Source organism: Glycine soja, chromosome 1 (assembly GCF_004193775.1).
Source record: "Glycine soja cultivar W05 chromosome 1, ASM419377v2, whole genome shotgun sequence".
In the NCBI taxonomy this organism is placed as follows: domain Eukaryota; kingdom Viridiplantae; phylum Streptophyta; class Magnoliopsida; order Fabales; family Fabaceae; genus Glycine; species Glycine soja.
In genome coordinates, this window is record NC_041002.1 from 13,266,907 (window position 1) to 13,338,995 (window position 72,089).

At 39.0% G+C, this 72,089-nt stretch overlaps 1 pseudogene; it reads right to left on the reverse strand.

Moving 5' to 3' along the window:
* Positions 1-2,989: 2,989 nt before the first annotated feature.
* LOC114409276 lies at positions 2,990-51,291 on the reverse strand (annotated as a pseudogene).
* Between the last annotated feature and the right edge of the window lie 20,798 nt (positions 51,292-72,089).

Below are 72,089 nucleotides of genomic sequence, written 5' to 3' on the forward strand. Positions count from 1 at the left end.
GTAAGAAGAGTAGTTTTACCTTGGGAGGTGATGGAGTTTTGAGACTCCAAGATAGGATTTGTCTACCTAACCTTTATGAGCTTAAGAAGATGATCTTAGAGGAAGGCCATAGGAGTAGCTTGAGTATTCACACAGGTGCCACCAAGATGTATCAAGATCTTAAGAAGATGTTCTAGTGGCCTATTATGAAGAAAAAAGTAGATAAGTTTGTGTATCAAAAAGCTAAGATAGAACATCAAAAGCCTTCAGGTTTGTTGCAACCTTTGAGTGTTCCTGTGTGGAAGTGGGATAGTACTTCTATGAATTTTGTGACGAGTTTTCCTAGAACCCCCAAAGGGTTAGACTCAATTTGGGTTATAGTGAACATGTTAACCAAATTTGCTCACTTGTATATCAGTGAGATTGTTAGGTTGCATGGTCTGCCGCCTAGCATAATTTCTTATAGAGATCATAGGTTAACCTCTAAATTTTGGGAAAGTTTGCATAAAGCCTTGGGAACCAAGCTTAGGTTGAGTTTAACTTATCATCCTTAAACAAATGGCCAGACTAAGAGAACTATCCAATCCTTAGAGGATCTTCTTAGAGCTTGTGTGTTAGAACAAGGGGGTAGTTGGGATAGTTTTTTTGCCTTTGATAAAGCATACCTATAACAATATCTTTCATTTTAGTATTGGGATGACACCCTTTGAAGCCTTGTGTGGGAGAAGATGTAGGACACCTTTGTGTTGACTAGAAACTGGTGAGAGCCTTGTCTTAAGACCTAAAGTAGTGTGACAAACTATCAAAAAGGTCAAGTTGATCCAAGAAAGGATGAGAGAAGCTTAGAGTAGGCAAAAAAGTTATCATAAGAGGAGAAAAGACCTTAAGTTTCAGGAAGGTGATCATGTATTCTTGAAAGTCACTCCTTGGACTAGGTTTGGTTGGGCATTGAAGTCAAGAAAACTTATTCCTTGTTTCATTGGTCCTTACCAAATCCTTGAGAGAGTCGGCGAAGTTAAAATTTTAACAAAACAAAATAAAATATAGTTAACGGAATTTCAATATATATTCTAAATAATTTGAGACTTGACTTGCTTAAAACAGATGATGAGTCTAAACTCATGGTTGTCCCGGTTGAAGTGGAGGATGAGTCTGAACTCATGCTGGCAGTCGTCTGAGTATTGGTTTTTTTGGAAACGAAGGAAGAGTGGATGACTGAAGAAGAAAGGCTGTTTGGAGAAGAACTGTGGGACTGATGCAGTGGTTGGTGAAAACGTGTAGCTGGTGGCATATGAATGAATTTGGAAATTATAGAGCATTGAATGCTGGCTCAGAAGATTAGACGTAGAGAGTGATCTGAATCATCATGAATGTATCTCTGGTGTTGCAGACAGTTGAAGTGTTGTTTTTGGTTGCTGAATGTCACAACCAATATTGATATTTATAAAAATGCAGGGGAAAAATTGATCACAACAAATCATCATAATTATGTATTTGGCAGAACATATATTCAACATTAATGGTCTCAGCAGAGCAATTATACATGTTCTAAATATATAATTTCAGAAGAAATTTTTTTCATGAATAATCAAAAGTTTTTTTACAAAATTAGTTGATTGTTTAACTATATATATATATATATATATATATATATATATATATATATATATATATATGTATGTATGTATGTATGTATGTATATCATTGTTTAAAAATATTACTGTCATGTTAGTGGCAAAACATAAAACTAATTAGTGTTAGTTAAAATGAACAAATTAGTATTAAAGATGGGCATTAATTTTATGGATTAGAGGCAACATTATTATTATTATTATTATTATTATTATTATTATTATTAAGCATTTCTCTTTTGACATTTTAATCTACATAAATCAATGATTTGTAAATAATGAATTAGAATGTCCATTAAAATTCGAAACTAATCAAACTTTTTGACTTGATCATGATGTGTGAGCGTACTAAGTAGATTGAGAAAATAGGCCATTGGCGTTTGTATATGTATGAGAAAAAAAATAAAACATTAAAAAGGATATATAATAAGTTGGCAAATTAATAAAATAAAAAATAAAAACAGTTGCTAAAGTTAAATCAACAACACATAATAATAATAATAATAATAATAATAATAATAATAATAATAATAATAATAATAAATTCGTAGCCAAAAGTACCTTATTTGAAGCGTAAGGTGTAATATCATTTGATAGAGTGGAGAGCAGGTACAATTTTGGATGTTCCAGACATTTACCTTTGAATAGGTTTGTCACAAGCTCACAACATAATCAAGAATAAGATGGATTTTCAAATTTCTGGGGCAAACAAATAGATCGATTTTCTTTTCGAAAAAAAAATAAAAGGGTTCTTTTTGTTTAGTATAATGATAATAATAATAATAATAATAATAATAATAATAATAATAATAATAATAATAATAATAATAATAATAATAATAATAAACACCATGATTGCTGCAACTTCCATGACCCATGAATGATGATTCCATATAAATCCTAAAAACTTCAAAACCTTGGTCTCTTACAAAATTCATACAAAAGCTCAGTAGAGAAACTAAATTTGGAAGTAGAAACCAAAAAATAGACAATATAAATAGCAACATACTTTTTGAGGCTCCAATAATTGTGACCTTAGTTTTACTATTTTTGCCTTGAGTTGTCTGAGACGATACTCTGCATAGTAGACATAATGATAATAATAATAATAATAATAATAATAATAATAATAATAATAATAATAATAATAATAATAATTTTAAAATCAAGCATAATAGATGCAATTCATAAATTGAATTCAGTAGTATAAATTGCAATAGAAAGATTTTAATGTAGAAGATTATATTATGTACCTTATAATAGAACCTTTGACGGTGGCTGATATGATCTTGTATTTAGCTGCATATCAGAGCGTTTTTGAGTAATTGTTAAATAAAGTATTATTAGGAATAAAACTAACAATTGCATTAGGGCAGAAATTATATTAACATTGTTAGATTATTGAAGACTTCTTTGAAAACTACATTGGTGGTAGAAGTTATATTTTTCTGGTCTTTATCATGGATCAAAATTTTTAAGCCTTTATTTGTTTTGACCCTTGATAATGCAACATATAATTGACCATGGCTAAAAACTGGTTTTGGCAAATAAAGTCCAACTATGGACAGTGACTGTCCCTGAGATTTGTTAATTGTCATTGCATAAGACAACATGATTGGAAATTGTCTTCTTAAAAGTTTAAAAGGCCATGGTGATTGTGAAGGGGACATGGACATTCTTGGAATGTAATCCATATGGCCTGAATTTTTGCCAGAAATGATTTCAGCCGCAATTACATGCTTCGCCAGTCTTGTAATTATTAATCTAGTGCCATTACACAGGCCTTGAGTTTGGTCTAAGTTCCTTAAAAGCATTATAGGAGTTCCTATTTTAAGCTTGATACAATGATTTGGCAGACCAGATGTCATCAATGAATAAAGGAATTCAGTAGTTATTGTTTGAAAATGACAGCTTTCAATGGTTTCTGATTTGTCTATAGAGTCAGAACTTAGGTATTCCATGTGTTCACCTATGATAATTTTTGTAATTAGTATGGCAGTTGTAAAGTTAAAGATCTCTCCAAAACAACAGAAACATAAAATAGATAATATTTAAAAATTGGTAATTAAGCAGGGCTAATTTAGATAGATGTAATATGAATTACATTAGTGATTCTATGATTACCTAGGATTAATGATAGTATATAATCATTGACCTGTTCGACTGTTTCGTTGGTTGAAGCTAATATTGCCCTGCTGTTGAAGTACTGAGCATCATTATGATGCTTAGTTAAATATGGGAATGTTGAGTTAACTATGGCATGGATTGGATCATCATATTGAGTTATCAACAGGTCCTCAGGGATTTCAATTGTGGAATAGCCATCATTTTCATGTCCAATAATTCCATTTCCAATGTCTAGGATCCACTTAGCAAATGCGGCAGTTTCTTGTTCATCTGGTGATTGTTCATTATTCTGCAAACGAATGTTTTTTGTCAGTCTTAAGACCTGACAACAATCCCATAAATAAGAGGAATTGATTGTTTCGTTAACAATGTTTGAGCGACTTCCCCTTGGAATGACTGGCAGTATTTGTCAGAAGCTCCACCAAATATGATGACTTTACCTCCAAATATTTGATTTGAACTGGGTTTAGTTTTAATTATATCTCTTAAACTTTGGTCAAGCGCTTCAAAACAAAATTTGTGAGCCATTGGTGCTTCATCCCAAATAATTAGGCTTGTTTGATTTTGCAATTCAACTAATTCACTTCCTTAATGAATGTTGCATGTTGAATCTTCAAAAATGGGTACAAGTATTTTGAATTTTGAATGTGCAGTCCTGTTGCCTAGCAACAATAGAGAAGCTATGCTGCTGGAAGCAACTATAATAACAATTTGATTGTTTGCTCTCAATGAAGTTGTCAATGTTCTCCATATGAAGGTTTTTCCTGTACCTCCAAATCCATATAGGAAAAACATGCCACCTTGATTTTTGTTGAAGGCTTCAACGATTTGGTTATAAATTGATGTCTGTTCATCTACAAATATGTATTAGTTTATGTTAGATGCAAAAGAAGAACAATTTAAATTTAAATTGGAAAGGTATGGTACGTGTCATGGATGAAAAAAGTTGCAGAAATTCTGATCTGGTCTCATCATTGTTGTAATTTAGTTCTGTTAATATCAGGCTATTGTCTAGATAGGACGTGCAATCAACATCCTCAGGATATGGCATTGAAGGATAATCTTTAAGTGATTTTTGGTTTATGTGCAGCAGTTGTTCAATCTCGAGCAATGCCAAATTACTCAAATGATTATCATCGATATGTAATTCTAACACATTAGACGTTATCAGTCAAATTATGATTATGGTTGATGCGATCTGATGTAAAAGTTAATCAAAACTAACCTGTATTTATTGTTGATTTTCTATAATGATATGCAATATCATCAGCTAGCCAATGCCAAGTTTGGTTCCAAACTTCTTCAGGTTTAATGATGGCACTCGTTAAAAGCATCAACACAAATAATTTCCTCAAATAATTAGTTGTGCCCTAGTCCTTTGCCTCTTTGATTGCTTCAATGAATTCTTTGTCATCTTGTAATGTCATCTTGTAAAAACCCCATGGCAAAGCATGCTTCTCTATATGTAGGGTATTGAATATTTGTAATAGTTCTAATATCCTCAAATGAAGTTGCTCCTTTGCAGGCAGTAAGCATCATCCTCAAATAAAACAATTCTCCTGTCGTTGGTGGGACCCATATAAGTTTTCCAATAGTGTATCCTTTCTTTCTAAGGTGCCATGATCTAGTCTTTTGATTATATACAAACTTTGAAACAAATTCTGAATAAGTCAGAGTTCTTCCTTCTGAAGAACATTTGTTGGCGTTCATCCAAGCTAAAAATTTGGAATCTGAAATGCTTGGGTTGGATAAGACATCATCAATATCATCATGTTCCTCATAAAGAACATTGTGTTGGCCTGGAAGATGGAAATATAATCTTTCAACAGCAGGCTTCCTAGCATGTATTGGAAAATCAAAAATTCTCCAAGCAGCTTCACATGGAGAAATGTATCTGACATAAACATTAATTTAGTAAAACAATAATGGGCATATTAATTACACATGTTAAATTAATGCTACTTGCCGTCTATATATTCTTTAATCTCATCTTTCTGGTTGGTAGCATTTTGGATCTCATCATTGCCATCATAAAGCATAACAGCAATGACTCTGTCATACCCTTTGTTTATGTACTTGAATAAATATTTGATTGAAGCACTTTGATTACACCATTCAATATTGACATGCGCTTGGTATTTTTTTAGTAATTTTGGATTATAAGGTACGTTGTGTCTATTATCAATGATAACACTATTCTTTGAAATTATACGACCATCATTTCTCCTATGATATACTGGATAACCATTTGCATCTAAAAGAGTGCGAGGTTGGAACATTTTAGGATAAAATCTGCTACACTTTCCTTCTTTCATACATGGAGATTCAGAGCGTATAATTCCACATGGGCCATGAACCATATGATTTTGCACCAATGTATAGAGTTCTGGGTAATCTTCCTTTGAAGGTATCTCTGCTGATATAATCTGGTCAATTTCATCTGAAGTTGGATATTTATTGTCTGGGTGCAAAAACAACAATAAATGGACATGAGGAAGTCCTCGTTTTTGGAATTCTATTGTATGCGTATATGTGATTGTTAAATTATAGTATTAGCAGGAAAACAATAACATATAAATATTTAACAATTATGTTATAGGATCAGCAAAAGTGAAAAATAATAAATTGAATTCTAAGTTTAATAGAAAAAGTTGCTGTCAACTTACATGCCACAACGTTTCTGAGTAGGTGATTCTTTGTTAGGTCTGAAAGCATTTCTTCATATTTAAACTTGAAAACTCGTGAGATAATGTCTGGTCTATCTGCTGGTTTCAAAATACAATGGTGCAAGTAATCTATGGATTTCTGGCTAATTTGGATTACATGTTAAAGTGATAAAAAGATTTGGGAAACCAACGTGGCTGCATATCGCCATACCATCAAAATATAACTAATCCATGTAACGGGGGCTGCCAACAAAGGTAGAAGGCAAAATTACTCTCTTGCCTTTATTTAAACCTGTAGAAGCAAGATATTTTGATGATGCTAAAGGATCAAGTGCTTCTCAAATTTTATTCAAGACAAGAATTGAAGAATCCAAGAAAATCAAGATATATGATCAAGTTGATCTCTAGAATCTTAGGAAGAAATTTCCAAATTGAAAAAGCAAAAGGTTTGGCCAAAGAATTTTATCTAAATCATTTTAAATTGAGATTTACTCTCTGGTAATTGATTACCAGAGCATGTAATCGATTACCAGTGGCCAATATGCTTTCTGAAAAGGTTTTAAATATTTTAGAAAGCATGTAATCAATTACACATGGTTTGTAATCGATTACCAGAGGTTTGGAACGTTTTAAAACAGCCATAAAAAATTTGAATTTAAATTTCAAAGTTGTGTAATCGATTGTAGTAAGTTGGTAATCGATTACCCGTGTTTAAATATTCAAATTTCAAATGAGAAGAGTCATAACTCTTCATAAGTAATTGTGTAATCGATTACACCATTATTGTAATCGATTACCAATGAGGATTTTCAAATATAACTCCCAACAATCACATATTTTCAAATGTTTTTGAATGGACATCAAAGGCCTATATGTAAGTGACTTGGGATACGAAAATTCTAGAGAGTTTTTATTGCCCAAAAAGTCTTATCCTCTCAAAAGATTAAGAGAGTTTTTCTGAACTGAAACGTCTTATCATTTCAAAAAGGATTCTTTGGTCAAACACTTTTATATTCAATAAGGAATCTTGATTGATCTTCAATTGTAATATCTTTCTCTTTCAAAAGAGATTTCTTCTTTTCTTCTTCTTACTTTTGAAAAGGGATTAAGAGACTGAGGGTCTCTTATTGTAAAGGGTTCCTGAACACAAGGGAAGTGAAAAGGAGTTTTGCAAAGAGAGTGAAAAATCTCAAGTGGGTTGCTTGAGGACTGGACATAGGCACAGGAAGTGGCCGAACCAGTATAAATCAAGTTTGCATTTCTCTCTTCCCTTAAACTTCTTTTATTTATTGTTATTTATCTTTTGCTTTAAAGAAGTTTATTTTGAATTGTCTTTTGAGTAATTCATGTTAAGGGTGTATTGTTAATCCAAAAAGAGAGAGTGAAATTTTAATTGGGGAATAGTCTTTGTATCTTAATTCAACCCCCCTTCTTTAGATAGCTGAGGCCATTTGTCTAACAAAACCTTGGCTTGTCCCAGCATCCAGTGAATTTTGTAAGCTACAATACTTGTCAACTCTGAGTTTCTTTTGGTTGTTCCAGATGTAGTTAAGTCTTTCTGAATCAACCATGGTATATGCTTCAGCAATGAATTGTTGAAATAGTCTTCTAGAATGCAATAAAGTTTGAGCTTCATTTGGTATGGACTGAAGTCTATAAGCAAACCACTTTCTCATAGTGAGACGATTTCTCTTTCTTTTTTTGCTGTCAAGTGTTGCACGGTGAAGTATGTCAAGCCTATATCCATCTTCACCATAAGGGAAAAGCAGAGGGAATTGTAGGCCTAGATAACTAGAGTGCAATTCATTTATTCTATGTAACTGTCCATTTTTAGTCTCAACAATAATATCTCTTCTTGAGTTGGGATTAAAATCACCTACAATAAGTGCAGCAACTTCTGAAACAGTTGGAACATTGTATGTATGACCATCCTTTTCACAAGTAGCTATCAATCTTAATCTGACATTATCCACATCACTATTTGCCAATCTATCTCTAGCCATCCAAAAAATTTTAGCATGTGCATTGTGTTCATCCAGCATTTCACCTAAACTTGAAACAATTTGCGGTTGAATTCCATCATGCTGGTTGAAAAAAGTAATGTTAGAACTAATATGTAATTGAAAGAAAATCTATCATCAATGTATGATTTTTATAATTATAGAAATGAAAGAATCAGTGCCTGATGACATTAATTCTATTTTGAACTTCATTATCTGTGTCAAAGATATATAATTGTGTAGATTTGGGTTCTTTTCCAGACATTGGTAATAAACTGCCTATGCAGTGACATGGTTGACCCTAAATTCTAATTGTAGGAGGTCCTCTTGAATGATTAATTGATTTGTCTAGCTTAATACCAGCAGAAGTAAATGCAAACATCATGTTATATGTGTGTATGTTTTGTTGATAATTTCTACCATCAGCTGAATTATGATCAAAGAGAAGTCGGTGGAGATATTGGGTTGGATTTTGTAATAATGGAAGTTCAACTTTGCCGTCTCTACAACATAAGCTAAACCTCGGGTTTCTACTGTTTTTATGTTTTGATATTCTTTCATTATACCACATTTTTGCATTACAGTGTCTACACTGCATTAGTTGGTCACCAAGATCAGAATAGCCTGAAATTGTTTAATGACATACGCAAAGATGATGGTAACAATTGATAAGATGGATAAAAAAATATGTCAACTGATATGGTTGTCAATGACTCAGAATCATAATTCTCACCTTCAGTGTTAATTGCAGGGTCATTTCCAGGGGAAAAATTTAAATCAGATCCTGCAAGAATTACAATTACATATGGTTATTAGATTTCAGGGATGAAAAAATCTTGGATAAAGGAGTTTGTTTGCATGGTACCTTGTGTTGATTCAGAACTTAGATCCTCTGATGAATTAGATTCAATTGCTTATAGATAGAGATAAATCAAAGTTAAATGGAATCAATTAATTGAAAGCAATATATTTTTCATGCAAGATGGTTCGTATAGTTTCTTACTGTGATAATTCCTAGATTGTGAAGTATAGTCCGTAATTGGCTGTGGAGGGGCCTGAGCCTGAGGTTGTCGTTTTTTTTTATCTATGATACATTTTCTTTTCATTTTGGCTTTCGCTGAATTAGACTTGTCCGTGAATTGGTACTTTTCCATGGTGTTAATGGCAATTGTTGACTTGGTCGAGTTATAAATTAATGAGAAAATGGAGATTGAGATCAACTAAGAAATAGTAAACTAAATCTGGAATGCATGCAAGACATTTTGAAAATAAGAGAAATGGACAGATGAAGGCCAAGAACTATAGTTCAACATTAACAGCTGGGAAAATATGCATATAGGAATGATGACACTTGCGTGTAGAAGCATCGGTTGGTGAGACTGATGGGAAAGCTAATATGAAAGATGTTGTGGATTTTTTGTAATCACATGTATAGCATATATCATTCAACTTGATGTATGTTTTTTTTTTCTTCGGATGATGCAGAACAAAATAGGGCACAAACAGCTTAAGGCAATCCCAAACCAAAACAACTTTTCATAAATTTGAGCAATTAAGATTGTATTTATTGCTGAATCAGACTTGTTTCTATATTGAAAATTTTCACATTCTTAATGGCAATTGTTGTACTTTACCAAGATACAAATTAATTTAAAAAAATGAAATAAATCTTGAAAATAATAGAAATGGCTAGCTGAGGGGCTAAGTGTATGGTTCAACATTGACAGCTGCGAAAATTGGAGATACAGGAATGATAATAGTTGTATATATAGAGGCATGGCTTGCTGACACTTGGACAAAATCTAATATCAAAGATCTTCTGTGTACAGAAGTAGGGAGAATGAATTTTGGTGAACTCCAAAAAAATCCCCTTGCTTTATTTGACATTATGATAAAAAAGTGTATCATATTTATTCTGGTTTTATCGGATCATGTGCCATTGCTCGAATGAGCGATTAATGCTATTTGTGTTAGAAGCAGTTAACAATCGAATCCAATATTTTGCATGATATGGTTTCTATAATAGTATGGTAATAATTTGTCATATTTGATTTTACAGATGATTGAGAATACAATTTAAATTGGATAATATCAACACATGAAATTAAGCTTGGGGAAAAAAACTTTTGGCTCCACACTGCAAATGCACAACAGGTTCCAGTGCTAAGTTAACACATATATAGAGTTTTAAGCAAGAGATAATGGAGAACTGGAAGCAAGAAGCTACTGTATCATGGAAAAGATATTTTCTTTAAAGGAAAAAGGGTGTAATAATTCATTGTCCTAATTTAATTGTGTTAATTAATATTAGTAATGGTCATGCTGAAATAAACTACAATTTGTTAATAATGATTTAGTAATCGGTTTCAGAACTGATAAAAAATATAATTCAAATTGGACAATGTTAACACAAAAGATATCTAAACAACCAAAAGTTAATTCCTGCTTCCACATTAGGAATCTATAAGATATGTCCACCCTAACAAAATGTTAAACATGGACAGTACAGGAAAAGAACATCAATGTTTCTACAATTTCACGTCTTGCAAATAATAGAGTCCATACAATGCAAATAAAAAGCAAGTAACTACATTCATTCAATTTGATAATGCCTTGCTAATTTGTTAGATGAAAGCTGGGCGGGTGAAATCTAAGAGCTTTTCGGTTCATCATCACAGTCAACAGATGTAATCCGTTTTGTGGGTGTCAATGAAAGACCTAGAAGTGGATCGTGATTTGCTGTGACAGACACAGATTGTTGCATAACACTTACACTGATCAATAAACTAAATTTGGAATTAGAGGCGGTGGAGTTTTTAAATAAGATTATGCCAACATACATAAAATCTGGAAAACACTATCACAGTGTCAACTTACAGATTCAAGTTGGGAAGGATCATCAGAGTCAAGAATAGGAGCATGAACCTTGGAACATGCCTGTATAAGATATAAGTTCAGGCTAACAGATATGACAATAATGGCTGCAACATGCTTTACAAAACATTACCTCAGCATTAGGCAGCATGTCCACCACAACATTGATCAATTCTATGTCATTTGAGTATCTAAGAACAACAACATTGTTAAACTTGGGTTGAACTTTGACTTTAAATGCAAGGACATAACCCATCAACTTATCAAGGGCTTGAGGAGAAACATTTAAATCAACATCACCCTCCTTGACCAAAGAAAAAAATTCCATAATTAATACCTGTAATCAAATTCGATAGTAAACTAATAAAACATCATTCAAATGTTAAAAACCATCATATGATAATTTGGTTAGGTACTTCTATTTTCAGCTTGTTAACTTCATTAGCTGATTGTCCAATTAGCTCAGTGCATTCACAGTCCCAGAGCAAAAAATTTGTGCTTTCCTCCTTGTAGTTGACCATCACCTCAAGTCTATACCTGCCAATGTACATAAGAGTGTAAAAAAGAGTGATAAATGAAGATGACAACAATGAAACACGAGTGCAATAACCTCAACACAGGTTGATCATTATGTGATGCAATCCTACCCCGCAAAGGCATTGGATAAAAGACTCCAAGTAGATTGGGCCAAAGATCCAAGGGAAGGCCCTAGGGTTCTCATGAGCCTTAGGGTAGATTTCGAGCCCATGGGCTAAGTATGAGCCCGCTTATCTTTGTAAATATTAGAATAGGTTTTTCCTTTGTTTGGGCCTTGTATTTTGGCCATTCTAGTAGTATAGGGTTTTAGCCTTGTATTTCAAGGCATTTTGTGTAGTCTTTGTAATAGGAACTTTTTTGTATTTTCATGTATTTTGTCATGGGGGTGAGCTTAGCTATTATAGGGGGTGTGTAGCTAAGCTCTAGCTTCTCATCTCGAAGAGGTGAGCTTAGCTATTAGAAAGGTGTGTGTAGCTAAGCTCTAGCTTCTTTAGGAATCTTCTCAAGGAAGCTTCTCAAGGAGGTGAGCTTAGTTATGAGAGGGGTGTGTGTAGCTAAGCTTTAGCTTCCCAAGGAAGTTTTCTCAAAGAAGCTTCTCAAGGAAGTTTTCTCAAGAAAGCTTCTCAAGGAAGCTACCTAGTCTATAAATAGAAGCATATGTAACACTTATTGTAACTTTGATGAATGATAGTCTTGTGAGACACAACTCAAAGTTCAACTTCTCTCCCTTTTTTCTTCCTTCAATTTCATGCTCCCCCCTCTTTGTTTCTCTCCCTCTTTCTTTTCCTCCATTGAAGCATCCTCTCCAAGCTTCTTATCCAAGGCTCATCTTGGTGGTGAAGCTCCTTCTTCCATGGCTTATTCCCTAGTGGATGGCGCCTCCTCTCACCTCTTCTCCTTTGTCTTCCGCTGCATCTCCATGGTGGAAAATCACCATTAAAGGACCTCATTGAAGTTCAAAGATCCAGCCTCCATAGAAGCCCCACAAGCAAGCTTCCATCAAGTGGTAATCAGAGCATAAGAGCTTCAAGTAGGTGCTCCTTAAACCTCCATTGATTTTTAGTTTTACCTTCTCCTCCATTGTTGTTTCTTCATTTTTCTCCATGTATCTTCTCGCATGTCTTGGGCTAAATGTTGTTAACATGATTCTTTAGAATTTCCACCGATTGATCTTGCTATAGAAGCTAGATTTCATTTTCTATGGTTCAAATTTCTTGTTCATGTTCTTGAACCATGAGTTGTGTTGAGTTTAGGTTCCTTTGAGTTTTGTCTTGCTATTTTTTGTGGCTGAACCCTAAACCATAAAATTCTTACAAAATAAAGTAGAATAAAACCTCAAAAATCTAGAGTGACTTGTTCACCAATTGTAGTTTTGTCATAAAACTCATGTCTAGTCATGAAACTTGTCACATAAGATTTCTTATGTTGTGCTGAATTTTATTTTTCTTGTTTCTTTCTCTAACTCATTTGTTCATGAGTGTATAAAACTCTTTTATCCTATTATTTGATTTGAGTCAAATCTTTCATGTTAATTGTAACATCCTAGAAATTTCTACCCGGAGTTTTTGGAAACGATGTATTTTGAATGATTATATATATATATATATATATATATATATATATATATATATATATATATATATAAGTTTTATTCAGTGTATATGCATATGTGTTCTTGGTAGAAGTAGGAGTAGTGGGGGCAAGATACGCGGGTTAGGCTAATTAAGGAAGAGAAATCCATAACTGGGAGGTTATGGGTTAATTCTTAATTAATTAGTTTAAAAATCATCGTTTTGTGTGCGACTTAGAATTTAACGAAACCAACCTCTGAACCACGCTCAGGGTTCTATTATGAGCGTTTTGATATATATATTGCTTACTTTCGAAAACTGGCCCCGACGGACGCAGAGAAACGCGAGAAACTGGAACCAGAGAAACGGCACACAAACCGAGGCAGGATTTTTAGCGTTTCAAAGGTTAGATTTTCCTCACTTTTGTGACTGAGTGTGGGTCACAGTCAAAAAGAGAAAGTGGGCCCTTCTTGCTCCACTCAAATGGAGACATGTGGCATTGCTTAAATAAAATAATAGAAAAAGAGAAAAACCCTTTTATTTAAAACCAAAAAGCTTTTCTCTCTCTTCACTCAGCCCCCACACTTTTTCAGACAGCTCTCTCTCTCCCTCACGTTGCCATTTTCTTCTTCTTCATTCTCCATTGAAGCTCCAAGCAAAGCTTCAACCTTTGGCCATCATTTCTGCCCCAAATCGCGAAAGGAGAGCATTTTCGGGGTCGTGAGGTGCATGGCTACGAGTGGGACTTCGAAAATTCAGGTTTGGGTGGACTTCTTTCTCCTTTGATTTTCGTGGGTATGGGGTTTTGGGAGATATGATGGGTAGTCTTGCTAGGTTTCTGCTGTATGATGATTATTTGTGAAGAAATTTGTTGAAAGTTTGTCGAGATTGCCATGTTTGGATGAGTTAAACATACCCATTCTGTTTTAGGGTTTTTATGATGATGCTTGTGATGTTCATGTGCTGAAATTGCTTATGGAAAACTGTTAGAGATGAAGGGTAGAGTTAACCTAGGGTTAGAAAGTGAGAATGTGGTGTTGTGAGTGGAAAAAGGGGGAGGCTTTGAGAGTTGGAAGGTTAAATCTGGATTCTGTGGTAAATGGAGGTTAAAGTGAGTTAATCTTAGCTTGAAATGCCATTTAGAACATGTGAGAAAGGTTAGGCTGTGCTGTGGCGTCCCCAAAATAATGACTGGTTTAATAGTAATGATTTAATTAACAAAAACCATGGTAAATTTTTTTTTTCTTTTTCTTTTTCATTTCTTTCTCTTTTCACCAAAACAAGGTTTCGAAGGAAAATCCTCACTATAGAGTCCTGAATGGCCAGTTCACAACTCTATTCGGAGTCATTTCTTTCTCACCGCTCATAATCTCTAAACTATTTTGCTTTTTCAAAAGAAAGAATGTACCAGCCATTACTTTAGCTCGTCACGTGAAAATAAAAGAATAAAATACGGTCGATAAACTATTTTACAAATAAAGTTGCTAACGCTTTCTTTTCAAATAACAAGATCGATCATAAATGCATTCATCATTTAAAGCTGTCCAAAATATGGGAGTTTTACAAAATATATAGTGTCATCCAGAGCAAAGGTGTCCATAGTGGTGGCTTCAACCACAAGTATACAATAATCAAATTCCTATACATCAAGTCTACCCATACAAAACAAAAGAGTAAACCTAACAGTCAATCCTAGATACACCCACCCTCAAAAATACACAAAACTAATCCAAGGAGCTGTCCACTCCACCGTGCGCTGAAGCGTCCGTGCAGGTTCATCTGGATGCACCAAAGAAGTAGCCGTGAATCGAATGGTGCCCCGAAATCGGCACCTCGTGTTGCCTTCGAGGGTCTCCCAAGCTCCCTCTAGGCACTCCATCTCTACTCGATCACGGATTAGCTGCGCCGCCATCACGATATACAAGAAAGAAAAGAAAGGGGTAGACTCTTTCACAAGAATCTAACTGCACTGCACACCATTTGTCTCATAACCACTACATGCAAGTAAAAGGGGTATTTTAAGGCTTTCCATCTCTGGTAATCGATTACACAGCCTTGGTAATCGATTACCAGAGGCTAAACTTGAATTACACAGCCTCAGGACATGAAATATGCAAAAATGCACTGTGTAATCGATTACACATACCTGGTAATCGATTACCAGTGACCCATCCCTCTGTGTAATCGATTACACAAACTGGTAATCGATTACCAGAGGCCTTCACAATGTTCCAGTTCCCTTTTTAAGCCTGGTAATCGATTACACCCCTTGGTAATCGATTACCAGAGGCTTCCCTAGCTTCCTGACCTCGTTTTCAAGCCTGGTAATCGATTACACCCCGTGGTAATCGATTACCAGAGACCATCTTAGCCTCCTGTCTTCATTTTTAAGCCTTGTAATCGATTACCCACCCTTGGTAATCGATTACCAGAGGCCATAATCCACATATCACACAAAATTCACAGCTGGCCAGCCACCACAAGCCTCCTTGCTTTGTGGTCTTTGTTCCTTTTATCTGTTGACTGCCAGGAGCTCGCCTGTTTAGGTACATCACAGGTTCTCACTGACCGACTATGCACGGGTTGGGTCGGGATTGGTCAAGCTTGGTTTTGGGCAATAGCACCCCACCTGACGTCCCCAAGGTCTCCTGACCCCCGCGACATATCTCCAGGTACCACTCTGTGGTCAACAATAAAAGCAGGAAGTTTCACCCTTCAACACTTCCTCATCTCAAGCTTGTAGGATTATGGGGTACCCATCACATGTGGTACTAGGTGGCGGTCGAGCGATGGTGCACAACAAGTTTTCCACATCCACAATGCGCGCATAAACCCACCATCCCTTGTTGCTCACCTCCAACTGAGCTCACATACTCCCACGTAGCCCATATCCTCGTTTCTCTCAACACCGGGTCCCCATCAATCCTCCCAAGCTTCCACAACATCCAAGCAAAACAACATTCAAACAGCACAAGCTATCACAGCCAAGCAAAACAGAGTAAAGGCAGAAAACTTTGCCAAAACACCAACCAAAACACAGCTTTTCTCACTTAAAGACCCCAGTAACAATTCCTTCGTTCCGGTTCATTAACCGTTGGATCGACTTGAAAATTTTACTGGAAGTCTTTAGTACATAAGCCTACATTTTGACCGTTGGGATCTACTAGCAAACATCCAGAACTCATTCTGCACGGCTCTTTCCACAGCCAACCGCCCACAAGCATTTTTTCTGCACAAGCCAAAATCCTGCTGCACCTATTTTGACAGCAAAATTCTGCATAAGTGCAGATTTCGAAAATCCCACTTTCCCTCATCCAATCTTGCCCAAATCAATTCCTACAAGTCCCAAATCATGTATCAATCATGTCTAAATCAAAGTCAAGCTTCAAACCACAGCAACACAAAATCTAGGTGTCCAAAACCCCTCATTTTAATGGATTTTCAAGGTTTGAAAAGTGAAATTGAGAATGAGGTTAATTTGGAGCAAACTCTCACCTCACACAAGTCTATAACATCAATCTAAACTTGCTCAAACTGGATTTACACCTAAATTTCCACCGAATCAAAATTTGACTCCTCAACACCCAATTTTGCCCTAGAAATGGCTCTTGGTTCACTTTGGTCATTTGTTTTTCTCTCTAGCACAGTCCAAGCTTTCTCATAAGTCCTAAATGGCATTTCAAGCTAAGATTAACTCACTTTAACCTCCATTTACCACAGAATCCAGATTTAACCTTCCAACTCTCAAAGCCTCACTCTTTTTCCATTCACAACACCACATTCTCACTTTCTAACCCCAAGTTAACTCTACCCTTCATCTCTAACAGTTTCCATAAGCAATTTCAGCACATGAACATCACAAGCATCATCATAAAAACCCTAAAACAGAATGGGTATGTTTAACTCATCCAAACATGGCAATTTCAACATGCTTTCAACAAGTGTCTTCACAAATAATCATCACACAGCAGAAACCTAGCAAGACTACCCATCATATCTCCCAAAACCCCATACCCACGAAATTTAAGAGAGAAAGAAGTCCACCCAAACCTGAATTTTCGAAGTCCCACTCGTAGCCACGCACTTCACGACCTCGAAAATGCCCTCCTTTCGCGATTTGGAGCAGAAATGAGCACCAAAGGTTGGAGCTTTGTTGGGGTTTCAATGGAGAATGGCAACGTGAGGGAGAGAGAGAGCTGTCTGAAATTTTCTGTTTTGCTGAGTGAGGAGAGAGAAAAGCTTTTTGGTCTTAAATAAAAAGGGTTTTCCCTTTTTCCATTATTTTATTCAAGCTCTGCCACATGTCCCTATTTGAGTGGAGCCAAAAGGGCCCACTTTCCCTTTTTACCGTGACCCACACTCAGCCACAAAAGTGAGAAAAATCTGACCTTTGAAACGCTAAAATCCTGCCTCGGTTTGCGTGTCGTTTCTCTGATTCCAGTTTCTCGCGTTTCTCTGCGTCCGTCGGGGCCAGTTTTCGAAAGTAATCAATATATATATCAAAACGCTCAGAATAAAACCCCGAGCGTGGTTCAGAGGTTGGTTTCGTTAAATTTTAAGTTGCACGCAAAACAATGATTTTTAGACTAATTAATTAAGAATCAACCCGTAACTTCCCAGTTATGGAGTTATCTTCCTTAATTAGCCTAACCCGCGTATCTTGCCCCCGCTATTCCTACTCTAACCAAGAACATATATGCATATACACTGAATAATACTTATATATATAATCATTCAAAATACATCGTTTCCAAAAATTCCGGGTAGAAATTTCTAGGATGTTACATGTGCTAAAGAGAAAAACAAATGACCAAAGTGAACAAAGAGCCATTTCTAGGGCAAATTTGGGTGTTGAAGAGTCAAATTTTGATTCGGTGGAATTGTAGGTGTAAATTCAGTTTGAGCAAGTTTAGATTGATGTTATGGACTTGTGTGAGGTGAGAGTTTGCTTCAAATTTACCTCATTCTAAATTTCACTTTTCAAACCTAGAAAACCCATTGAATTGAGGGGTGTTGGACACCTAGATTCTGTGTTGCTGTGCTGTAAAGCTTGATTTTGGGTTAGACATGATTGATACATGATTTGGGACTTGTAGGAATTGATTTGGGCAAGATTGGATGAGAGGAAGTGTGATTTTCGAAATCTGCACTTATGCAGAATTTTGCTGTCAAAATAAGTGCTGCAGGATTTTGGCTTTGTGCAGAAAAATGCTTATGTGTGGTTGGCTGTGGAAAGCCTAGTGCAGAATGCGTTCTGGATGTTTGCCAGTAGATCCCAACGGTCACAATGTAGGCTTATGTACTATAGACTTCCAGTAAAATTTTGGAGTCGATCCAACGGTTAACGAATTGGATCGAAGGAATTGTTACTGGGGTCTTTAAGTGAGAAAAGCTGTGATTTTGGTTGGTGTGTTGAGCAGAGTTTTCTGCCTTTGCCCTGTTTTGCTTGGCTGTGATAGCTTGTGCTGTTTGAATGTTGTTTTGCTTGGATGTTGTGGAAGCTTGGGAGGATTGATGGGGACCCGGTGTTGAGAGAAACGAGGATATGGGCTACGTGGGAGTACGTGAGCTCAGATGGAGGTGGGCAATAGGGGATGGTGGGTTTATGCGCGCATTGTGGATGTGGAAAACTTGTTGTGCACCATCGCCCGACCGCCACCTAGTACCACATGTGATGGGTACCCCATAATCCTACAAGCTTGAGATGAGGAAGTGTTGAAGGGTGAAACTTCCTGCTTTTATTGTTGACCACAGAGTGGTACCTGGAGATATGTCGCGGGGGTCAGGAGACCTTGGGGACGTCAGGTGGGGTGCTATTGCCCAAAACCAAGCTTGACCAATCCCGACCCAACCCGGGCATAGTCGGTCAGTGAGAACCTGTGATGTACCTAAGCAGGCGAGCTCCTGACAGTCAACAGATAAAAGGAATAAAGACCACAAAGCAAGGAGGCTTGTGGTGGCTGGCCAGCTGTGAATTTTGTGTGATATGTGGATTATGGCCTCTGGTAATCGATTACCAAGGGTGGGTAATCGATTACAAGGCTTAAAAAAGAAGACAGGAGGTTGAGATGGTCTCTGGTAATCGATTACCAAGGGGGTGTAATCGATTACCAGGCTTGAAAACGAAGTCAGGAAATTAAGGGAGCCTCTGGTAATCGATTACCAGCCTGTGTAATCGATTACACAGAGGGATGGGTCACTGGTAATCGATTACCAGGTATGTGTAATCGATTACACAGTGCATTTTTGCATATTCCATGTTCTGAGGCTATGTAATTCGAGTTTAGCCTCTGGTAATCGATTACCAAGTCTGTGTAATCGATTACCAGAGATGAAAAGCCTTAAGATACCCCTTTTAATTGCATGTAGTGTTTATGAGACACATTGTGCAGCGGCATAGTTAGAGTCTCGTGAAAGAGTCTACCCCTTTCTTTTCTTTCTTGTAGATCGTGATGGCGGCGCAGCTAATCCATGATCGAGTAGAGATGGAGTGCCTAGAGGGAGCCTGGGAGACCCTCGAAGGCAACACGAGGTGCCGATTTCGGGGCACCATTCGATTCACGACTACTTCTTTGGTGCATCCAGATGAACCTGCACGGACGCTTCAGCGCACGGTGGAGTGGACAACTTTTTTGGATTAGTTTTATATATTTTTTAGGGTGGGTGTATCTAAGACTGACTGTTAGGTTTACTCTTTTGTTTTTGTATGGGTAGACCTGATGTATAGGAATTTGATGATTGTATACATGTGGCTGAAGCCACCACTATGGACACCTTTGCTCTGGATGACACTGTATTTTGTAAAACTCCCATATTTTGAACAGCTTTAAATGATGAATGCATTTATGATCGATCTTGTTGTTTGAAAAGAAAGCATTAACAACTTTATTTGTAAAAGAGTTTATCGACCGTACTTTATTCTTTTATTTTCACGTGCCGACCTAAAGTAATGGCTGATACATTCTTTCTTTTGAAACAACAATTTAGTTTTAAAGATTATGAACGGTAAGAAAGAATTGACTCCGAATAGAGTTGTGAACTGGCCATTCAGGACTCTATAGTGAGGATTTTCCTTCTAAACCTTGTTTTGGTGAAAGGAGAAAGAAATGAAAAAGAAAAAGAAGAAAAAAAAATTTACCATGGTTTTTGTTAATTAAATCATTACTATTAAACCAATCATTATTTTGGGGACGCCACAATTGGTGGTATCAGAGCAAAAGTTGGATTCTAGTGAACCTGTTATGGTCTTGCTGTGTGAATGCTGTGTATCTCTGAAACTTGGGAGTAGGTTTCGGGGAGTGAAGTTAAGTCACACATTGTGTGTATTTTTGCCTTCTTGTCTTGAGCATGGATGTGTAAATGATTCATAGGATTGTGTGTGTATAAGTATGTATAAAGAGAAGGATGTTGTTATAACTATCATAGCCTGTGTGGTACACTCTCTCATTAGGATTTCTTGGGTACTAATAGTCTCCCTACAGGATAGGTATGGCAGGACGTGGTAGGGATCAGAACCGTGATGTCCTTGACCGCATCACAGCTGTGCTGGAAACTCTAGTGCAGGAACGTGATGTGGAGCCGGCGGAGTATCGGGGACTCATGGCTTTCCGTAAGAACCACCCGCCAAAGTTCAGTGGAGACTATGATCCGGAAGGTGCTAGGTTGTGGTTAGCTGAGACGGAGAAGATTTTCGAGGCAATGGGTTGCCTTGAGGAGCATAAGGTTCTTTATGCGACATTTATGCTCCAAGGGGAGGCCGAGAATTGGTGGAAGTTCGTGAAGCCTTCGTTTGTCGCACCTGGAGGCGTAATTCCTTGGAATGCCTTCAAGGACAAGTTCCTGGAGAATTACTTTCCGCGAGATCTCAGGAAGCGGAAGGCGTGGGAATTTCTGGACTTGAAGCAGGGAAACATGTCTGTTGGGGAGTACACGGCTAAGTTTAATGAGCTTCTGCAGTATTGGCCTCAATACCAAGATGCTCGGAATGAGGAAGATTTATGTGCTCAGTTTGAGAATGGGCTTCGGTTGGAGATCCAACAGGCGGTTAGTTATATGCAGATCACGAATTTTAATCAGTTGGTGACAAAGTGCAGAATTTTTGAAGATAAGATGAAGGAGAGGCAAGCTAGAGGAGTTGGAGGACCTCAGAGAAACCATCCTTTCAGAGGAAATGGTAACAAGAGGATGAAGCCGTATGCTAGCAACAAGGGGAAGCAACCTATGGCTACCTCCAACATGAGCCAGTCAAGGGGGACTGGGGTACAATGCTTTCAGTGTGGAGGGCCGCATATTAAGAGAAATTGCCCACAGCTCCAGCAGACACAGGAGAATCGTTGTTATGTGTATGGCAAGGTGGGCCATTATGCTCGAGAGTGTAGGGTGACCGGGAGACCGACGGTGACTGCCAATTCCAACACCGTCAATCGTGGACCCACTAATTCCACAAGGAGCGGTAATGTTAGCAACAACAACACTAGTGGTGGAAGACCAAAAGTACCCTCTCGGGTATTTGCTATGAGTGGTTCAGAAGCGGCTGCCTCCGACGATTTGATACGGGGTAAGTGTTTGATTACTGATAAACTACTAGATGTACTTTATGATTCAGGTGCCACGCATTCTTTCATATCTCATGCATGTGTGGAGAGGTTGGGGTTATGTGCGACGGAGTTGCCATATGATATGGTGGTGTCTACTCCGACGAGCGAGCCTGTAACCACCTCTCGGGTGTGTTTGAAGTGTCCCATAATTGTTGAGGGTCAATCTTTTATGGCGGATTTGATATGCCTACCTTTAGCTCATCTAGATGTGATCTTGGGGATGGATTGGTTATCTACTAACCATATCTTTCTAGACTGTAAGGAGAAGATGCTAGTGTTTGGTGGAGAGGTAGTTCCAAGTGAACCATTGAAAGAGGATGCAGCCAACGAAGGAACGGAGGATGTTCGAACTTACATGGTGTTGTTCTCTATGTATGTGGAAGAGGACGTTGAAGTTAATAGTATACCGGTGGTGTCGGAATTCCCGGAAGTTTTTCCTGACGACATTTGTGAATTGCCACCTGAGAGAGAAGTGGAATTCATTATTGACTTGGTGCCTGGGGCAAATCCAGTGTCGATCGCGCCTTATAGGATGTCTCCGGTAGAACTAGCAGAGGTGAAGGCACAAGTGCAGGACCTTTTGAGCAAACAATTTGTTCGTCCAAGCGCATCACCGTGGGGAGCGCCGGTCTTGTTGGTTAAAAAGAAGGATGGAAGTATGAGGATGTGTGTAGACTACCGGCAGTTAAACAAGGTCACTATCAAGAACAAATATCCTCTACCAAGGATAGATGATTTGATTGACCAATTGAGGGGAGCAACAGTATTTTCAAAGATCGATTTGCGATCGGGGTATCATCAAATTCAAGTTAAGAAGGAAGATATCCCAAAGACTGCGTTTCGGACTCGGTATGGGCACTACGAGTATTTAGTCATGCCATTTGGAGTGACTAATGCTCCGGCTATTTTCATGGATTATATGAACCGTATATTTCATGATTACTTGGATCAGTTTGTGGTTGTGTTTATTGATGATATCCTAGTGTATTCAAGGAATAAGGAGGAGCATGAGAAGCACTTGAGGATTGTGTTGCATATCCTGAGAGATAGGAAGTTGTTCGCCAAATTGTCGAAATGTGACTTTTGGTTGGAGAAAGTGCAGTTCTTAGGGCACGTGATTTCTAAAGACGGGGTTGCGGTAGATCCGAACAAGGTGGAGTCGGTTATGGAGTGGCAACAACCGACAACTCCAACGGAGGTTCGAAGCTTCTTGGGGTTGGTTGGCTATTATAGAAAATTCATTGAGGGATTTTCTAAATTGGCATTGCCCCTAACTAAGTTGACTCGTAAGAATGAGAAGTTTGTTTGGAATGAGAAGTGTGATCAAAGTTTCCAAGAGTTGAAGAGGCGGTTGACGACAGCTCCAGTTTTAATTTTGCCCGACCCTAAGAGGACATTTGAAGTGTATTGTGATGCAAGCGGGCAAGGCTTGGGGTGTGTGTTGATGCAAGAGGGAAGAGTAGTGGCTTATGCTTCACGTCAATTACGTCCTCATGAAGTTAACTACCCGACCCATGACTTGGAACTAGCAGCGGTGGTCTTCGCCTTAAAGATTTGGAGGCATTATTTGTACGATACTCGTTTTGAAGTTTTCAGTGATCACAAGAGTCTCAAATACTTGTTCGATCAGAAGGAACTCAATATGAGACAACGAAGATGGATGGAGTTCCTCAAGGACTATGATTTTGGACTTTCCTACCATCCAGGAAAGGCTAATGTAGTAGCCGATGCGCTAAGCCGGAAATCCTTACATGTTGCGACTATGATGAGTTTGGAGCAGAGGTTGATAGAGGAGTTCCGAGATTTGAATCTAGCAATCGAGATACGACCAAAGAGCTTATTTGTAGGAGCGTTGCAGATTACCAATGAATTCGTAGATCACATACGCGAGGCTCAAGAGAATGACCCGTTTTTGCAAGGCAAGGTGTTAGATGTAATGGGGGATAAGGGTGTGGAGTTTGAGAAGGACACAACCGGGTTAATTAGGTTCAAGGGGAGGATATGTGTGCCATCTTTAGATGATTTGAAAGTTAAGATCTTGGAAGAAGCGCATAAAAGTCGTCTTAGTTTCCACCCAGGGATGACTAAGATGTACCAAGATTTGAAGAGAAGCTTTTGGTGGCATGGTATGAAGAAAGATGTAGCTGAATATGTAGCAAGGTGTTTGACATGTCAAAAGGCTAAGGTTGAGCACCAGCGACCATCAGGAGAATTGAAGCCATTGGAAATTCCGGAATGGAAATGGGAGAGCATATCTATGGATTTTGTATCTAGTTTACCCAAGACTAGTCGTGGACATGATGCTGTGTGGGTCATAGTAGATCGACTCACCAAATCTGCTCATTTTATCCCAGTGAATATGAAGTATAGAATGGAGTTGCATGGAATTCCTTCTAGTATTGTATCTGACAGGGATCCGAGGTTCACTTCACGATTTTGGACGAGTCTACATGAGGCCTTGGGGAAAAAGCTAAAGCTTAGTTTAGCTTATCATCCTCAAACGGATGGTCAGACTGAACGAACCATTCAGACTCTAGAGGATCTACTTCGGGCGTGTATTATAGAGCAACAAGGTAGCTGGATGGATTGTTTGCCATTGATTGAGTTTACTTACAACAATAGTTACCAAGCCAGCATTGGTATGGCTTCTTTTGAAGCTTTATATGGACGAAAGTGCAAAACTCCTATTTGTCGGTATGATGATGGAGAAGCAGTACTTCTTGGACCTGAAATGCTACAACAGATTAACGAACAAGTGAAGTTGATTCGAGAGAAGATAAAAGCATCTCAGGATAGGCAGAAGAGCTATTACGATAGAAGGAGGAAACCACTAGATTTTCAGGAAGGAGAACATGTGTTTTTGAAGGTTTCTCCCGTAACCGGGGTCGGAAGAGCTCTCAAGGCTAGGAAGTTGACACCCAAGTATCTAGGTCCGTATCAGATTTTGAAGAAGATTGGGCCTGTAGCTTATCATATCGCCTTACCTCCGAGTTTATCGAATTTGCATCCTGTGTTTCATGTCTCTCAACTGAGACGGTACAACCCAGATCCATCACATATACTTGCAGTGGACGAGGTACAGGTGAAGGATAACCTCACATACAAAGCACTATCTCAGAAGATCACTGACTGAAGAATGAAGTCTTTCAGAGGAAAAGAGATCGCGTTGGTAAAGGTGCAGTGGGGAAACGATGAGGGTGATTCTACATGGGAGTTGGAGGATAGGATGAGAGAATTGTACCCAAGCTTGTTCATCGAGTAGTTAATTTCGGGGACGAAATTCCTAAAAGGGTGGGAGTATTGTAACATCCTAGAAATTTCTACCCGGAGTTTTCGGAAACGATGTATTTTGAATGATTATATATATATATATATATATATATATATATATATATATATATAAGTTTTATTCAGTGTATATGCATATGTGTTCTTGGTAGAAGTAGGAGTAGTGGGGGCAAGATACGCGGGTTAGGCTAATTAAGGAAGAGAAATCCATAACTGGGAGGTTATGGGTTAATTCTTAATTAATTAGTTTAAAAATCATCGTTTTGCGTGCGACTTAGAATTTAACGAAACCAACCCCTGAACCACGCTCGGGGTTCTATTATGAGCGTTTTGATATATATATATTGCTTACTTTCGAAAACTGGCCCCGACGGACGCAGAGAAACGTGAGAAACTGGAACCAGAGAAACGGCACGCAAACCGAGGCAGGATTTTTAGCGTTTCAAAGGTCAGATTTTCCTCACTTTTGTGACTGAGTGTGGGTCACAGTCAAAAAGAGAAAGTGGGCCCTTCTTGCTCCACTCAAATGGAGACATGTGGCATTGCTTAAATAAAATAATAGAAAAAGAGAAAAACCCTTTTATTTACACAGCCCCCACACTTTTTCAGACAGCTCTCTCTCTCCCTCACGTTGCCATTTTCTTCTTCTTCATTCTCCATTGAAGCTCCAAGCAAAGCTTCAACCTTTGGCCATCATTTCTGCCCCAAATCGCGAAAGGAGAGCATTTTCGGGGTCGTGAGGTGCGTGGCTACGAGTGGGACTTCGAAAATTCAGGTTTGGGTGGACTTCTTTCTCCTTTGATTTTCGCGGGTATGGGGTTTTGGGAGATATGATGGGTAGTCTTGCTAGGTTTCTGCTGTATGATGATTATTTGTGAAGAAATTTGTTGAAAGTTTGTCGAGATTGCCATGTTTGGATGAGTTAAACATACCCATTCTGTTTTAGGGTTTTTATGATGATGCTTGTGATGTTCATGTGCTGAAATTGCTTATGGAAAACTGTTAGAGATGAAGGGTAGAGTTAACCTAGGGTTAGAAAGTGAGAATGTGGTGTTGTGAGTGGAAAAAGGGGGAGGCTTTGAGAGTTGGAAGGTTAAATCTGGATTCTGTGGTAAATGGAGGTTAAAGTGAGTTAATCTTAGCTTGAAATGCCATTTAGAACATGTGAGAAAGGTTAGGCTGTGCTAAAGAGAAAAACAAATGACCAAAGTGAACAAAGAGCCATTTCTAGGGAAAATTTGGGTGTTGAAGAGTCAAATTTTGATTCGGTGGAATTGTAGGTGTAAATTCAGTTTGAGCAAGTTTAGATTGATGTTATGGACTTGTGTGAGGTGAGAGTTTGCTTCAAATTTACCTCATTCTAAATTTCACTTTTCAAACCTAGAAAACCCATTGAATCGAGGGGTGTTGGACACCTAGATTCTGTGTGGCTGTGCTGTAAAGCTTGATTTTGGGTTAGACATGATTGATACATGATTTGGGACTTGTAGGAATTGATTCGGGCAAGATTGGATGAGAGGAAGTGTGATTTTCGAAATCTGCACTTATGCAGAATTTTGCTGTCAAAATAGGTGCAGCAGGATTTTGGCTTTGTGCAGAAAAATGCTTGTGTGTGGTTGGCTGTGGAAAGCCTAGTGCAGAATGAGTTCTGGATGTTTGCTAGTAGATCCCAACGGTCACAATGTAGGCTTATGTACTATAGACTTCCAGTAAAATTTTGGAGTCGATCCAACGGTTAACGAATTGTTATTGGGGTCTTTAAGTGAGAAAAGCTGTGATTTTGGTTGGTGTGTTGAGCAGAGTTTTCTGCCTTTGCCCTGTTTTGCTTGGCTGTGATAGCTTGTGCTGTTTGAATGTTGTTTTGCTTGGATGTTGTGGAAGCTTGGGAGGATTGATGGGGACCCGGTGTTGAGAGAAACGAGGATATGGGCTATGTGGGAGTACGTGAGCTCAGATGGAGGTGGGCAACAGGGGATGGTGGGTTTATGCGCGCATTGTGGATGTGGAAAACTTGTTGTGCACCATCGCCCGACCGCCACCTAGTACCACATGTGATGGGTACCCCATAATCCTACAAGCTTGAGATGAGGAAGTGTTGAAGGGTGAAACTTTTTGCTTTTATTGTTGACCACAGAGTGGTACCTGGAGATATGTCGCGGGGGTCAGGAGACCTTGGGGACGTCAAGTGGGGTGCTATTGCCCAAAACCAAGCTTGACCAATCCCGACCCAACCCGGGCATAGTCGGTCAGTGAGAACCTGTGATGTACCTAAGCAGGCGAGCTCCTGGCAGTCAACAGATAAAAGGAACAAACACCACAAAGCAAGGAGGCTTGTGGTGGCTGGCCAGCTGTGAATTTTGTGTGATATGTGGATTATGGCCTCTGGTAATCGATTACCAAGGGTGGGTAATCGATTACAAGGCTTAAAAATGAAGACAGGAGGCTGAGATGGTCTCTGGTAATCGATTACCAAGGGGGTGTAATCGATTACCAGGCTTGAAAACGAAGTTAGGAAATTAAGGGAGCCTTTGGTAATCGATTACCAGCCTGTGTAATCGATTACACAGAGGGATGGGTCACTGGTAATCGATTACCAGGTATGTGTAATCGATTACACAGTGCATTTTTGCATATTCCATGTTCTGAGGCTGTGTAATTCGAGTTTAGCCTCTGGTAATCGATTACCAAGTCTGTGTAATCGATTACCAGAGATGAAAAGCCTTAAGATACCCCTTTTAATTGCATGTAGTGTTTATGAGACGCATTGTGCAGCGGCATAGTTAGATTCTCGTGAAAGAGTCTACCCCTTTCTTTTCTTTCTTGTAGATTGTGATGGCGGCGCAGCTAATCCATGATCGAGTAAAGATGGAGTGCCTAGAGGGAGCTTGGGAGACCCTCGAAGGCAACACGAGGTGCCGATTTCGGGGCACCATTCGATTCACGGCTACTTCTTTGGTGCATCCAGATGAACCTGCACGGATGCTTCAGCGCACGGTGGAGTGGACAGCTTTTTTGGATTAGTTTTATATATTTTTGAGGGTGGGTGTATCTAAGACTGACTGTTAGGTTTACTCTTTTGTTTTTGTATGGGTAGACCTGATGTATAGGAATTTGATGATTGTATACATGTGGCTGAAGCCACCACTATGGACACCTTTGCTCTGGATGACACTGTATTTTGTAAAACTCCCATATTTTGAACAGCTTTAAATGATGAATGCATTTATGATCGATCTTGTTATTTGAAAAGAAAGCATTAACAACTTTATTTGTAAAAGAGTTTATCGACCGTATTTTATTCTTTTATTTTCACGTGACGACCTACAGTAATGGCTGGTACATTCTTCCTTTTGAAACAACAATTTAGTTTTAGAGATTATGAACGGTAAGAAAGAATTGACTCCGAATAGAGTTGTGAACTGGCCATTCAGGACTCTATAGTGAGGATTTTCCTTCTAAACCTTGTTTTGGTGAAAAGAGAAAGAAATGAAAAAGAAAAAGAAGAAAAAAAAATTTACCATGGTTTTTGTTAATTAAATCATTACTATTAAACCAATCATTATTTTGGGGACGCCACATTAATTAGTCCTTAACATGTTCATGCAAAATTCTTAGAGAGTCTTTGATTGTGAACCTTTTCTTGAACTTTTAGGTTTTCCCTATGAGTGTGCCTATTGTGAATTTGAGTTTTGGTGATTGAATTGCTGGATGAAATTTTGATCCTAAGTGAATATTGAACTACTAAAACTGTGGTAATCAAGCCTAGTGAGTTCAACATACATAGGAAGGTTGAATGTAAGCCCAAGGCAATCAATATTCCATGCTAAAAAAAACATTTCGAAGTCTGAAATCGCTGGTGCTAGCAGCTTGGACATGCAAACTTGTAAAAATTACTGAGAATTGGTTACTTATAATTTTGAGCTGCAATTTTTAGTGAATTTTTTATACATCTGGAAAAAAGTAATAAAAAAAAACCAAGTGATTTGGATAAAAGGAAAAAATACTAAAAATCACACAAGTTGGCAGAAAAATCAATATCCAGGAAAAAAAGTGAAAGGGAAGTGTGCTTGTTATTTTGGCTCAAAATTTATTCTATAATTGGTGCCTATGTTATACAATCTTAGTTCTTAAATTTCAATGAAAAATTACTGTGAAAACAAGTGCCAAAGCTAGAGGTTTGTTGAGTCTTTTTTTTTTTTTTTTTTACTTTTTTTACTCTACTCTAGAGCCATTATAAGTTTCTCTTTGAGTCCTAGCTTGCTTCTATGTCCTTTTCATTGCTTTAATTGTTGAATAATCCTTGAAAAATTGTCTTGTTAAAACTCCATTGATTTAGCTTTCATTTAATTTTTTTTGGTCTTTGGTTATTGCTTGTCTCTTTGTTTCCTTGTTTGTGGGTTGCCATATAGGAAATTGGAAGGAGGATTGGTGTTATCCCTTAAAGAATTTGAGTCAAGAAGAAAGGGGCCAACCACCTTAAGAGCTATTGGACTAAGAAGCACTCCAAATTGAGTGAATCACCAAAGAGAGACAACCACCAAATTTGAGGACCGTTTTGTAATTTTGTAATTTGCAATTTCCTTACCTTTATTGCTTTCAAGTTTTGTAACAAAATGGCCTTTCATTGGAAGTGTGTTGGGAGCCTCCAATAGGTTACCAAACTTCCATTTGTGTGTAATAATTTTAGGCAATTTTTCCTTAGGATAGTGAGTGTTTTGTTGGGAACCTTGAATGTGGTCATCCAAACAATCTTAGGATTCTCCTAGTTTACATTTCTTGCTTACTTTCATAGCTTATTTCCTTTACCTTCCATTGTCAAACCACCTAGATAGCTTTCCTTTTACCAATTAGTTTTTGACCTTATCTTTCACGCCTCTTTTAGTGCTTATTTTGGCTAGTTTCCACCATAGTTTCTTTTACCTTTTATTTTCAAACCTCCAACAAGAAAGAACCACAACTTAGGAACCAACATGAGTCATCATTCATCTAGTCTTAATGGCAAGGGTACTAGTCATAAAGACCCTTTATCTATAATCTTAGATGAGTTGAGTTCCCTCAAGTTATGGAAAGAAAAACAAGAGAGAAAAGAAAAAGGAAAAAAAGAGTGGAAAAAATAAGTCAAGATGAAAGAAAGAAAATAAGAGAGGAAGAAAGAAGAAAAATAATGAAAGAAATGAAAAGAGAAAAACATGCCTCCTATAGTAGTCATAACTCTTGCAAGAGCCTAAGTGAAGAACTTCGTGACTATTACGAAGAAAGGCATAGGTCACATCTTAGACCTCACTCCCATAGAAGAGAAAAGGAAAGAAAGCTTCAAGAGGCTAACATTAACCTCCCATACTTCCATGGGAAGGATAATGTAGAGGCTAACTTAGTTTGGGAAATAAGGGTAGAGCAATAACTTAAAAAGAAGTCTACGTCAAAATCTTATGGCTCTCACTCTTATCCAAAGAAAGACCAAGGTCAAGGCATCTTAGGGGTGACACCTTCTAAGCCCAAAGATGATAAGGGAAAGACAATAGAAAAGCAAGCCCCTAAGGCTAGTATGCAAGAGAAAACTAGCTCTATAAAGTGCTTTAAATGTCTTGGAAGAGGACACATTACTTCTCAATGCCCCACCACAAAAACCATGATTATGTGGGGCCAAGACATCTATAGTAGCCAAGATAAGGCTAATACTTCACCTTCCTCTAGTGAAAGTGAAGAAGCAAAAGGGGAAGAATCTAGTGAAGAAATCTACCCCTAAGAAGAAGGACAACCATTAGTGGTTAAAGAGAAGTGTAAGGAGGTAAGTGTTTCCTCCAAGAGGTTAGCTAAGAAGGAAACTCATTTTACAATAAAGACAAACATTAAAGAAACTTTCCCTCTTAGACAACCTCCACATTTTCTCTTTTCTAAAAAGACACTTGCTAGCATTGCCACACCTCTTGGGCTTGAGTTTATTCCTCAAGTAAAGAAGTTGTTGGATGAGGGTTTGGTTAGTAAGAGCTTAAATCCTTGTGCTTTGTTGGCGCCCAAAATAGGTATTATTAGGCACCAAGTCCCTAAAATAGGTGGTATGATGAATGTTTTGAGTGGTGCAACCCTCTTTTGTAAAATCACTCGTGCACCTAACATCTTCATGGTGTGTGTACATAGGGACCCATTAGGTAGGTTTGTTCTTATTTTTAGTTTCAATACAAACTTAGGTACTCATATGGGACAACTTAGGTTTGTCATACTTTTTGGTAGGAATAATCAATATGAAAATACAAAAAAATGTATGTTTTATTGCGTTACTTTTCTTAATTTTTCAAATAGTGATCAAGGGGTTCCCATGAACCCTAAGAGAATAAAGGTCATTCTTGAGTGGCCCACTCCACCAAGTATAAGAAAAATTTGGGGCTTCCATGACTTAAAAAACTTTTACAAAAGGTTTGTCCCATATTTTTCTATACTTGTACCACCACTCATTGAGTTGGTGAGGAACCATGTTCCTTCATGGGAAGATGCCCAGGAAATGGATTTTCAGACCTTACCTTACTTCAACATACCAAACACCACTAATACATATGTTTTTGTTCTTTTTACAGGTGTTGAGGAAAGGAGCCCAGAGTATGAAGAACCTCAAGATTTGAGGTCAAATCCTTTCGAAGGTGGAGGGAATGATGCAATCCTACCCCGCAAGGGCATTGGATAAAAGACTCCAAGTAGATTGAGCCAAAGATCCAAGGGAAGGCCCTAGGGTTCTCATGAGTCTTAGGGTAGATTTTGAGCCCATGGGCTAAGTATGAGCCCGCTTATCTTTGTAAATATTAGAATAGGTTTTTCCTTCGTTTGGGCCTTGTATTTTGGCCATTCTAGTAGTATAGGGTTTTAGCCTTGTATTTCGAGGCATTTTGAGTAGTCTTTGTAGTAGGTACTTTTTTGTAATTTCATGTATTTTGTCATGGAGGTGAGCTTAGCTATTATAGGGGGTGTGTAGCTAAGCTCTAGCTTCTCATCTCAAGGAGGTGAGCTTAGCTATTAAAAAGGTGTGTGTAGCTAAGCTCTAGCTTCTTTAGGAATCTTCTCAAGGAAGCTTCTCAAGGAGGTGAGCTTAGTTATGAGAGGGGTGTATGTAGCTAAGCTCTAGCTTCCCAAGGAAGTTTTCTCAAAGAAGTTTCTCAAAGAAGTTTTCTCAAGAAAGCTTCTCAAGGAAGCTACCTAGTCTATAAATAGAAGCATGTGTAACACTTGTTGTAACTTTGATGACTGAGAGTCTTGTGAGACACAACTCAAAGTTCAACTTCTCTCCCTTTTTTCCTCCTTCAATTTTGTGCTCCCCCCTCTCTGTTTCTCTCCCTCTTTCTTTTCCTCCATTGAAGCATCCTCTCCAAGCTTCTTATCCAAGGCTCATCTTGGTGGTGAAGCTCCTTCTTCCATGGCTTATTCCCTAATGGATGGCGCTTCCTCTCACCTCTTCTCCTTTGTCTTCCGCTGCATCTCCATGGTGGAAAATGACCATTAAAGGACCTCATTGAAGCTCAAAGATCCAGCCTCCATAGAAGCCCCGCAAGCAAGCTTCCATCATTATGTTTGCCACATGCGCATGTGAATGCGGTTGTCTCAACATCAGTTTTTTTGTAGCTGTAACTGCAAACTGAATAACACCTTGAATGGTTATCCATAACAATTCTATTAATGGTGTTGACAGTAACACAAACAATTTCCTGGAAAAAAAACATAGGCGTCACATTCCAAACCAACTGGTACAGCCATTGAATAAATAGCAGGACTTTCATTACAGTTCATAGACTTTGATCACCGGGACTTTTCATCAGGTTTTCCATTGAACTGAATTAATAGTTAAGATAAATAACAATTTTACCTCAGAAATTTTGTTAACCTCAGAGATTGTCTTTGCTTCAGCTTTTGAAAGAAATGCATCCTTTGACGATATTTGGCTTGAACCTGAAACCTGCGAACTCCCTTGGCCACCAGGTGTCAAAATTGACCAGACCTGAATGCCTAAATCAGAAAGCCTATAAACATAGAATAAACCAAAACTGCTAGAAAAAATAATCCACACATGTAATTAAGAAAGTTTATAAATACAGGACCAAGGCCATGACCAACAAACCTCTCCCTGAATTCTTGAATTTCAAACACAACTTCATTGATCAATAATTTGGAGGCCCTCAACGAATTACTGACTAAGGGTGCATAAGATCTTGTATTTATTTGTGACAAAAAGAACACATAAGATGTTATTTAATAAGCTCAAGAATTCATAAATTTGACATCATGTTGTACCCTGGCCTTCTTTGATTTGCGCATGGGTCAATATAATAATGATGAGGACATCATTTTCAGACTCATTCAAGTAGTCTAAGAACTGCAAGCAATAACTATCCCACAGAGTGCAAGACAGGATTTGGCCACTATGGCAAATAAACAATGGTTAATGCATCAGCTTATAATGATCAAATACAAATAGCAATTGGACACCATACCAAACAAACAATGATTAGAGTAACAACATATAATAATTTTAAAAACATAATTTGTCAAAAGGTCAATTGCACAATATAACCTCAAATCCTTGAGTTTGAAAACAACCCTTGTACTCTTTGATCCCACATGGCGATAGACCACCTCATCCATGACGCCAATAATGTCTCAAGAAATCAAAAAATAAAAAATGTCATCAAAAGAGCTATAAATTTTGTGAACAAACTAATTGAACAAATTGCAACTGAACTTACCAACCAACAACTTAGGTTGGAAGAGCCCAACAATGACATTGGTGAAATCAGCAAATTTATATTTCTTAAAGGGAAGATCTTCCAAATCGGATTGCCTCACAATAGTAACTCCAGTGAAAACTAATTTATACTGGTGATCACAAATTCTAAATTGACCATTATTCTTCACAACTTTAAAATTATGCATTACATAAGTACAATTTTCCATCAAATCAGCCTTCCAAGACTTTAGCTGATCTTGTTTGCAGACAACATAGATTGCATCTCCCTGTAATAGACAAAGTATATAAGTAACTGGTTGAATGGTTAATAATGAACCAAACAAAAAGACAAAGAAAACCATACATGAGAAACAGAGAAAACCATACATGAGAATCAATTATGACCATTTCCGCTTGTTTAGACCTGTTGGGAGTCCCAAGAAACCAAAGATCAATAATTCTTACAGCAAGCTTAAGTGTCTCTTTTGATCCATTAATAGACTTGATGTTATCTGGAGCACGTGCCATAATTCTGCAACAACAACATGATCGATAAACTTTGAATAGAAATGCACATGGGAGAATCAAAGAAGGTGCAGCAAGGCAGCAAGACATATGGCAGAAAACAAAGGCAAGCGAGCAAGGTAGCTGGCAAAAAACTAAGGGCAAAACGGGAGGGGTCAAATAGGCATTTCAATGGCCTGCTTTTGTTACTTACACATCCAATAAATGATCCAAGAAATGGCCAAGCATGGCCACGACAAACCGAAAAGTTAATTGATCAGTCAGAAACAAAACATGAAGTTGGAAATGTGGTAACAATGACCAACAAAGGAAAAACAAACATGCATAAGAATGAGGCAAGCTACGGACACAAGTGCATAATAGACATGCAAGTCTCAGCATGAGATGAAAAAAATATATCAGAAAGAAGCACAAAACATTAAATGAAGAACTAAAGATACATAACAGGCAAAACACATTCGAACATAATTTTTAGCCTCATTCAAGTACTCTAAGAACTGCAACCAATAATTATCCTATAGGGTGCAAGAAAGTATATAATAGACATGCATAGGAATCAGCCAACCTGCTGGCACAATTGTGTAGTAGACATGCAAGTATCAGCATGACATAAAAAAAAAATATAGAAACAAACAATGGTCAATGTATCAATTTATAATCAAAACACAACCACAATTTTTCACAAACAAAGCTCAGCACAAACTGACTGAAACACAATGATACAAAAAATCCAACCATGCATTGACAAAAGGCAAAAAATCTCAGGAAAACACCAACAAAAAAAACCAAAAAAAAATACTTAAGCTAAAGAAGCTCAACCAAACGTCAACCGGCTAAAAATTTAGACACAAAAGAGGAGATTTAATTTCCAAAAATTTACAACCAAAAGGAAGACCAAAGCATTACCTTCACTCCCCACAACCAAAGAGAACAACGCAACAAATCAAACTGCAGAAAACAGGGGATTTATTTTCCAAAAGTTTACAACCAAAAGGAAGACCAAACATGAACGCAAGCATGCAGCAAAAGAAACGGAAAAACAAAGGAGAAGAACCTGAAAAAATCAATGCTACCCTTCATTCCCCGCAACCAAAGAGAACACCGCAGCAAACCAAACTGCAAAACAAACTGAAATGGACTCAAAAGTTAGACAGAAAACAGGGGATTTATTTTCCAAAAATTTACAACCATAAGGAAGACAAAACATGAACGCAAGCATGCAGCAAAAGAAAGTGAAAAACAAAGGAGAAGAACCTGAAAAAATCAATGCTTGGTTCACAAACCAAAAAACTGAAGAAGAAACAAAACAACAAGGCAACGTAAGATATAGTGGAACAAATGGACATAGAAAGAAGACCAAACCAACACAACAAAAGTGTCACATGGTAAAAAAAAAAAAGCAACACAGCAAACCAAGTGGCAGAAAACTAAACCCAAAGTTGGAAATAATTAATTGAAGCTATAAACATATAGCATCATATATTAATCCACAGAGAAAGAAAAGCAAAGCATTGTTTGGCGAAAGAAAAATTGACAGCAACAAAACCAATGAGGAAGTGAAAAATTCAAACAGAAACAAAAGCAAGAACAGGCAACGAAAGAGATGGGCAACAACAATTAAGAACGAAGAAACAAAACAAACTTCGTGAGGATATCACGCAAATAGAGGTAGCAACAATTGATAAGAACATGACGCTGGTGGCTACTTTTATTATTATTATTATGATTATGATTATTATGATAATTAGTATTATGATAATTAGAATTATAATAATTATTATTATTACAATAATTATCAATATCATTATTAGTATTATTATTATTATTATTATTATTATTATTATTATTATTATAATCTTTTAAATTATTTTGTGTACTGTGCAGAACATTATCTGGAGCAGCTAAAGGCAATGATAGGAAAATTGAGGATACAATTAATGGAGTTTTCAAAAGTATGATGCTATTTATACTGTTTATATCATACTATAATTTTAGATTTTAAATCAAAAAGTTCTATATAAGTTTTGTGTTGTTATTATTATTTAAAATTATTATTATAATTATTATTATCATTATTAGTTTATTATTATTATTATTATTATGGAGGCTCTAGTTAAAGATTTTTTTTATGTTATGATGTCAGGAGTTGGATGTTTCTCTCTAATTGATAATTTTTTCCAAATTTAATTGCTCAGCTTTAAAAAAGTGTTTTTTTCCATGTTTATTTTTTCCCACTTTGTCTTATGGTTTAATTTTGATTTGGGGTTTATCTTCTATATATTTGATAATTTAATGCATTTGAATTTGAATATGAATACTTTGCAGAGGCAATATAATCATTATCAAGGTTGGAAAAGAAGACACGTGGACTAAGCAAGAGAACTGGAAGTGTGATGCGGAAATGCTAAAAAATCCACCAAATGTACCATGTGTTAATATATCAAGCATGGGTATAATATGATTATTATTATTATTATTATGGAGGCTCTAGTTAAAGATCTTTTTTTATGTTGTGATGACAGGAGTTGGATGTGAAGCAATCCTACCCCGCAAGGGCATTTGATAGAAAAACTCCAAGTAGATTGGGCCAAAGATGCAAAAGAAGGCCCTAGGGTTCTTATGAGCCTTAGGGTAGATTTCAGGCCCATGGGCTAAGTACGAGCCCACTTATCTTTGTAAATATTAGACTAAGGTTTCATTATTTTTGGGCCTTGTATTTAGGGCTCCATAATGTAGGTAGGGTACCCTAGAAATATAGGATTTTTCAGCCCTTGTATTTTAGGGCACCTAGACTAGTTTTTGTATTAGGGGTAGTTTTGTAATTTCACATTCACTAAGTGGATATTTGATGTGTGTGGTTGGAAATAAATTTAATTGAATTGGTAGAAGCCCAATCCAATTAAATTTTAGAGGGGGAGATGAGCATTTGCTTACTACACCCCATTGCCACATCATATAGTCACACTTTGTGCATGTCCTTCATGCTTTTCATGCCTCATGACACCTAAGCACACTTAGTGGAGAATCTTGGAATTGATCTTGGATTAGTGGGCTGAACCATAACTAAAATTCACTAATCATAATTAGTGAAATTTTGGCTCCAAAGTTTGGCTCCACAAATTCAATTTCAAATTCAAGTGAAATTTGAATTTCCCTCCAATTTTGTGTGACACTTAGGCTATAAATAGAGTTCATGTGTGTGCATTTTTTTGAACTTTGATGATTTGAATATTAAACTTCAGATTTCAAAGCTCATTTGGAGCAAAAAATTTCGTGTTCTTCTCTCCCTCTCCCTTCATTCATCTCCTTCTTCCTCCAAGCTCTTATCCATGGCCTCCTATGGTGGTGAGCTGCTTCTAGACTCATCTTCTCCTTGAAGTGGCGTCTCCTCTCTCTCTTCCTTCTCCATTCCGCTGCCATTCCAAGAAGCAAAGGAATCCATTGATGAAGAAGATCCTAGGCCTACAAGCTCCAATGGAGCTTGCATCAAGTGGTAATCAGAGCACAAGAGCTTCAAGTAGGTGCTCCTTAAACCTCCATTAATTTTTTTCTTTACCTTCTCTTCCATTGTTGTTTCTTCATTTTTCTCCATGTATCTCCTCACATGTCTTTTTCTAAATGTTGTTAACATGATTCTTTAGAGTTTCCAACGATTAAACTTGCTATAGAAACTAGATTTGATTTTCTATGGTTCAAATTTCTTGTTCTTGTTCTTGAACCATGAATTGTGTTGAGTTTAGGTTCCTTTGAGTTTTGTCTTGTTATTTTTTGTGGCTGAAACCTAAACCATAAAATTCTTACAAAAATATTAAAATAGAAGAAAACCTCAAAAATCTAGAGTGACTTGTTCACCTATTGTAGTTTTGTCGTAGAAGTCATGTCTAGTCATGAAACTTGTCACATAAGATTTCTTATGTTGTGCTGAATTTTATTTTCTTGTTTCTTTGTCTAACTCATTTGTTCATGAGTGTATGAAATTCTTTTAGCCTATTATTTGATTTGAGTAAAATCTTTCATGTTAATTAGTCCTTAACATGTTCATGCAAAATTCTTAGAGAGTCTTTGATTGTGAACCTTTTCTTGAACTTTTAGGTTTCCTTATGATTGTGTCTATTGTGAATTTGAGTTTTGGTGATGGAATTGCTGGCTGAAATGTTGATCCTAAGTGAATATTGAACTCCTAAAACAGTGGTAAACAATCCTAGTGAGTTCAACATACATAGGAAGGTTGAAAGTAAGCCCAAGGCAATCAATATACCATGCTTAAAGAAACAAATCGCTGGTGCTGGCAGCTTGGACATACAAACTTGTAAAAATTATTGAGAATTGGTTACTTCGAATTTTGAGCTGAAATTTTTACTGAATTTTCTAGACATCTGGAAAAAAGTTATAAAAAAGGAAACAAGTGATTTGGATAAAAGGAAAAAATACGAAAAATCACACAAGTTGGCAGGAAAATCAGTATCCAGAAAAAAAAAAGGTGAAAGGGAAGTGTGCTTGTTGTTTTGGCTCAAAATTTATTCTATAATTGGAAATTTCAATTGAAAATTAGTGTGAAGACAAGTCCTAGCTTGCTTCTATGTCCTTTTCATTGCTTTGATTGTTGAATAATTCTTGAAAAATTGTCTTGTTAAAACTCCATTGGTTTAGCTTTCATTTCATTTTTTTTGGTCTTTGGTTATTGCTTGTCTCTTTGTTTCCTTGTTTTTGGGTTGCCATATAGGGAATTGGAAGGAGGATTGGTGCCATCCCTTGAAGAATTTGAGTCCAGAAGCAAGGGGCCAACCACCTTAAGAGCTATTGGACTAAGAAGCACTCCAAATTGAGTGAATCACCAAAGAGAGAAAAACCACCAAAATTGAGGACCGTTTTGTAATTTTGTAATTTGCAATTTACTTACCTTTATTGCTTTCAAGTTTTGTAACAAAAAGGCCTTTCATTGGAAGTGTGTTGGGAGCCTCTAATAAGTTACCAAACTTCCATTTGTGTGTAATAATTTTAGGCAATTTTTCCTTAGGATAGTGAGTGTTTTGTTGGGAACCTTGAATGTGGTCATCCAAACACTCTTAGGATTCGCCTAGTTTACATTTCTTGCTTACTTTCATAGCTTATTTCCTTTACCTTCCATTGTCAAACCACCTAGATAGTTTTCCTTTTACCAATTAGTTTTTTACCTTATCTTTCACACCTCTTTTAGTGTTTATTTGGCTAGTTTCAACCATAGTTTCTTTTACCTTTTGTTTTCAAACCTCCAACAAGAAAGAACCACAACTTAGGAACCAACATGAGTCATCATTCATCTAGTGTTAATGGCAAGGGTACTAGTCATAAAGACCCTTTATCTAGAATCTTAGATGAGTTGAGTTCCCTCAAGTTATGGAAAGAAAAAGGAAAAAAAAGAGTGGAAGAAATAAGTCAAGATGAAAGAAAGAAAATAAGAGAGGAAGAAAGAAGAAAAATAATGAAAGAAATGAAAAGAGAAAAACATGCCTCCTATAGTAGTCATAACTCTTGCAAAAGCCTAAGTGAAGAACTTCGTGACTACTACGAAGGAAGGCATAGGTCACATCTTAGACCTCACTCCCATAGAAGAGAAAAGGAAAGAAAGCCTCAAGAGGCTAACATTAAACTCTCATACTTCCATGGAAAGGACAATGTAGAGGCTAATTTAGATTGGGAAATAAGGGTAGAGCAACAACTTAAAAGGAAGTCTACTTCAAAATCTTATGGCTCTCACTCTTATCCAAAGAAAGACCAAGGTCAAGGAATCTTAGGGGTGAGACCTTCTAAGCCCAAAGATGATAAGGGGAAGACAATAGAAAAGCAACCCCTTAAGGCTAGTATGCAAGAGAAGACTAGCTCCATGAAGTGCTTTATGTTACAATGGTAGAGAGAAATGCAACTATATAAAAAAAAAAAAACTAGAGAAGAAAGAAGATGATGATGAAAGAAGAAAGAAGAAAGAAGAAGATTCCTCTTTAGCCCCAAAATGCTAAGTGCGATCAACTTGGGCACATGAGATTCAATTGTCCTGTGTTTAAAAGAAGAATGGAAAAATCCTACAAGATGAATTTCAAAAAGAAAGAAAAGAAAGGATATATCACTTGCGAAGATAATGTCATAAATTATTCAAGTGATTCAGAGAAGAAAATCATAAGTCTGGATATCATGATGAAAGACTATGAAAATGGAGAAGAGCAAAGTTGATACATTGATAGCAATTTCTCCAAACACATGGCATGCATCAAAGTTTATTCATATTTCTCTCCAAGATAAATGAATATGTGATTTATGGAGACAGCAAACGAAGGTCATATTTCTCCCCAAGAAAAGTGAATATGCGATATATGGAGACAACAAAAAAAGGCCACTTGATCAACAACCCCAACAAGTAATATCAAATGATACCAACAGGTCACTTGTCTTTGATTGATTACTTTTGATGCTTGTTTTCTACTTGAGTTTAGACTGTTCATGATGATTGTGATTATTTTATATTGTGTGTTTGATTGTATTGTCTTTGATGTTTGTTCCTGATTGAGTTTTTGATTGTTTTTAAAGAATCTATTAAACTTTTCAAATTAGTTTCATGTTTTAAGAAAACTATTTAATTTAGAAAAGGAAATTTTGAAATTGAAATTTGAAAAGTTAAATTTGAAAATTGAAAATTAAAATTTGAAATTTGAAATTAAAATTTGGAAGTTGGAAGTAGTTATTGGAAGTTGAAAGTTAAAAATGGAAGTTGGAAGTTGGAAGTGGAAGTTACTGGAAGTTGGAAGTTGGAAATGAAAGTTATTGGAAGTTGAAAGTTGAAAATGGAGGTTGGAAGTTGGAAGGGGAAGTTACTAAAAGTTGAAATTGGAAGTTGGAATTTAAAATTTAAAATTTAAATTTTAAAAATTTGAAATTTGAAATTTGAAATTTGAATTTTGAATTTTTTTTAATAATAGAAATTATTGTGTATAGTTAGTTGATTGTTAATTTAATTAATTTGATTTGAAATATTTGATGATTGATTGTGTTTGATTGATGTGTTATTGTACTTGTTTTTGCTTGATTAATATTGAATGATTGTTTTAATGCCTTTTGGTATCACTTGATTCTCATACATTGCAACAAGTGGTAACATCTTTCTCCTTTCTATTCATGATTTGTTTTTGATGTTGACAAAGGGGGAGAGAAAGATAAAAGATAAAATAGTAAGAAAAATTATCTATTGTTTATGAGACAATTTGTTTACATAAGAAAAATATGAAATCTTCAACTGTCTCATATAAGCAATCATTGCAAAACCAAGGGGGAGTAAACTATATGCAAATAGATATTTTTTCTTTGTTGTTGCTCCTAACCTACAGGTGGCTGTCATCATCAAAAAGGGGGAGAATGTGAATGTATGTATACATGATTTTGATGATGTCAAAAGAAGAATCAAACAAGGCTCATTTTGCTTCAAGATTAATACAAGATTGTTTCAACAAACAAAGCCTTGATTCAAGATTTCTTCAAGATCAAGCCTTGCCTCACAATGAAAGGTTTCAAGTCATTCAAGGCACATGTAATCGATTACCAATACATGTAATCGATTACCAATGGTTTGAAAGTGTGTAATCGATTACACATCATATGTAATCGATTACCAGAGACTCTGAATGTTGGGAATTCAAATTTTAAATGAAGGGTCACAACTGTTCAAGAAAAACAACTATGTAATCGATTACACTAATTCTGTAATTGATTACCAGAGAGGATTTTTAAGGAATATCGCCAACAATCACATCTTATCATTTGAATTTTGAATGGCCATCAAAGGCCTATATATATGTGTGACTTGGGACGAAATTGAAAAGAGAGTTTTGCTTGGAAAAAATGTCTTATCCTCTCAAAAGACAATGAGAGAGATTCCAAAAAAAACTTCATTGTCAAATGCTCTCTCAAGAAATCCTTGATCAAACACTTGCAAAATCTATAAGGATTCTTACATGATCTTCATTGTAATATTCTTCTCTTGAAGAGAGAATTCTTCTTCCATTCTTCTTATTCAATGAGATTGGTTAAGAGACTGTCAGTCTCTTGTTGTAAAGGATTCCTGAACACAAGGGATGGGTTGTCCCTGTGTGGTTCAGACTTTGTAATGGATTTTACAAAGATAGTGGAAATCTCAAGTGGGTTGCTTGAGTACTGGACGTAGGCACGGGTTGTGGCCGAACCAGTATAAAACTGTGTTTGCATTCTCTCTTCCCTTATCTCATTTATGTTAATGCAATCAATTTTGCCTTGCATGTTTATAGAACATTATTAAATTGATTGTTGTTGCTTCTTCTGCATTCTAAGCCTATCCCTCTTAAGATTATTAAGGCCACAAGGTCCAACACTTTAAATGTCTTGGAAGAGGACACATTACTTCTCAATGCCCCACCAAGAAAACCATGATTATGAGGGGCCAAGACATTTATAGTAGCCAAGATGAGGCTACTACTTCACCTTCCTCTAGTAAAAGTGAAGAAGCAAAAGGGGAAGAATCTAGTGAAGAGATCTACCCCCAAAAAGAAGGACAACCTTTAATGGTTAAGGAGGAGTGTAAGGAGGTAAGTGTCTCCTCCAAGAGGTTAACTAAGAAGGAAAGACATTTTGAAATAAAGACAAATATTAAAGAAATTTCCCCTCTTAAACAACCTCCACATTTTCTCCTTTGTAAAAAGACACTTGTTAGCATTGCCACACCTCTTAGGCTTGATTTCATTCCTCAAGTAAAGGAGTTGTTGGATGAGGGTTTGGTTCGCAAGAGCTTAAATCCTTGTGCTTTGTTGGTGCCCAAAATAGGTATTATTAGGCACCAAATCCCTAAAATAGGTGGTATGATGAATGCTTTGGGTGGTGCAACACTCTTTTGTAAAATCACTCGTGCACCCAACATCTTCATGATTTGTGTACATAGGGACTCATTAGGTAGGTTTGTTCTTATTTTTAGTTTCAATACAAACTTAGGTACTCATATGGGACACCTTAGGTTTGTCATACTTTTTGGTAGGAATAATCAACATGAAAATATAGAAAAAGGTATGTTCTATTGCTTTACTTTTCTTAATTTTTTAAATTGTGATCAAGGGTTTCCCATGAATCCTAAGAGAATAAAGGTCATTCCTGAGTGGCCCGCTCCACCAAGTGTAAGAAAAATTTGGGGCTTCCAAGACTTAACAAACTTTCACAAAAGGTTTGCCCCATATTTTTCTATACTTGTAGCACCACTCATTGAGTTGGTGAGGAACCATGTTCCTCCATGGGAAGATGCCCAGGAAATGAGTTTTCAGACCTTACCTTACTTCAACAAACTAAACACCACTAATACATATGTTTTTGTTCTTTTTGCAGGTGTTGAGGAAAAAAGCCCAGAGTTTCAAGAACCTCGGGATTTGAGGTCAAATCCTTTTCAAGGGGGAGGGAATGATGCAATCCTACCCCGCAAGGGCATTGGATAGAAAAACTCCAAGTAGATTGGGCCAGAGATGCAAAAGAAGGCCCTAGGGTTCTTATGAGCCTTAGGGTAGATTTCAGGCCCATGGGCTAAGTACGAGCCCACTTATCTTTGTAAATATTAGACTAAGGTTTCATTAGTTTTGGGCCTTGTATTTAGGGCTCCATAATGTAGGTAGGGTACCCTAGAAATATAGGATTTTTCAGCCCTTGTATTTTAGGGCACCTAGACTAGTTTTTGTATTAGGGTTAGTTTTGTAATTTCACATGCACTAAGTGGATATTTGATGTGTGTGGTTGGAAATAAATTTAATTGAATTGGTAGAATCCCAATGCAATTAAATTTTAGAGGGGGAGGTGAGCATTTGCTTACTACACCCCATTGCCACATCATATAGTCACACTTTGTGCATGTCCTTCATGCTTTTCATGCCTCATGACACCTAAGCACACTTAGTGGAGAATCTTGGAATTGATCTTGGATTAGTGGGCTGAACCATAACTAAAATTCACTAATCATAATTAGTGAAATTTTGGCTCCAAAGTTTGGCTCCACAAATTCAATTTCAAATTCAAGTGAAATTTGAATTTCCCTCCAATTTTGTGTGACACTTAGGCTATAAATAGAGGTCATGTGTGTGCATTTTTTGAACTTTGATGATTTGAATATTAAACTTCAGATTTCAAAGCTCATTTGGAGCACAAAATTTCGTGCTCTTCTCTCCCTCTCCCTTCATTCATCTCCTTCTTCCTCCAAGCTCTTATCCATGGCCTCCTATGGTGGTGAGCTTCTTCTAGACTCATCTTCTCCTTGAAGTGGCGTCTCCTCTCTCTCTTCCTTCTCCATTCCGCTGCCATTCATCTTCCAAGAAGCAAAGGAATCAATTGATGAAGAAGATCCTAGGCCTACAAGCTCCAATGGAGCTTGCATCAGGATGTTTCTTTCTAGTTGCTAATATTTTCCAAATCTGATTGCTCAGCTAAAACAAAAGATAATTTCCAAAAAAAAACCAAAAAAAAAAAAACAGAGGAGAAACAAAAAGTGGGGAAGAAAAGAGAAGAACTGAGAAAGAGAAAGATAGAGAAAGAGAAGATTGAAGGAGAAAACACAACAAAAACGCAGGAGAGAGAAGAAAGTTCTCGAATTAAGTAGAATTAAATGGGGGGTTTAAATCTGCCAATCAGGAAGCGACACGTATTTTTTTTCACTTTGTCTTATGATTTAATTTTGGTTTGGGGTTTCTTCTATATATTTGATAATTTAATGCATTTAAATTTGAATATGATTACTTTGCAGAGGCAATATAATCATTATCAAGGTTGGAAAAGAAGGCACGTGGACTAAGCAAGAGAACTGGAAGTGTGATACGGAAATGCTAAAAAAACCCACCAAATGTAACATGTGTTAATATATCAAGCTTGGGTATAACATGAATTTCATATGGCTTGTTATTTATAAGATTTGCTAAAATGGACCGATTGTGCATTTAATTTGTTGGTGGTGTATCATTGATTTAGGAAAGCTTTTTCCCTTTTCCTTTTGTGCATGCATTACCAAACAAAATCCCTTCAAGGAAAAAATTAAGCATGCGCTCCAAAAAAATTGTGTGACATCTATTTTTTTCCATGCATGCTTTATTGTTAATAATAAATAACATGAATAAGATCAACGAGAGTGATAATTTTTTTGTGTTGGTAAGATTTTAATTTTGTTAGCTGTGATCCATGTTTGCAGTCTAACTAATAGTGATATTTCAGGTTGTCACATTGATCTTGGCCACCTAATGTAATATTTAAGAAGATAAATATTAATACGGTACTTTTCCAACTATGTAGTTTGTATAATAGGATTAAGTATTCAAGCTTAAAAAACATAATATCTTTAATATATAAATATTGTTTAGAACAACTACATGGATAACACTAAGAAGATGAATATTTTAAATTCAGATATCATTCAGCATCAAAATTAAGTAAACATGTTTTGTAAACTAACAAAGTAGAAATTAAAATTCAGTCACTATCATTGCCATCCTAATTTCTTTGTTTTCTAATAACTACTTCCCAAATATTGTCACAAGGCCTGTAGTAGAATGAAAGCTCGTCTCCATGAACAAAATCACCTTTAGCAAGAAACCGGTACCATGGTTGGATGCTTGCCATGAAAGCCAAGGCCAACCGGAAGGATAGGCCATTGCAATGGAGGGCCGAACCTTCTTAAAATTGTCATATGAAAACCGCAAGAAGGAAGATGTATTGCTGCAAGAGGTGGAAGCATCTGAACGAAAAATTAAACTGAGTTAATTTTTTCGGGTAAAAATTTGATAATAATGTAAAAGTAGTAAATATAGATTACTAGTGGTTTAGGATCACCAAGCAGGGCCTGTGTGAGTTCAAGAGTCCAGACATGCATTCTAGCTGCCAGTAGGGGTTTGCTGCATGCTTGTTGTTCCAGCGGAGGAGTGAAATGGAGGTTGAAAATCCGTCTGTGTTCACACACCATAAAGTTGATGGTTATTGACTCGTAGATGTCTAAGTGTTTTCTCAAGTGTTTGAGGCCATCAATAAAGAACAATTTTCCTCGATGTTGTCTGAGTCGTATCTAGTATGAGGCTCCGTCATAGTCAAAGCGGGCAAAATCGGGGTAGTACGGTGCCCACTGTTCAAGATAGAATGTTGATATTTTTATATAGTCCTGCCTAGAAAATGTGGTAATGGTAAGTGTTATGTATTAGGTAAAAAGAATCAGGGGAAAAAACAATATGAGTAAAAGAGAAGTTGAATATCACCTTGTCGTTGTGGAATGCGGCAATAAATTGTAACATGCAGTGCCACCTCATAATGGGATTCCTCATATGCAATAACACAGGCATGATAATTGCAGTGACAACAATCATTTGGTGTGGAGAGAAGCAGTTTACTGAAAACAAAAGCTAAGAAAATTAAAGTTGTTTAGGCGGCTTATGCTGCTTGACGGTGTTGGTGATGTTATGCTCATCTTTGGGATGGTCAGAAGTTAATGGTTCTTCCGGAAAAACACTAAGACATGAAAATCCAGGAATGTTGTGAAGCTTCTGCGTCCTTTGGTATATAAGCGGTCCTTTGGAATGTCACTAGAAGCTGAAGTAGCAAATTGCATGAATTAAATTATTGCATTTTCCCAAAGTTTGAATTAATGGCAGGTTCATTTGGTTGGCAAGTGTGCAGTCTCAATCACTGTTTCTAAAGAGTCAAGGTTGTAGGGGCATTAGAATCATTGGCAAGCTACACAGGTGTGCAAGCAACTGAACGGTTATTTGTGCATAGTAAATAATTATATTATAAATGCTTTTAATACTACACATTTTGTGGGTCAACTGAATCTGATAATTGGGCCAACAACATGATCAAACAATGCAGACTGAGGTTTGCCACTTGGGTTGCTAATTTAATAAACTTGGGCTGATTTGAAATTTTGGCATAGATGAATGCAGAGCATGTATGTAGATAGATGAATGCAGAGCATGTATGTAGACATGATCAAACTTGTGTTAAAATGCAGAGCAGAGGATAACAACATTCTAATTTTTGCGCAACTAGAAATATAATTGGAAGTTTACCTCATGCATGATCATTGGATGAAAATCATATGACATCGGAAGTTATTTTTTGATAAGCAAATTTGAAATTTTGGTATAGATGAATGCAGAACATGTATGTAGATAGATCAAAGCAGATATTACACCAAAGAGGATTATGGCAATTGTTTCTAGAATCTAATGTGTCAAATAAAAGCAATTTTGTGTAAAGCATGGCATGAAATCTAATCACATATAAAAGGAAATGCATATTAGGCATACCATATCTGATATTTTTGGGTTAGAGTAAATAAATATATGATTTTAAAATTGTCACATTAGTTAAAGCTTAACAATTAAAAGTATCAGCAACGTTCAAGACAACTAAAGTTTGTCTAAATTTAAAAATAAGCACCATTCAAAAGGATGGAATATTCCAGTAGTACAAGTAAAAAACAGGATCAACGGTCATCCATAACAATTGTATTAATGGTGCTAATAGTTACACAAACTATGATTAGAGGAAGCTAATAAATAGCAGCACTATGATTTTAGCTAATAAAGTTGAGTTGCCAGTACTTTTGGTTAGATTCTCCATTGAACAAAATAAAGATGAAACATAAATAGCAGGTTTACCACAGGAATGCAATCAATCTCAACAAACACTCTTAGACTGAGCTTCTGAAAGAAATGCATCCTTTAACATAATTGATTCAAAAGAATTGCTGGCTAATGATGGGCAACATCCTATACCAATGAGAAATAGAAGCATCAGGTCAATGTGATAAATAGGGAAAACAACAAAGAAGCTTGGAAAAAATTAGAATTGGAAGTACAATGCAACAGTAAAATAGAAGCAAATTTGCCAAATGCATGAAACAAAACCTGGAAAAATATAAAAGGAAATGCAAGTCTGATATTACATATTTGATTAAAAAAGTGGTCAATTAGTTTAAACTTAAGAATTAAAAGTATCAGGAGTGTTAAACACACATAAAGTTAATCTGATTTAATCAAGCAGGCATCATTCTAAAGTTTCCAATATTTTTAGCAGCAGCAATAAAAAATAGAATTAATTGTTATCCAAACCAATCCTATCAATGGTGCTGATAGTTACAGAAATTATTAGTGGGGGAAGTGAGCATAGCACTCTGATATGAGTTAATAATAGGTTTGCATTGAACTTAACAAATAGCAAACATAGATAACAGATTTACCCCAAAAAGGTAGTTAATCTCATAATTGACTTCAAGGAATTGCCAGTTAAGTATGGGTAGGATCCTGTACCAATCAGAAAGAAAAGCATCAGCTCCATGGGGTAAATAGGGAAAACAATAATCTCTATATGACAATATACACCGACCTTCCCTAAATTCCGCATTGGACAACGACACAGTAATGTGGTTTGGACTGTGATAATCATCTAAGAAGTACATCAAAGAAGCACAAAATATGAATGCAAGCATGCAGTAAAAGAAATCGAAAAAAAAGGAGAACAACCTAGAAAAGAAACCCAGCAAAGTCAGCCAAGCACCAAACAGGCGAAAAAAAACATATATAGGAAAGAAGCACAAAAGCCACAGAAGCACACCTTGAGTGGAGGAAGAAGGCAAAGAGAAAGTGAAGAATCAGGAGGAACCGAACGAAGAAGCAAGTGAAGAGCTAAGGGAACAGAAACAAAAAAGCAATCAACTGATACAAACCAAAAAACTGAAGAAGAAACAAAAGAGTGAGGCAATGTAGCACAGTGGAGGGGCACAACAACAAATGCACCTGGAAAGAAAACCAAGGCAACACAGCAAAAGTGCCACATGGCAGAAAACAAACCCAACACAGCAAGCCAAATGGCAAAAGACTAAGGCCAAAGTTGGAAGGATAAAATTACCAAAAAAACCAGCAAAAGTGCCACATGTCAAGCTCTCAGCCATGGGAATTTTAGAGATTCCATTGGGCTTCTCTTTTAACATCAGATAGAGCAGAATCACAAAAGAACAATCAATAACCAAACACACATAAATGTGAACTAACATTTAAGCAATGGAATAACATCTTACCTATTTTTTGATTGTCCTAACCTGGTTAAATTACAACCAACACATAGCAGACATGGAGAGATATTAGAAAACATACCAGGCATGGCCACATGTTACCTATCTTCCAATTTTCTTGATCCTGTTCAAATGCCAACATAAACAACCACAAAAGTTCACAAATAAGATCATAAGGAAACAAAAACAACATTTCATTATTGATTGTAACTTTTTTTTTATCCTGACCAAACAAAATAACCATAAATGCATAGATATTAAATATAATTGAACCACGGGGGCAATATCTTACCAACCTGACCATTGGCTCAACCGTGCTTAAAAATGGAAGACCGTAGCAGCTGGCAAACTCAACTGGAACTGAAAACAGGAAAAATTAAGAAAAAAGAAAGCAAACCAAGGAAGCAAAATAAGGAAAACAAAATTTTTCACGTGGAGCAACCAACAGAAAACAAAGGAAACACAACGGTAAAATTACCAAAAATCCAGCAAAAGTGCCACATGTCAAGCTCTCAGCCATGGACATTTTAGGGATTTCATTGGGCTCCTCTTTTATTATATACCTTGGATCCGTGACCATAGTTTTAGCTTTGATATCAAAGTTTTAATAGTTTCTTTTCTTTCATATATCAAATCATGACCACAATGAAGCCCACATCAACTATATTCGTTCAGAAATCATAAACACGAAGGTATCCCAAAACCAGCATACACATGAATTTTTTAAGATTAAAAACTAAAACTTCATTGAGGCATTTGACCAAACACATAACTTAGAACCCATTTCACCAACAATGTACATGGCAAAAAACAAAAGGAAGCCAGCAAGCCAGTTCCAACATCATTATCAGCCTTATTCAAGTAGTCTAAGAACTGCAACCAATAATCATCCTACAGAGTGCAAGACAGTGTATAATAGACATGCATAAGAAAAAGCAAACATCCATAGGAATCAGCCAACCTGCGGGCACAAGTGCATAATAGACATGCAAGTGTCAACATCACACAGAAAAAATATAGAAACAAACAATCGTCAATGTATCAGTTTATAATCAAAACACACCCACAATTTTTCGGAAGCAAACCCCAGCAGAAACTGTTTGAAACACAATGATACAAAAAATCCAACCATGCATTCACAAAAAGAAAAAAATCTCAGGAAAACACCAACGAAAAAAAACACAAAAAAAAATACTTAAGCTAAAGAAGCTCTACCAAGCGTCAACCGCCTCAAAAGTTAGACAGAAAACAGGGGATTTATTTCCCAAAATTTTACAACCAAAAGGAAGGCCATACCAAAGTTGATGCCTATGTGAGAAGGTATTTCCTTCACTCCCCACAACCAAAGAGAACACCGTACCAAACTAAACTGCAAAACAAACGGAAACGACCTTAAATAGAAAAGCAAAGTAAGGAAAAATCCAAAAACACACATAATAAAACACAAAACAAAGGAAATAAAAGGACACAACAAGGAACCACAAAACATGAATGCAAGCATGCAACAAAAGAAACCCAAAAACAAAGGAGAACAACCTGGAAAAAAACCCAGCAAACTCAGCCAAGCGCCAAACAGCTGAAGAAAAACATATATAGGAAAGAAGCACAAAAGCCACAGAATCACACCTTGAGAAGAAGCAAGTGAAGAACTGAGGGAACAGAAACGAGGAAGCAATCAACTGATACAAACCATGCATAAAAATGGAAAACCATAGTAGCTGGAAAACTCAACTAGAACTAAAAACAGGAAAAATTAAGAAAGAAGAAAGCAAACCGATGAAGCAAAATAAGGAAAACAGAGGAAACAAATTAGTAGTTAAAGAATTAAAGCATGAATTGATCTAGACACAGGAAGCATTAACGCAAATGAGAGGAAAAAAGAGAAGTGGTGGAGCAACCAGGAAGCATTAACGCAAATGTGCCTCTAGGTTCAGCATGTGGAGCAACCAACAGAAAACAAAGACAACACAACAAGCCAGGTGGCAGAAGACTAAGCCCAAAGCTGGAGGGGTAAAATTACCAAAAACCCAGCAAAAGTGTCACATGTCAAATAGTTTTAGGGATTTCATTGGCCTTCTCTTTTATTATATACCTTGGATTTTGGTCAAATAGTTTTAATTATGTATATCATAATTAAAAGGGTTTAGTTAAAATCCTATTTCAATTAGCCAAATCGCTTTTATGTGTGCCTGTAGCTATTTCAATTTGATATCCACGTGTTCCTTGAATTCAATATGTGTTTAAGGTTCCTTGGATGCATATGTGGTTTCAGTTTGATATACTTATGCATATATAATCATCACGTTAAGTATTTATACATGTTTCAAGCTTTTATTTCAAATTAGTATTATATTATAATTATCATTGTCATACCCTAATTTCGTCCAGGAATTATTATTTGATGATATACAACCTTTGATTGGCCGCTTCGAGATACTTGGCACCCTTTTTTGCACAATATGTGAAGTCCCGAGACGTGCCGAAAATCAAAAGGAAGCAGGCTTACGCGATCCGTGAAAATTCCGTAATGTGACGGAAATCGAAAGGAGGTGTTTTTTGCAATCCGTGAGTTTTCGTAACTTCTTCGAAAGCTAAAAAAGAGTAAATACATAATCCGCAAGGATTCGTAACCTTGCGGAAGAAAAATAAGTATCGTTACGAAATTCGTAAAGTTTCGTAACGTTACGGAAAAAGAATTACCAAAAAAGGTAAGGGAGGTGCATTTAGTAAAAAGGGGGGTACAAATAGCAATCAGGCCCACTTGGGCCTTCCAGATTCTTCCTCCAGAAGGCTGTTGCTTCTGGAGGAAGCAACCTTGCTTGCCTGGGCGAGCTGGGTGGCAAGCTCCTCCCCTATTTTGCTATAAATAGGGGGAGGAGTGAAGAGGGAAGGGGTTCAGCCTTCTTGGCACTTCTTATTCTCTCGAAATTGCTGAGGAAAATTGTTTCCGTGAAGAAAATCCAAGCCGAGGCGCTTCCGTAACGTTTCTGTGAGTAATTACGCGAAGATTTTCAACCGTTCTTCGACATTCATCGTTCGTTCTTCGTTTTCTTCAGTCTTCAACTAGTAGGTACCCCAAACCGAGCTTTTCAATTCATTCTATGTACCCGTGGTGGTCCACATTTTGTTTCATGTATTTTTATTCTCGTTTTCATTCGCTTTCTATACCCCCTTTTGACGTGCTTCAGTCATTTATTTAAGTCATTTCTCGCCTAATCAAAAAATAAAATAAATTTCCACCGATCATTTGAATTGTATCATCCGTTAATTTCGGTTAAAATGAATTCCAACCGTTCGGTCGTGCCGTAACCACGTTGGAAATCAAAAAAGAGGTAAAATAATAATATAATAATAAAAAATATCTTTTAGTAAAATGAAGCGAAAAAATTAATTGGACGTTTTCTCTTTGGGATTTCTCATTCTTAATTGGATTGACTAATAACTAAAGTGAAACTAAGGCTAAAATCAACTCGCCTAGTCAAGCTCGTCCACAAAAAATAGGGTTTGAAAGTTTATCATTTCAGTTTCTTACCAAGTAAAAAGGATCATTTTTAAGGTCCAACGCCTTAAAAATAATCACAATTCAAGTAAAAAGAATCGCTTGATTCACTCTGAAGAAAGAACTACGTAGGTCTGATTTCCTCTCCAAAGGAGGGTACGTAGGAGCAAAAGCCCCGCTTTTGTCGACCTCAAAAAATAAAAAGAAATAAAGTTAAGGTAATACAATTTCCACAATTCTAAAAAATAGGTTGTTGTCCTTTGAGACAAACGTGAGAGGTGCTAATACCTTCCTCAAGCGTAAATACAACTCCCGAACTTAGAATTTTCATTTTGACCGGTTTCCTCCGGTTTTTCGGACGTTTCCCACAAATAAACGTTGGTGGCGACTCCGCGCATCTTTTCCTCCTTTGGAAAGCGCACCCGTGAGCCTCGCCTCGCTCGCTCGCAAAAGGGCATGTTGTGATAGTTGGTGACTCCACTGGGGACTATTTTTGTGAGTTAGGCCTATTTTAAGGAATTATGGATTTGTGAAACTTCGTGTGTGCATTTGTTGAACTGTGTAAATAACTGTTGTCTATTTCGCATTCTTTACACTGCATTCTAAGCACCCACGGGTTTGAGTAAAAAAGGGGGGCCTACACCCGGGTTCATGGGAATTTAGGGAGTGGAGGTGAATCTATCATCATGCTAGGTCTCCGACTTGCTTGATAATAGTGAAACCTCGTCTAGAGCTTTCTCTCTTTATAATGTGTTGTCGCTGGTATTCCATACCGCCACAATATTATTATCTTGAGTGATGATACCTCTAGAAAACAACCGTGTGAGTTATGAATTGTTGGGGAGTAGTTATTAGAGACCTCTAGATATTGTCCTATAGGTTCCCAAAATAGGGGCAAAGAGCAAACACGCTCCGTGCCATTTGTTCTCATGCATCTTTTGATAAATAGCACTAGTTTATAGTTTTGCTAGTGATGTTTGGTTTCTTCAGAGTAATGCGTAACCTTTTTAATACTACGTTGAGGCGCCATCATGCCCTAAACGTAGCATTAAAATTGGATCTCTGCGGTCTCGTATGTGTGAATTACCCGTTTGTGTTGTTTTCTTTCCGTTTCATGCATACGCATTGCATCATTCATGTCGGAGTCTTGATCCACCCTTTTTTTAGGTAAATGATGGGGACAAATCAAAACGGCAAAAGGTTTTATCAAGTCAAGGTTAAAAGTCTAGATGTCACCAGCCTCAAGGAATTGGGACGATTGATGGGACCTCTCCAAAGGCAAGCCTTCCGCAAAGTGTATGGGAAGATTCTAGATTTGACCGCAGCGGAGGTATTTATGGAAGTTGTCGTATCCCTCGCCCAATACTATGACCAGCCGTTGAGGTGTTTCACGTTTGGGGTCTTCCAAATGGTACCGACTATTGAAGAGTTTGAGGAAATATTAGGATGCCCTCTTGGGGGGAGAAAACCGTATCTTTTCTCCGGGTTTCTTTTCTCCGGGTTTCTTCCCTCCTTGAGCAAGATTGCAGCTGTGGTTGGAGATTCGGCAAAAGAGATGGATTGCATGAAGCAAACTCGGAACGGCGTAGTGGGCCTGCCTCGGAAATACTTGGAAGGCAAGGCAAGGGATAGGGCGAGCCAAGAGAAGTGGGGCCCGTTTGCGGATATATTAGCTTTGTTAATTTTTGAGGTTGTCCTCTTTCCGAACGTTGACGGTTTGGCGGACTTAGCCGCCATTGATGCTTTCCTCGCATATCACCATAGCAAGGAGAGTCCAGTGGTGGCTATCTTGGCAGATTTGTTTGACACCTTTGATCGGAGGTGTGAGAAAAACAGTGCACGGATTGTCTGTTGTTTACCCGCTCTCTGTGTGTGGTTGGTTTCACACCTATTCCAACAAGACACAAGACACCCGTGTCCACTTCAAAGTTATCGCTCATGCGCCGAAAAAGGAAGAGTCGATTGGGACCAACATTTGGCTGGGATAGGAGGCAACACAATCAATTGGTTTCCTCGTTGGAAGGAAGGCAAGGAAGGAGTTCTTTTCTCGTGTGGGGACTACCCTAATGTTCCATTGATAGGGACTAGGGGTTGTGTTAATTATAATCCCGCACTCTCCATAAGACAGCTAGGGTACCCCATGAGGGGAGTGCCAACAGAAGAAAGTCTCTCGCCTTTCCTTGTGAGGGATCTAGGCGCGCAAAGTCTCAAGGTGATACAAAGAGTCCACAAGGCATGGAGAAGTCCGTTGAGGAAAGACAAGGAGCTTAGAGGCATCCGAAATGGCGTCATCGGTGGTTATCATGGATGGCTAAGAGTTCACACGCGAGGGTTAGATTGGCTCTCCAAATTGAAAGTTATCAATGAGGAGAACTTCGAAGCTCCGGAGGAAGATGAAGAAGTCCAAGCTCTAAATTAGAGCTAGGGAAGGCAAGACTCGCCAAGGAGAAGTTCAAATCAGCCGCTACACACATCCGGAAAGAGTATACCGAGTTACAAGAGGAAAACGCGGCCACTGCAAGAGCCCTTGAACAAGAAACCAAAAGGGCCCGCAAGGAGGAATATGGCCGAGAGAAATTCCGAGGAGCATTGTGGGGTAGCAAAAATGAGCTCAAGCTTCGAAGAGAGGAAAGAGACTGGTCACGGGTGCATGGCATGATCTTAAAAGAAGAGTTAGCTGCTTGCGCAAGGTCCAAAAGGAGTTTGGCTCAACACTTGGAAGCCACGGAGCAAAGCATGCTAGCTATCATAGGGCAGTACAAGGAAGAATTGAACCAGTCTGTGTCCCATGAACAAAAGCTAGCGGATGATTTTGCACAAGTGTACGCCGAAAAAGAAGCAAGAGGGAGGGTGATTGATGCATTGCATCAAGAAGCGACTATGTGGATGGATAGGTTCGCCTTGACCTTGAATGGAAGTCAAGACCTCCCGCGTCTATTAGCCAAAGCAAAAGCCATGGCCGAAGTGTGTACGGCCCCCAAGGAGATTCATGGGCTAATCAATTACTGTCAACACATGATAGATTTGATGGCCCATATAATTAGAAACCGTTAGGTTCTCTTGTAACACCTTTGTATAATCTTGGCTAGATGAAAGCTTTGTTCTTTTTATAAAATGAGAAGTTCTGAACTCATCACGTTATCTAAAAAACCCTTGGGGTGGATCCAAGTGCTCCGATCATTCGTTTGCATATTCATGTTTTGGTGGCATACTCACCGTTGTTTATTTCTTTAGGAAATTCATCATAACTAAGAAAGCACAAAGGCACCCCTATAACACTCGATCCAGAAAAATGGATAATGAAGAGGGCATGCAGGAACAGATGAAGGCCGATCTATCGGCCTTAAAAGATCAAATGGCTTCCATCTCGGAGGTCATGTTAAAACTCCAGAAAACTATAGAGGATAAAGCCACGACAACCGCCTCCAGTACATTTAGGGAAGCGGAGCCGGTGCTACAGCCCGCCTTAAATCTGGGCCGAGACAGAAACACGGCAGCAGTGTTTGGTCGAAGGTATAGCCCGCAAGCTTACCCCTATGGCTTGCCTCCGGACTTCGCTCCCCGTGCTGCTCCGGAAGATTTAAGCCAAGCTCCTACCTTCGAGGGGCAACTCCCACCTTATGACGACTATCCCGTGCAAGACGATGAGGAAGGAGATACCCATCTCGGCCCCCAGCTCCACCTCAAAGATCCGTCCCCCCATGAACTACCCCAACTGAACATAGTCCGCCATATCCCGGCTTCACCCACACCCGTAAAAGAATCTGTTCCCTTCGCGGAAGATAAGGGAAAGATTGAGGCGCTTGAAGAAAGGTTAAGAGCAGTCGAGGGCCTCGGCAATTACCCATTCTCTGATTTAGCGGATTTATGTCTCGTGCCCAACATCGTCATCCCTCCCAAGTTCAAAGTACCAGACTTTGATAAGTACAAAGGGACGACATGTCCAAAAGGCATCTCCGGATGTATTGCCGAAAGATGGGGGCGTATTCTGCGGACGAAAAGTTGTTGGTCCATTTCTTTCAAGACAGCTTGGCCGGAGCAGCTGTAGCATGGTATACCAATCTGGAAGCTTCCCAGATCCAATCATTGAAGGACTTGGCAATTGTCTTCATTAGGTCGTACTAGTACAATACGGATATGGCTCCCGATCGGAACCAACTTCAGAGTATGACTAAGCGAGAGCATGAGTCCATTAAGGAATATGCCCAAAGATGGAGAGATCTCGCAGCCCAAGTCGTACCGCCCATGACGAAGAGGGAGATGATCACAATTATGGTAGATACGTTACCCACGTTCTACTATGAAAAGCTGATAGGCTACATGCCAGCTAACTTTGCGGATCTCGTCTTCGCCGGAGAACGGATTGAATCCGGACTACGAAAAGGAAAGTTCGAATATGCTTCCAATGTGGCCCCCAACAACAACAGAAGAGCCCCAGTAGTGGGCGCGAGGAAAAAGGAAGGAGACGCCTACGCGGTCACCACCGCCCCGACGTGGATGAAGGCACCCCAAAATATCCAAAGCTCATACCAGCCCAATCCCCCAAATTTTTCAATCCGAGCTGGGAGTTCCCTCCCGACTCAAGTAAAAGGACCGCCCACGGCAGAGAGAACACCGGCCCAATGCACAGCTCCAGCCATGCCCCGGCCAGTCAACAATATGGCCCCCGGCACGAGCTATAATAATGCACAGAGCCCACTCCCGAAAGATAACTTCTCTCCTATTCCCATGGCATACTCCGAATTATGGCCTTCATTATTGGAGAATCATTTGGTGGTAGCCATACCCGGGAGGGTCTTCCAGCCACCCTACCCCAAGTGGTATGACCCGGGTGCCAAATGTGAGTACCATAGTGGAGCTCCCGGACACAGCATTGACTCCTGCCGCCCGTTCAAGTATAAAGTGTAGCACCTAATCAGTGCCGGCTGGCTATCGTTTCAAGAGGAAGGCCCAAATGTTAAAACTAACCCGCTAGCTAGTCATGGAAAGGCTAGCGTAAACGCCATCCAAGAGGGTGGGCCATCGCGGGCAAAGAGGTTAGGAGAGGTGGCTACTTCCAGACGTTTTATCTACCAATCGCTGCAAGCGGCATGTATGGTCTCCCGTGGTGGAGGCGAAAGGGACAAATGTTTGTTTCACCTCGGGGAGTCGCACGACATGGAAACCTGTCCCGCGGTAGAAGAATTGCTTCAGCGGCTCATGGATTGCGGGCAGCTTGAAGTGTCCATAGGAGGGAGGGAAGAACCACAAATTTGCATGCAGTCGGAAGAGAAGAAGGTTCCTCTAACCCCCAAGGCCCTAGTGATATGTTTTACTAGGAAAGGGACCGGCTCCACACCCATATACCCCCGGACAATGCCCAAGCCAACGTCATTTGCATATCAAAGTAATAAGGCCATTCCGTGGAAGTATACCCCTCCCGCATTCAGCGAAAGAGTTGCAACCGAAGTTGACTCCCTGTCATCCAAGGTGACCAACATCACCGGCCTCAGTGGCATAACCGGCAGTGGTCGGGTGTTCGCTTCCCTCACCCAGCGGAGTTGCCCTCCAAGGGGAAAGTGCCCATGGTCCAAGAGCCCACAGACGTAGCCACCCCCTCAAAAGAAGTAGATCCTCCAGTGGTAAGAGGGGCTAAAAAGAAAGAAGGTCTTCAAGGAAAGACGGTGACTTTGGAAGAGGCCCATGAGTTCCTTCGCCTCATCCAACAAAGCGAGTTTAAGGTAGTCGAGCAACTGAATAAAACTCCAGCAAGGATCTCGTTGCTTGAACTGCTCATAAACTCTGAGATTGTACGCTGTTAATAAAAGTCCTCAATGATGCCCATGTAGCCCACGATATCTCAGTGGAGGGTTTTGAAGGCATCGTTAATCATATAACCACCAACAATTATATCGTGTTTGCGGAAGAAGAGATTCTCGTAGAGGGGAGAGGACACAACAAGGCTCTTCATGTGTCGGTAAAGTGTATGGACCATGTTGTCGCAAAGGTGCTTATCGACAATGGATCGAGTTTAAATGTAATGCTGAAGACCACTTTGGAAAAGCTTCCTTTTAGTGCGTCACGTTTAAAACCGAGCTCGATGGTGGTGCGAGCCTTTGATGGTACTCGGCGGGAAGTGATGGGGGAAATCGACATTCCCATTCAGATAGGCCCCCACACTTGCAATGTGGTGTTTCAAGTAATGGATATAAATCCCGCCTATAGCTGCCTCTTGGGAAGACCTTGGATTCATGCCCTGGGAGTGGTCCCTTCAACGCTTCACCAGAAATTGAAGTTCGCAGTGGGTGGACTTTTAGTGATAGTGTCGGGTGAAGAGTATATGTTAGTGAGCTGCCCCTCCTCCGCACCATACGTAGAAGCGGCGGAAGAATCATTGGAAACGGCTTTCCAATCCTTCGAGGTGGTGAGCTGCGCCTCTGTGGAACCAAGTCCGTTGCTACCTTCTCTCTCCAACGCGGCCATAATGGTGGCACGTGTTATGCTCAAGCACGGATTTGAGCCCGGAATAGGTCTAGGCAAGGACGGCCTCGGGAATGCCGACGTGGTCGATATCAAGAGAAATCCATACAAATATGGATTAGGGTATGAACCCGGGATGCCGGGGAGGAGGAATGTGCCGTCAAGACTTCGGGCGGATAGGGTATGGCCCGGCCGTATTAGCCAGTGTTTTACCAGTGCCGGAATGGGGTCCGAGGAAGAAGTGGCTGCAATAGAAGAGGAGTTCCCTCAAGACCCGCCAAGTTTTGTGCAACCATGCCATCCCAATTCTCAAGTGGGGAACTGGCGCGTGATAAGCCAGTCGGAAGTCTATACCGCTGATTCAATGTAATTAGAGCCTATAGATTTCCTTTCTCTTTTGTTTTGTGAAACCTACCTTATTAAATAAAACAAAGAGATCTTGTTTCATCTGGTCTTGCAATTCCACCTTTTCTCATATCATTTTGCATGTTTTTGTTTCTTTTGTCTTGTTTGGTATAGATATGAGGGTCGATTCTTTGAGGATCCTAACAACGAGGGTTTGACAATCGATTTCGACCGAGATGTAAGCCAAATGATGAACGAAGAAGAGGAAGAGGATGTCCTTTCACCGGAGTTGGAGAGGTTGATCGCTCAGGAAGAACGTGAAATGAAGCCTCACCAAGAAAAAACCGAATTAGTAAACTTGGGGACCACGGAGGAAAAGAAAGAAGTAAAGGTAGGAACCGGTATGACCGCGCCTATCCGACAAGGCTTGATAACCCTTCTTGAAGAGTATCAAGATGTCTTTGCATGGTCATATCAAGACATGCCCGGTCTGGATTCCGACATTGTGCAGCATAAGTTGCCTTTGAATCCTGGGTCTTCCCCGGTTAAGCAAAAGTTATGAAGAATGAGACCCGAGATGTCTTTAAAAATTAAAGAAGAAGTAAGGAAGCAATTTGATGCAGGGTTCTTAGCTGTAGCTCGGTACCCAGAGTGGGTGGCCAACATTGTCCCAGTCCCGAAAAAGGACGGCAAGGTTCGAATGTGTGTAGACTACCGGGACTTGAACCGAGCCAGTCCTAAAGACAATTTTCCCCTGCCACACATTGATATATTGGTAGATAATACAGCCAAGTTCGCCCTTTTCTCATTTATGGATGGTTTCTCGGGGTATAATCAAATAAAGATGGCACCCGAAGATGTAGAGAAGACCACTTTCGTCACTTTATGGGGGACGTTCTACTATAAAGTGATGGCCTTCGGGCTGAAAAATGCTGGGGCAACCTATCAGCGTGCCATGGTGGCGTTGTTCCATGACATGATGCATAAGGAAATAGAGGTCTACGTAGATGACATGATTGCCAAGTCTCGGACTGAGGACGAACACCTTGTCAATCTGCGTAAGCTGTTTGGAAGGTTGCGGAAATACCAACTAAAACTAAACCCAACCAAATGCACCTTCGGGGTAAAGTCGGGGAAGTTGCTAGGATTTATCGTAAGTCAGAAAGGGATAGAGATAGATCCCGAGAAAGTAAAGGCCATCCTTGAAATGCTGGAACCACACACGGAGAAGCAGGTTCGGGGGTTCTTGGGCAGGTTAAATTATATCGCGAGATTTATCTCGCAACTCACCCCTACCTGTGAGCCCATTTTCAAGCTATTACGTAAGAACCAGGCAGTCCTGTGGAACAGTGACTGCCAAGAGGCCTTCGAGAAGATCAAACAGAGTCTCGCGAACCCCCCGGTGCTCATGCCACCTGTAACAGGAAGACCTCTTTTCCTGTACATGACCGTGTTAGATGAGTCTATGGGGTGCGTGTTGGGTCAGCACGATGATTCTGGGAAAAAGGAGCAAGCCATCTACTATCTAAGCAAGAAGTTTACCGCATGTGAGATGAATTACTCAATGCTGGAAAGGACGCGTTGTGCTCTAGTATGGGCATCACATCGGCTTAGGCAGTACATGCTCAGCCATACCACGTGGCTTATCTCCAAAATGGATCCCGTGAAATACATCTTTGAGAAACCGGCCCTCACAGGACGAATCGCTAGGTGGCAGGTACTATTATCTGAATTCGATATTGTTTACGTCACCCAAAAGGCGGTAAAGGGAAGCGCCTTGGCGGATTATTTGGCTCAGCAACCCCTCCAGGATTATCGGCCGATGCACCCCGAGTTCCCAGATGAAGATATCATGGCCCTGTTCGAAGAGAAGTGGACGCACGAGGACATAGACAAATGGATTGTTTGCTTCGATGGGGCATCTAATGCTTTGGGCCACGGAGTAGGGGCAGTTCTGGTATCCCCGGATGATCAGTGTATTCCTTTCACGGCTAGGCTAGGTTTTGATTGTACCAACAATATGGCCGAGTACGAAGCATGCGCCCTCAGGGTTCAGGCGGCCATTGATTTTGATGTAAAACTACTCAAGGTGTATGGAGACTCAGCTTTGGTGATACGCCAGTTGAAAGGAGAATGGGAAACTAGGGATCCGAAGTTGATACCCTATCAAACTCACATCTTGAGGTTAGCCAAGTACTTTGACGACATTTCTTTCCACCACATACCTCGGGAAGAGAATCAAATGGCTGATGCAGTAGCCACCCTGGCATCCATGTTTCAACTTTCCCCACACGAGGATCTGCCGTACATCGAATTCAAATCTCAGGGCAGGCCGGCATATTGTTATGCAATCGAGGAAGAGCGGGATGGGAAACCGTGGTATTTCGACATCAAACAATATGTCGAGAACAAAGAATACCCACCAGGGATTTCTGACAATGACAAAAGGACGTTGAGGAGATTGGCTACTGGTTTCTTTGTAAGTGGTACCATCTTGTACAAACGAAACCACGACATGACCCTCCTATGATGCATAGATGCCAAAGAGGCGAACTTCATGGTTGAGGAGATCCATGAGGGTTCATTTGGGACACATGCCAATGGGCATGCTATGGCCAGAAAGATTCTTAGGGCCGGATATTACTGGCTCACTATGGAAAGCGATTGCTGCGCTCATGTAAGGAAGTGTCATAAATGTCAGGCGTACGCGGACAATGTCAATGTTCCGCCACATCCTCTGAATGTTATGTCCGCTCCTTGGCCTTTTTCCATGTGGGGAATAGATGTCATTGGAGCCATCGAACCCAAAGCGTCGAATGGTCACCGCTTCATTCTTGTGGCGATAGATTACTTCACCAAATGGGTCGAAGGGGCTTCTTATACTAATGTCACGAGAAGTGTGGTAGTCAGATTCATAAAGAAGGAGTTGATTTGTCGATACGGACTCCCCAGGAAGATCATTACTGACAATGGCACCAATCTGAACAACAAGATGATGCAGGAAATGTGCGAGGATTTCAAGATCCAGCATCATAACTCCACCCCTTATCGGCCAAAGATGAATGGGGCTGTAGAGGCTGCGAATAAAAATATTAACAAGATTGTTCAGAAGATGATAGTGTCATACAAAGATTGGCATGAGATGTTGTCTTTCGCCCTGCACGGATATAGAACCTCGGTACGAACTTCTACTGGGGCAACGCCGTATTCCTTGGTTTATGGGATGGAAGCAGTGCTCCCATTTGAGGTAGAGGTTCCTTCTCAGAGGATAATAGCGGAGTCAGGCCTAGAAGAGCTAGAGTGGGCTCAAGCACGCTACGACCAACTCAATCTTATTGAAGGTAAGCATTTAACAGCCATGAGCCATGGGCGTCTATATCAACGAAGGATAAAGAACGCATTCGACAAGGTACGCTCGCGCAAGTTCAACGAGGGGGACCTCGTGCTGAAGAAGATGTCCCACGATGTTAAGGATAATTGAGGCAAGTGGGCCCCGAATTATGAAGGACCTTTCGTAGTGAAAAGAGCTTTTTCTGGGGGTGCTCTAATACTCACCCACATGGATGGCAAGGAGTTGCCCTCGCCCGTGAACTCCGATGTAGTTAAACGATATTACGCTTGAAGTCTGGGGCAATCGAGAGGACCGTTGCATGTTGTTTTTATTTCTGAGTTTTTTCGTTCTTTTTGGTTTCCTCTAGGGATTCTCATTCACTGTATTTGTCTCGTTTCTTTAAGAAGAAAAGATGGGCGAGGTTTCAGTCCTCCCTTTGGTTTCAAACGTTGTGTTTTAGTTTTGTTATAACCTGAGCCCTCTTCGCTCGGTTCATGGGGTGCCCCAAACGCTTATTTAAAATTGAATCTAACCAGCCTTCACTAATAAAATCATCGCATTAGGAACATTCATACATGCACATACACATGCATATCTTGTGGTAACAGGGGCAAAATTATCTTAGACCACGGTCAGAAGTCGAGACAAGTTGACGGCAGAAATCAACCAAGGTAAGACAATGACCCGGTCGCGATTGGCCGCACATTGTTTGTTTCCTACTTGCAGGTACAAAGGGACGGATGCAAGTGGGGGATAGGGTGACCACCCTGACCGATCGTGGTCCCTTCCCGGTGCCAGGCAAGCAGAGATCGTCGCTGCGTGGCAGCCCAGTATCCTTTGAATTCACAGTATTTATTACTATTATTTGTTTTAAATAAAGTAATCGACGCCTGATTCTAACTTAAGTAGGTTCGAGTAGGCGAACGCTAACCCGTAAGGGGGGGAGGCATGGTAAATGTCTCCCCAAAAAAAAAAAAGAGTACAGGTTAGCTCGCCTGGGCGAGCAACCCCTGTACGAAAATATAAAGGGGTGGAGGGGGAACGTTTTCTTCACCCAAAACTCTTCCCCCTCACTTCAAAAAAACCCAAGCTCATGGGAACTACGAGAACAGCAGCCCCCAAGCTTCCATTGTTGAGTTTTTGCTTCCCTTTTCACGCTTTAATTCACTCCCCACAAGTAAGTGCAATTTCCCTTGGTTATTTGGCTCTCCATCGATGTGTTTTGGTGCTTTAGTTGCTCATTTTTTGCAAAATTCGTGAAGCAATTCGCATCTGAATCCATGCTTGTTTTGTTGAGTGGAGGGTTTGTGTGAGACGACATTAGGCCTATGTTGTATTCTGAAGCAATGGGGCATGCCACATTGCCCACATTCTCTTGCAATTTATGTTCAAACGTGCACACACCAAGTGTTCGGTGAAATGCCCCAATGATATATGGATATGATTTTGCAAAATTGGGATGGTGGGACTATTTTATATATGTAGAGACAGCATAGGAGAGTCAAAATAGGTGCCCAAATGCAATTTCAAGCTTAGGAACCCAAACTTTTTAGCTTCAATGCAAGAAGACATACTCATGGCTAAGAATCCAAAATTTGGTTTTAGAATTAGAAAAGCATTAAAATTAGGACTTGCTTGTGAGAGTTTTTATTTGAATTTGGGGCTGCCCCATGTTTGATACTTTGCATAGAGGTAGTATGGAAAACACCTTGCAAGAGTGTGCATATATATGTAAATATAAGGGGCATGGAAATTCCTAGCAAAATGTGAGGGATTATCTTCCTAAATAAACACATGATAGCGTGGAATTCCCTTTTGAATGCAAGTGTGTGTGCAGGATATAATTAGTTTTCCAATATGCATATAAATAAATGTGAGTGAAACAATAAAATTTGTATGATATATATTTCAAATATGTGTAAGTAGTTTGTAAATAGCAAATATTTAGGATATAATTAGGTGTAAAGTTTGACGCAACGCCTTGAGCATGAGAATGTGTGCTCTTTTCAAGATGCACATAGATGTATGGCAATTAGAATGTGTTGGGTGTCCTTGTATGTTGACATAAATAGTAGGATATTTTTACGTATGCATGTGCATAAATGTGTTACGTTAAACGTGCGCATGAGTTCGTTCTAAACCAGAGGGATTAGCATCTCATTTTTGTGGTAAAATAAGCATTATCTTGTAAAACTAACTTCCAAATGTTTGCTTTCGCAGGAAATGGCCCCAAGGAAGCTTGCCTCAAAGAGATCCAGGAAGGATAAAGTGGCTGAAGGGACCAGTTCCGCTCTCGAATATGACAGCCACCGTTTTAGGAGCGCTGAGCACCAGCAGCGCTTCGAGGCCATCAAGGGATGGTCATTTCTCCGGGAGCGACGCGTCCAGCTCAGGGACGACGAGTATACCGACTTCCAGGAGGAGATAGTTCGCCGGTGGTGGGCATCACTGGTTACCCCCATGGCCAAGTTCGACCCAGACATAGTCCTCGAATTTTATGCCAATGCTTGGCCTACAGAGGAGGGCGTGTGAGATATGCGATCCTGGGTGAGGGGTCAGTGGATCCCGTTCGATGCGGATGCTCTCAGCCAGTTCCTGGGATACCCTTTAGTGCTGGAGGAGGGCCAGGAATGCGAGTATGGCCAGAGGAGGAACCGGTCCGACAGGTTTGATGAGGAGGCCATCACCCAGTTGCTATGTATACCGGGGCAGGATTTTGCCCGGACTGTTGCTGGAAGACGGGTGCGGATCATGCGCACCAACATGACCACCCTGACTCAGATCTAGATGACTTTGCTGCTCAACAACATCCAGCCCTGCGATCATAATTCCAACCTCCCCCTGCCGAAGTGTCAGCTGGTGTACGCCATCCTGACACAGATGAGCATTCACGTGGCTCAGTTAATCGTTGATGCCATCTATCTATTTGCAGGTATGGCGCCTACCAGGCACCCTCTGGACCCGGATAAGTCCAACAGGGCCCTGGGATTTCCTGCTTTGATCACAAGACTCTGCCAGTCGTTCGGAGTCCCCGTTGCACCTAGCAAGGTGATTCGGCCGCCCATCACCCGAGCTTTTATTGAGAAGTATTGCACGCAGAGACAGGCCCAGGGGGATGCTTCGCAGGCCGCAGACGCGCCGCCACCTCATCAGGCTGGCCCAGCTGGATCATTTGATACAGAGCAGTATTTGTGGCATTTGGTTCGCCAGCAGGCGGCCAACCACCGGGCGCATGTACAGACCCATGATTGTCTTTACCAGTTGAGCCTCAGCCTGCAGAGCCAGGGTTTTACTTTTTTTCTGTGCCCTACTTCGGATCAGTTCAGGGCAGAGGTCGCATGGCCCGGAGATTGGCCTGAGGCCCGAGCAGGAGAGGCACCAGCAGAGGCTCCCGACGAGGCAGATGAGGCCCACAAGGACGAGGAGATGACCAATTTACTTGATTTCTTAGGAGGGAGAGGAGCCACATGATTGGAGATCCCTTGATCCGTATTTCTTTTTTGCTTCCATTTTTTTTCCTGTTACATATCATCTTATTTTTATTTGACTAAGGGACTAACGTTTGTTTCGTGTTTATTGACTTTTGTTTTGTACATACATATCGTTTGAGTTGTTACGTCAGTACTTGTTTCGTTGTTGTCAATAGTGTTTGTAGAAATTCTGGAATCGCGTAGAATTTTTTCATTTAGGAACGTCGTCCTAAAAATAAAATGAACCAAAATCATGATAAAAAAGAGAGAAGTGTAGTGAATAAAATGTCTGTGTATATAAAGAAAAAGGAAAATATGCATTGAAGGGTTTTTATAAAAAATACGTGTAGAGGGATTCTTGTGTGTGTGAACGAGTATATATGAAGAAACTTTTGTATGAACCATAAGTGTGCGTTGGAGAAAAACGAAACAGATCTTTGAATGTAAATAGGGTTTGACCGTGTGACGTGAAGAGAGAGAGTTCCAATGCATATACTGAAAGAGTTTGCCATGCATAAGAGTGTAGATATACAAAGAGAATTTCTTCATAGAGGACCATAGGTGTATAATTTTGTGAATATATAAAAATGAAACAAAAAGGAAAAAGAAAGAAAAACCGCAAAGGTCGACATGTTATAGTTAAGAAGTATAAATCATTCGTAAAGAGCAAACATATCTTCTGGAAACAAGGGACTGATGCTAAGAGTTTATTTTCTGGAATAAACCGAGATGAGAATGGATGAATTCATTGAACTGATGGGAGAACATAATTTGGAAACATTGGGTATGTTTGTGTAAATTCCCAACCGTAGTATCACAATGCCATAAACGGGATGCTTGAGTGCCCACCTGGCTGTAGCCATGACTAATTTTGCACGTTGTTTTCAAATCATCATTGTCACGCGTGCCTTATGGAATAATATGGAAGTTCGGCCCGAAATCGACACCTTGACACCCAAATTTGTTTCGCCCCAGATATCAAGATTGGGTTCCCACGATAAAAGACCCCATTGAAACACAACCTTAGACCTTTTTGAACCTTGGCCTATAAAAAAGAATCCTCATTCCTTCCCCAAAGCAAAGGACAGCGGAATTTCCTCAAGGGAGAGCGAATAGAATGCTAAAACCCAATTTCCCAAAGAAAGGGATGGGGAAGGAGAAGTGAAAAGAAAGAAAAGGAAGAAATGGAAAGAAAGAAAAAGAAAAAGATGAAAATAAAGAAAAGAACAAAAGTAAGAAAAGGAAGGATTCCCGATCAAAGATCGAAAGGAAGTAAAAAGGGAAAAGAGGCAATTCTCGATCAAAGAAAGAAAGAGAACAGAAGATCTTCAGACCAGATAAATTTTCAGCAAGGTAAGTGACTGTCGGCAAAGGAAAACCAATTTTTGGTGTCTCTTCCCTTCAGATTGCCATTCAAGGTCGTTCTCGACTGGCAATATCCCACCCCACATGAACAAAGAGGAAAAGACCGAAACACCCAGCGTCCTCTCCGAAAACACTACCCTCGAGAAAATCCTATTGATCCGTGATCGTACGTGTGATCTCTGATTCGATAGGAAATCGTGTGCAAAAAAGTCATGGTGCAGTTATGGTTTGGGAATAGGGTGAAACACTTGCCTGTGTGAGTTTTATACACTATGAGTGATTGATTTTCAGCTTAGCCCGATGTTTCCCCTGCATGTTCATTTAAAAGCTAAATGTTGACATCCTGCCCTTCATTAACGGTTACAAGGAAGATTACCATTCATGGAGCCCCATGAATTTATTGCCTAGCGTTGTTCATGTGTCCTCCACCTTCGAGTCTGGAGCCCCGCGAAGTTATTGCGTAGCGCTGTTCGCCAATTCTCCATTCTCCACTTTTTTCGGAGCCCCATGAATTTATTGCCTAGCGTTGTTCATGTGTCCTCCACCTTCGAGTCTGGAGCCCCGCGAAGTTATTGCGTAGCGCTGTTCGCCAATTCTCCATTCTCCACTTTTTTCGGAGACCCATGAATTTATTGCCTAGCGCTGTTCATGTGTCCTCCACCATCGAGTCTGGAGCCCCGCGAAGTTATTGTGTAGCGCTGTTCGCCAATTCTCCATTCTCCATTTTTTTCGGAGCCCCATGAATTTATTGCCTAGCGCTGTTCATGTGTCCTCCACCTTCGAGTCTGGAGCCCCGCGAAGTTATTGCGTAGCGCTGTTCGCTAATTCTCCATTCTCCACTTTTTTCGGAGCCCCATGAATTTATTGCCTAGCGCTGTTCATGTGTCCTCCACCTTCGAGTCTGGAGCCCCGCGAAGTTACTGCGTAGCGCTGTTCGCCAATTCTCCATTCTCCACTTTTTTCGGAGCCCCGTGAATTTATTACCTAGCGCTGTTCATGTGTCCTCCACCTTCGAGTCTGGAACCCCGCGAAGTTATTGCGTAGCGCTGTTCGCCAATTCTCCATTCTCCACTTTTTTCGGAGCCCCATGAATTTATTGCCTAGCGCTGTTCATGTGTCCTCCACCTTCGAGTCTGGAGCCCCGCGAAGTTATTGCATAGCGCTGTTTACCAATTCTCCATTCTCCACTTTTTTCGGAGCCCCGTGAATTTGTTGCCTTGCGTTGTTCATGTGTCCTCCACCATCGAGTCTGGAGCCCCGCAAATTCATTGCCTAGCGATGTTCGCCAATTCTCCATTCTCCACTTTTATTTGGAGACCCATAAATTCATTGCCTAGCACTGTTCATGTGTCCTCCACCATCGAGTCTGGAGCCCCGCGAATTGATTGCCTAGCGCTGTTCGCCAATTCTCCATTCTCCAATCTTATTTGGAGACCCATGAATTCATTGCCTAGCGCTGTTCATGTGTCCTCCGTTATCAAGCGCGGAGCCTCTGGTGACTGGGAAATATGTTTTTCTGTTATTTTCTGGATCGGTTCCTTCGCCAAACATGTGTATATGTGTATATGTATATTATATTCGTTGTTCTTGTTGTTGTTTGTATTTTGTTTTGTGTTGTGCAGAAAAAAAAGAAGGAGTAGAGATGAGAGTCGTCATCATGGAAAGGGCAGGACGGACGAAATCAGTGTCTTATCTTTGCTTTCCTCTTATCTCCGATGAGAGGTAAGTAAAAAGGGGCAACTGTCATACCCTAATTTCGTCCGGGGATTATTATTTGATGATATAAAACCTTTGATTGGCCGCTTCGAGATACTTGGCACCCTTTGTTGCACAATATGTGAAGTCCCGAGACGTGCCGAAAATCAAAAGGAAGCAGGCTTACGTGATCCATGAAAATTCCGTAATGTGACGGAAATCGAAAGGAGGTGTTTTTCGCAATCCGTGAGTTTTCGTAACTTCTTCGAAAGCTAAAAAAGAGTAAATACATAATCCATATGGATTCGTAACCTTGCGGAAGGAAAATAAGTATCGTTACGAAATTCGTAAAGTTTCGTAACGTTACGGAAAAAGAATTACCAAAAAAGGTAAGGGGGTGCATTAAGTAAAAAAGGGGGGTACAAATAGCAATCAGGCCCACTTGGGCCTTCCACATTCTTCCTCCAGAAGGCTAGAAGGTTGTTGCTTCTGGAGGAAGCAACCTTGCTCGCCTGGGCGAGCTGGGTGGCAAGCTCCTCCCCTATTTCGCTATAAATAGGGGGAGGAGTGAAGATGGAAGGGGTTCAGCCTTCTTGGCACTTCTTATTCTCTCGAAATTGCTGAGGAAAATTGTTTCTGTGAAGAAAATCCAAGCCGAGGCGCTTCCGTAATGTTTTCGTGAGTAATTACGCGAAGATTTTCAACCGTTCTTCGACATTCATCATTCGTTCTTCGTTTTCTTCAGTCTTAAACTGGTAAGTACCCCAAACCGAGCTTTTCAATTCATTCTATGTACCCGTGGTGGTCCACATTTTGTTTCATGTATTTTTATTCTCGTTTTCATTCACTTTCTATACCCCCTTTTGACGTGCTTCAGTCATTTATTTAAGTCATTTCTCGCCTAACCAAAAACTAAAATAAATTTCCACCGATCATTTGAATTGTATCATCCGTTAATTTCGGTTAAAATGAATTCCGACCGTTCGGTCGTGCCGTAACCACGTTGGAAATCAAAAAAGAGGTAAAATAATAATATAATAATAAAAAATATCTTTTAGTAAAATGAAGCGAAAAAATCAATCGGACGTTTTCTCTTTGGGATTTCTCATTCTTAATTGGATTGACTAATAACTAAAGTGAATCTAAGGCTAAAATCAACTCGCCTAGTCAAGCTCGTCCACAAAAAAATAGGGTTTGAGAGTTTATCATTTCAGTTTCTTACCAAGTAAAAACGATCATTTTTAAGGTCCAACGCCTTAAAAATAATCACAATTCAAGTAAAAAGAATCGCTTGATTCACTCTGAAGAAAGAACTACGTAGGTCTGATTTCCTCTCCAAAGGAGGGTACGTAGGAGCAAAAGCCCAGCTTTTGTCGACCTCAAAAAATAAAAAGAAATAAAGTTAAGGTAATACAATTTCCACAATTCTAAAAAATAGGTTGTTGTCCTTTGAGACAAACGTGAGAGGTGTTAATACCTTCCTCAAGCGTAAATACAACTCCTGAACTTAGAATTTTCATTTTGACCGGTTTCCTCCGGTTTTTCCAACGTTTCCCACAAATAAACGTTGGTGGCGACTCTGCGCATCTTTTCCTCCTTTGGAAAGCGCACCTGTGAGCCTCGCCTTGCTCGCCCGCAAAAGGGCATGTTGCGACAATCATATATGTAGGAAATCGTATTTTTTTTCAAGTACATACATATATGCCTACATATTAGAACAGAAACTGAGCAATGGTCCCAAATGCAGGAGATGCTAGGTAATGTGAGGGAAGAGATGGAGGAATTGCAGGCTTCTCGAGATTTTTGGGAAGATCGGGCACGACACTCTGATTTTCAAATCCAATCCCTACACAATGCTGTAAGATACAGTTCATTGTTTCCACTTGTTCTATTTCTTTCATTTCTTAGTTTTCCTTTTAAGTTCTTGTTTCTTATGCAATACTACTTGTAATCTTCACAACCATTCTAAAATAACTTTCTTTGCTTTCATGGCTCACCAATTACATTGTTCAGATACTTCAGTGAGCACCATATCTTTTTGTTTTTTAACTTCTTTGCTAACATATAGACTTGAAATTTAAATGTTTGGATTTTATGCTCAATGTTTCCTCTTTGAATTAAAATTTGAAGGAGAAAATATTGGGCATTCAGACCAGCTGGTGGAAAGCATAAACTACCATAAATAAGCAACTTGTTAATTCATTTGACTTGTGTTAGCTCAGCATTAGTGCACCTGACAGTGTTTAAAATGTGGTTGATGGCATTTCTAGTGAATCACTTTGGCATTATGTAAGGTTCTCATAGAAAGAAAAAAAAGAAAAGATGAAAAACATGAGATTTGGTGATG